At 41.5% G+C, this 72,089-nt stretch overlaps 1 non-coding gene across 1 annotated transcript; it reads right to left on the bottom strand.

The window, feature by feature from the left end:
- Positions 1-31,463: 31,463 nt before the first annotated feature.
- Positions 31,464-31,541, bottom strand: trnap-ugg (transfer RNA proline (anticodon UGG)). The gene has a single exon. It is a non-coding gene; the product is annotated as a tRNA-Pro (tRNA).
- Positions 31,542-72,089: the final 40,548 nt, after the last annotated feature.

Here is a 72,089-nt window from a genome sequence, read left to right as displayed (position 1 = left end):
GAGGCCATATCTAAGTAGGGGTTTTCAGCTTGTGTTTTGTGGGTGGTTGTCTCCGTGTATTGTCAGTGTACCTTACAGGACTGTTTTTCGTCGTTCTTTTGTTCAGTGTTCATTTTCTTTCAAATAAACAAGATGAGCATTCACATACCCGCTGCAGTTTGGTCCGATCATTACGACGAATGTTACACTCCTCACATACGTACACCTGATATCAGACACTGAAGTGTGTTATTCATGTAGACCTCTCACAAACTCTAATCTGTGGATTAGAAACCAAACTAACACACTCCTCGGTATCTCCTCTGCAAATGCAAAAGCGATATACAGATCCTAAAACAAATGAATATGAAGGGGAATGACTCCGGTCGATGCTTGATGGAAAGTTGGGTGAGGAATATGCTGATTATGTATTTGTTCACACCTACAGAGCTGCCTAACTTGGTGTCCCTGCCAAGGCGAGCTGAGCTGTCTGCCTGTTTCTGTAGCAGAGCTGATTCTGCGTCTGAAATGGCATCCTATGCCTTTCACAGTGCACTACTTTGGCTCTGGTCAAACAGTGCACAATATAGGGAATAGGGTGCCATTTGGGACTCAGGTGAAGTCTCCTTAATAAAGCATTGCCTGGGACCTGCAATAGTTATAGGATATCAGCTTTCCAATCTCTCTCTATTCTTGCCCTCAGATAAGGTAGGTAGGAAGGTGTGTTCTTTGAATATAAAACCATTTAGGCTGGATTACAGTCGCATTTCAGACAGAACACAGACAATTGGTTACATGCACACACACAGATGTAAAGGCACAAATATATACAGACTAGGGCTGTGACTAGGGTTCGATAATTTTTTTGCCAAATAACCACGGTCACCGTCATAACCGTTCAAATAGCAAAACAATTCAATTAAAATAAAGGCGCACATTTTCTTCTCTCCTCAGCTCCTGACTGTCACAGTGTCCCCTGTTTTTGGTAAGCCATTGGATGCATGCATTTCATGATACTTGTTTGCTATAACACCTTGCTGAAACAAGGAGAAACAAAGTCCATGTTACCACGAAAACGGACAGCTGCATAAGTCTTCAGTCAGCTACTTGTTCCACAACACAAAACTGGCTCGTTTTATCTCCTCTCGTCTCTTCTTATATCGGTGGTTGGAGGTGAACCAGGCTTACTTTTACTTTACGCTTTTGGGTAAAGTTTGTCAATTTTGAAAATGAAGTAAAAAAAAACGTTGTAATAAGATCATGGAGGTCTTCATCCATTATTGTCGGTTACAAGTTTATACAATTACGGTGCCAGCCTTAATACAAATTGCCAAATTATGCATGTGGACAGACAGAGGTCAGACAGACAGACGGAATTGTGTGAATCTTTTGTCTTATAGTGACATGAGTGAAATTAGTATACAATATAAAGTTGTGTATTTCTACCCTGCTCTAGGTTTTGTGATGATAACCAGTGGCTGTCACGTCCTGACCATAGAGAGCTCTTATTTTCTATGGTAGAGTAGGTCAGGGCGTGACTGGGAGTTTTTCTAGTTATTATTTTCTATGTGGGGTTCTAGTTTAGTTTTTCTATGTTTGGGTGTTTGGTATGATTCCCAATTAGTGGCAGCTAGCTATCGTTGTCTCTAATTGGGGATCATACTTAAGTAGCATTTTTTCCACCTGTGGGTTATGGGATATTATTTTGAGTTAGTGCATGTAGCACCTTTGTAGTCACGTTTAGTTTATTCTGTATTGTTTTTGTATTTTGCTAAGTTTCACTTTATAATAAAGATGTCGAACGCTACTCACACTGCGCCTTGGTCAGTCTATACAAACGAACGTGACAGAATATCCCATCAAACCAGGACCAAGCAGCGTGCCTGGGAGGAAAGCCAGGAGTGGAGGACATCCTGGACGTGGGACGAAATCATTGCAGGAGACAGAAGCCTGCCATGGAAGCAGGCGGAGGCAGCGAAGGAACACCAGCGACGACACCGGGGTTCGCGGCCACAGAGAAAACCCAAAAGACAGCCCGAAAAAGTTTTTTGGAGGGGGTCACATGGAGTGGTCGGCGGAGTCGAGGAGTGAGTCAGAAACAGTCGAGGAGTTATTGGATAAATTGGAGGAGAGTGAATGGAAGGGTGAGTTAGAGACCTTCGAGGAGTTGTTGGATAAATTGGAGGAGAGTGAAGCGAGAGAGCTGTTGGTTTGGCGTAGTATGCACGGCATTCACCCTGAGGAGCGTGTTAACCGTCCGATGCCACCTGATTCAGCTCCCCGTACTCGTCCTGAGAAGTGTGTTAAAGTTCCGGTACAATTGATGCCGGCTATACGCACCAGGTCTCTAGTAAGTCTCCACAGCCCGGTACGTCCTGTGCCTGCTCCTCACACTCTCCCTCAAGTGCGCCTTCCCAGTCAGTTGCGTCCTGTGCCTGTTCCTTGCACTCTCCCTGAAGTGCGTGTTCGCAGTCCGGTACGTCCTGTGCCTGCTCCTCGCACTCTTCCTCAAGTGCGCCTTCCCAGTCTGGTAGGTCCTGTGCCTGCTCCTCGCACTCTCCCTCAAGTGCGCCTTCCCAGTCAGGTGCGTCCTGTGCCTGTTCCTTGCACTCTCCCTGAAGTGCGTGTTCCCAGTCAGGTGCGTCCTGTGCCTGTTCCTCGCACTCTCCCTGAAGTGCGTGTTCCCATCCCGGTACGTCCTGTGCCTGCTCCTCGCACTCTCCCTGAAGTGCGTGTTCGCAGTCCGGTACGTCCTGTGCCTGCTCCTCGCACTCTTCCTCAAGTGCGTCTTCCCAGTCTGGTAGGTCCTGTGCCTGCTCCTCGCACTCTCCCTCAAGTCCGCCTTCCCAGTCAGGTACGTCCTGTGCCTGCTCCTCGCACTCTCCCTGAAGTGCGTGTTCCCAGTCCAGTACGTCCTGTGCCTGCTCCTTGCACTCTCCCTGAAGTGCGTGTCCCCAGTCAGGTACATCCTGTGCCTGCTCCCCGCACTCGCCCTGAAGTGCGTGTCACCAGTCTGGTGCCACCTGTCCCGGCTCCACGCACCAGGCCTCCAGTGCGCCTTCACAGTCCAGAGCTTCCGGCGACAGTTCCCAGTCCAGAGCTTCCGGCGACAGTACCCAGTCCAGAGCTTCCGGCGACAGTACCCAGTCCAGAGCTTCCGGCGACAGTACCCAGTCCAGAGCTTCCGGCGACAGTTCCCAGTCCAGAGCTTCCGGCGACAGTTCCCAGTCCAGAGCTTCCGGCGACAGTTCCCAGTCCGGAACATCCTGAGACGGTCCACAGTCCGGAACCTCCTGAGACGGCCCACGGTCCGGAACCTCCTGAGACGGCCCACGGTCCGGAACCTCCTGAGACGGCCCACGGTCCGGAACATCCTGAGACGGTCCACGGTCCGGAACCTCCTGAGACGGCCCACGGTCCGGAACCTCCTGAGACGGCCCACGGTCCGGAACCTCCAGAGACGGCCCACGGTACGTAACCTCCAGAGACGGCCCACGGTCCGGAACCTCCTGAGACGGCCCACGGTCCGGAACCTCCTGAGACGGCCCACGGTCCGGAACCTCCTGAGACGGCCCACGGTCCGGAACCTCCTGAGACGGCCCACGGTACGTAACCTCCAGAGACGGCCCACGGTCCGTAAAATCCTGAGACGGCCCACGGTCCGTAAACTCCTGAGACGGCCCACGGTCCGGAACATCCTGAGACGGCCCACGGTCCGGAACCTCCTGAGACGGCCCACGGTCCGGAACCTCCTGAGACGGCCAACGGTTCGGGACCTCCTGAGACGGTCAATGGTTCGGGACTCCAGCTTCAAGGCCAGAGTATTCTTCTGCGTTGGTGCCCAGTCCAGGCACAGCATCCAGTCCCGCTCCATGGCTGAAGACTTCCCCTGCACCGATGCCCTGTCTAAGCACGGCGTCCAGTCCAGCTCCAAGGCCGGAGTCTTCTTCTACGTTGGTGCCCAGTCCAGGCACAGGGTTCAGCCTGGGTCCATGGCTGGACCCGCAGGATGAGCAGGTTCTTCGGCCCGCACCAGAGCCGCCACCAAAGCCGGCGGATCCGTGGGATGAGTGGGTTCTTCGTCCCGCACCAGAGCTGCCCCCGATACTGGTGGATCTGCGGGATGAGCGGGTTTTTCGTCCCGCACCAGAGCCGCCACCGACACTAGACACCCCCCCAACCCTCCATTTTTGGTTCCGGTTTTGCAGTCGGAGTCCGCACCTTTGGGGGGGGGGTTACTGTCATGTCATGTCATTATTTTATATGGTGGGTTCTAGTTTAGTTTTTCTATGTTTGGGTGTTTGGTATGATTCCCAATTAGAGGCAGCTGGCTATCATTGTCTCTAATTGGGGATCATACTTAACCTGTTGAGGACAGACGTTCCGTCTGCGGAACCCCTACCCCATTCCGTTCCGTCTGCGGAACCCCTACCCCATTCCGATTGCGGAACCCCTAGCCAACAGCCAATGGCATCGCACGGCGCGAAATACAAAACCAACTAAAATACCACAATTCAATTTTCTCAAACAATTAACTATTTTACACCATTTTAAAGATAAGACTCTCGTTAATCTAACCACATTGTCCGATTTCCAAAAGGCTTTACAGCGAAAGCAAAACATTAGATTATGTTAGGAGAGTACATAGACACAAATAATCACACAGCCATTTTCCAAGCAAGCATATATGTCACATAAACCAAAACCACAGCTAAATGCAGCACTAACCTTTGATGATCTTCATCAGATGACACTCCTAGGACATTATGTTATACAATACATGCATGTTTTGTTCAATCAAGTTCATATTTATATAAAAAACAGCTTTTTACATTAGCATGTGATGTTCAGAACTAGCATACCCACCAAAAACTTCCGGTGAATTTACTAAATTACTCATAATAAACGTTGACAAAATAGATAACAATTATTTTAAGAATTATAGATACAGAACTCCTTTATGCAATCGCTATGTCCGATTTTATAATAGCTTTTCGGCGAAATCACATTTTGCTATATTCTGAGTACATAGCTCGGCCATCACGGCTAGCTATTTTGACATCCGCCAACTTCGGGGTCACTAAACTCAGAATTACTATTAGAAAAATTGGATTACCTTTGCTGTTCTTCGTCAGAATGCACTTCCAGGGCTTCTACTTCAACAACAAATGTTGTCTTGGTTCCAAATAATCCATAGTTATATCCAAATACCTCCGTTTTGTTCATGCGTTCAGGTCACTATCCGAAGGGTAACGAGCGAGCGCATTTCGTGACAAAAAAATTCTAAATATTCCATTACCGTACTTAGAAGCATGTCAAACGCTGTTTAAAATTAATTTTTATGCAATTTTTCTCGTAAAATAGTGATAATATTCCAACCGGGCAATGGTGTATTCATTCAAAGGCTGAAAGAAAAAAATTGAGAAGTCTCGTGAACGCGCATCACAGTCTCACTGTCCCCAGGCTGACCACTTACAAACTCTGCTGTTGTACTTTGCCCAGAGACAGCATTCCACTTTCTGGCGGCTTTAGAGAGCCAATGGAAGCCTTAGAAAGTGTCACATTACAGCACAGATGCTGGGCTGTAGACAGGGCTCTTCCTGTATGGAATCTTCTCAGGTTTTGGCCTGCCATATGAGTTCTGTTATACTCACAGACACCATTCAAACAGTTTTAGAAACTTTTGAGTTTTTTCTATCCAAATCTACTAATTATATGCATATTCTAGTTTCTGGGCAGGAGTAGTAACCAGATTAAATCGGGTACGTTTTTTATCCGGCCGTGAAAATACTGCCCCATATCCCAAAGAAGTTAAGTAGCATTTTTTCCACCTGTGGGTTATGGGATATTATTTTGAGTTAGTGCATGTAGCACCTTTGTAGTCACGTTACGTTTATTCTTTATTGTTTTTGTATTTTGCTAAGTTTCACTTCATAATAAAGATGTGGAACGCTACTCACGCTGTGCCTTGGTCCGTCTATACAAACGAACGTGACAGTGGCGTACTTATACCTGGGCTTCCACGGCTTCAGCCACGGATGGTCTTGGTCCAGCCCTGAACATTTTGATGGTCCAATAATAAAAAAATTTATGAATAAATATACTTTTCTTTCAGTCTGATATGAGTTTTAATAACCAAGCATCACTTGCGCTATACAGTATACTGTATGTACAGTTGAATTCGCAAGTTTACATACACTTTGGTGGGAGTCATTAAAGCAAATCATTCAACCACTCCACAAATTTCTTGTTAACAAACTATAGTTTTGGCAAGTCGGTTAGGACATCTACTTTCTGCATGACACAAGTAATTTTTCCAACAATTGTTTCTAGACAGATTATTTCACTTATATCTCGCTGTATCACAATTCCAGAGGGTCAGAAGTTTACATATACTAAGTTGACTGTGCCTTTTAACAGCTTAGAAAATTCCAGAAAATTATGTCATGGCTTTAGAAGCTTCTGATAGGCTAATTTACATAATTTGAGTCAATTGGAGGTGTATCTGTGGATTTATTTCAAGGCCAAACTAAGTGCCTCTTACCTTGACATCATGGGGAAATCAAAAGAAATCAGCCAAGACCTCAGAATTTTTTTTGCAGAACTCCACAAGTCTGGTTCATCCTTGGGAGTAATTTCCAAATGCCTGAAGGTACCACGTTCATCTGTACAAACAATAGTACGCAAGTATAAACACCATGGGACCAAGCAGCCATCATACCGCTCAGGAGGGAGATGTGTTCTGTCTCCTAGAGATGAACTACTTCGGTGCGAAAAGTGCAAATCAATCCCAGAACAACACTAAAGGACCTTGTGAAGATGCTGGGGAAACAGGTACAAAATTATCTATATCCACAGTAAAACGAGTCTTATATCGACATAACCTGAAAGGCCGCTCAGCAAGGAAGCAGCCACTGCTCTAAAACCACCATGAAAAAGACAGGCAACGGTTTGCAACTGCACATGGGGACAAAGATCGTACTTGTTGGAGAAATGTCCTCTGGTCTGATGAAACAAAAATATAACTGTTTGGCCATAATGACCATCGTTATGTTTGGAGGAAAAAGGGGGAGGCTTGCAAGCTGAAGAACACCATCCCAACCGTGAAGCACAGGGGTGGCAGCATCATGTTGTGGGGGTGCTTTGCTGCAGGAGGGATTGGTGCACTTCACAAAATAGATGGCATCATGAGGTAGGAAAATTACGTGGATATATTGAAGCAATATCTCAAGACATCAGTCAGGAAGTTAAAGCTTGGTCGTGAATGTGTTTTCCAAATGAACAATGACCCCAAGCATACTTCCAAAGTTGTGGTAAAATGACTTAAGGACAACAAAGTCAAGGTTTTGGAGTGGCCATCACAAAGCCCTGACTTCAAACCCATAGAAAATTTGTTGGCAGAACTGAAAAAGCGTGTGCGAGCAAGGAGGCCTAAAAACCTGACTCATTTACACCAGCTCTGTCAGGAGGAATGGGCCAAACTTCACCCAACTTATTGTGGGAAGGTTGTGGAAGGCTACCCAAAATGTTTTACCCAAAGTAAACAATTTAAAGGCAATGCTACCAAATACTAATTGAGTGTATGTAAACTTCTGACCCACTGGGAATGTGATGAAAGAAATAAAAACGGGAATAAATCATTCTCTTTACTATTATTCAGACAATTCACATTCTTAAAATAATATAGAATAAAGTGATGTCAGGAATTGTGAAAAACGGAGTTTAAATTTATTTGGCTAAGGTGTATGTAAACTTCCGACTTCAACTGTATATAATTTTTTACTGACACATTTTTATGTCAGAAGTAAACAATACAATATGTTCTGTTGGCCTCTCAATGGGCCTCAGGATCTCGTCACAATATTTTTGTGTATTCAAATTGCCAATTGATAAAATGCAATTGTGTTCGTTATCCATAGCGTATGCATGCATATGCTGTAACTCCATCGCACTCTGTTCATAACATAACATCAGCAAACCGCTCTCCCACACGATGCCGTACACATGGTCTGCGTTTGTGAGACCAGTTGGACTTACTGCCAAATTCTCTAAAATGACCTTGGAGGCGGCTTATGGTAGAGAAATTAACATTCAATTCTCTGGCAATAGCTCTGGTGGACATTCCTGCAGTCAGCATGCCAATTGCACTCTCTCTTTAAACTTGAGACATCTGTGGCATTGTGTTGTGTGACAAAACTGCACATTTTAGAGTGGCCTTTTATTGTCCCCAGCACAAGGTGCACCTGTGTAATGATCATGCTGTTTAATCAGCTTCTTGATATGCCACACCTGTCAGTAGGATAGATTATCTTGGCAAAGGAAAAATGTTCACTAACAGGTATGTAAACAAATTTGTTCCCAAATTTTAGGAGAAATAAGCTTTTTGTGCATATGGAAAAAGTAAAACATGGTTTACAAAGAATTTGCAGGTGAGGTTAAAAAGCCTGTGAAATTACTATTTAAAATAATTGTTTACTTTGACACTTTTTACAGCCAGGACAAGACGAGAGAGGAGGCTAGATGAAAGGGATAAGAACATTGAAGACTAAGAGACAGCAACAGAAGAGGGCAGACAAGAGAGACAGCAACAGAAGACACAGTGAAAGCGATGGAGAGAGGCACAGGAGGGATGATCACGCAGTAGACTGTATCACTTAAAGCTGCTCTATGGATTCTAATTATTGCAGTGTGGGTGTGGTTGTTTGGGTACTATTGTAGTGAAGTAATATTTGATATGTGTATATTATATTTACCTCACAATTGAGCCATAATAAAACTATGCAATTAGCCTATTAAAATGTTTATCTGACTCAATAAGACGATTTAGCAATATGCATGTCACGCTCTGACCTAGGAGAGCTGTGTTTTCTCTGTTTAGTTAGGACAGGGTGTGATAGGTGGGTGGGCATTCTATGTTTTTGTTTTCTATGTTTTGGCCAGGTATGGTTTCCAATCAGAGGCAGCTGTCTATCGTTGTCTCTGATTGGAAGCCATACTTAGGCAGCCTGTTTTTCCTGTGTTGGGGTGGGTAGTTGTTTTCCGTTTTGTTAGTATACCTGACGGAACTCTTGGCTGTGGTTTGGTTGTTTTGTTTAAGTGTTTTCATTAAAGTAAAGTATGAGCACTCTACACGCTGCGCCTTGGTCCCCTTTATATGACCCGCGTTACAATGCAAAAGACTATGGTTGAGTTACAGTAATAGGCAATCAAGAAATGTGTGAGAATGTCATTTTAAATACAAGTGTATTTAATTACTTTGTTATATGAATGGATTCACATACAAGGCATAAAGCTTATGTTACAAAGCATTAACAAGCATTACAATGTAAAACATTAGGCAAGATCAGAGAGAGAGAGAAAGACAAAGCCCAAAGTTCATGGGAGAGACAGAAAGACAGTGTATCTCACCACAGCAGGTCATGAACAAAAAAGAAAAAGAGACAATGAATCTAAAACCTTTTATAAGCATCTGAGTTGTTTGGATTCAAAATCTGAGTTGTTGACGAACAGTATTACTGTAAAGTTAACCTCCAATCAGATGTTCTCAGAGGCGTGACAATGGGGGTTGGTAAGATAACACAGAGAATGCTTGCATATTATATTCAACATAATTCCTACACCTCTACACTGTGGGATTCTTTAATCAGTTTGGCTCACTGGACATGTCAGTGTCTATGTTTGAAATTGTTGAGTGGTATGGAGGTTTTTGGCAATACCCTGTACAGTAGATGTAGGTTTTCCAGAGTAGAGAGTGTTCCAGAGTAGAGAGACCCACAGTAGCTACTGTAATTGAGTACTGGCAGTGTCTGCAATGGCAGGTGCAAGTTAACAGAAAAATATTTAATCTCTCAATGTTCTAATCACTCAACATTAATCTCAAAGTGCACCAAATTCATGCATTTAGCTGTGGAAATTCCTTTTTTGGGGGCCGAGGGCGGTGCCCCAGGACCCCCCTACTAGCTTTGGCTTAAGCTGCTGTCTTCAAATGCCTCTGACGATAACCTGTATAACCAAAATCGATTGATTTAACACTGGCTGTATCCACCTCCATTTCCCCCTCACTTTACCGTAACTAACCAGTAGGTGGAAGCATTTGACACCAACTGAAATAACCACCAGAGTCCAGATCAGCACCATGGTGGTGGGTGATTATTCATACACTACTACCCTCTGGAGCGGCTATCTACAGGCAGGCAGACTGGCACATTGGCAGTCCCAATGGAGCGACACACAGAGAAGGTGAAGTGTTAGGGCCCAGCCGGTGATGTGGACACAAGCCATCTGTCCTCATGACTGTCCCCACCTTGGGGAGGCTACTGTGCAACCAGACAGGTGAATTTCAAATAGAGGAGCAAGAGGATGTGTCATGACAGCTGGTCTGTTAGTTACAGCTCACACTTTCAACTGTCGCCTTCCATAATGTTTCAAGACAGAATTCAATAAAACTATTTTTGAACCTACCAAATACGTTATTGAAGATACTTTTTGGACACTGTCTTGTGTTCATTGAAACAGGTGTACAATGAAGAAATTGTAGGAGTCTACTGTAGTAATTTTCCTACCACTACTTCCATCCCAGTAGTACATCACTGTATAGCCCATTTCACACCAGCACAACAGGCATGGCCCTGTACCTGACACATTCTTCTGAACAATACGGGGAGGGAAAACAATACTGACTTTAGATCAGTGACTGTGGTAGACTGATGACTCACACTAAATTCTTCCGCTGCTCTGTTGTTCCGCTACATACTTTAGTCTGAGACTGCCATCGTTGAAGTTGTTTGTGTTGACGGAGCGGTACGAGGGCCATTGTACAAATCAAACTCATCAGTAGGGCTGTGGCGGTCATGACATTTTGTCAGCCGGTGAGCAAATAACTGCCAGATTCATGGTAATTGATTGTTAATTAACATAAACACATTTAGCATCTCCTGGCTTCCATGCATAGACTACAAGCCACTGATGCAGACCTTTGGAACATCTACATTTTAAAAAGTCGAATAAATCCATGTAATATGTGACTTGTTTCAGGAAACTAGGCGTATGTCGCGGGTCACTACTTCACAAAAGAGCCATTTGAATGTAAACTTATTTTTTTGTATCAAAGTGCATTTTTTGGCAGGAATGCCTTATGGAACATGTTAACTTTCATGTGCCTTAATAACAAACTTGTATGCCATCTGTAAATACAAATACAATTGTTAAATTGCGAGCCTAGTTGGTTTATCACACTGCACGCTGCCCTAACCCATCTGGACAAGAGGAATACCTATGTGAGAATGCTGTTCATCGACTACAGCTCAGCATTTAACACCATAGTACCCTCCAAACTCGTCATCAAGCTCGAGACCCTGGGTCTCAACCCCGCCATGTGCAACTGGGTCCTGGACTTTCTGACGGGCCGCCCCCAGGTGGTGAGGGTAGGTAACAACATCTCCACCCCGCTGATCCTCAACACTGGGCCCCCACAAGGATGCGTTCTCAGCCGTCTCCTGTACTCCCTGTTCACCCACGACTGCATGGCCATGCACACCTCCAACTCAATCATCAAGTTTGCAGACGACACTACAGTGGTAGGCTTGATTACCAACAACGACGAGACGGCCTACAGGGAGGAGGTGAGGGCCCTCGGAGTGTGGTGTCGGGAAAATAACCTCACACTGAACGTCAACAAAAACAAGGAGATGATCGTGGACGTCAGGAAACAGCAGAGAGAGCACCCCGCTATCCACATCGATGGGACAGTAGTGGAGAGGATAGAACGTTTTAAGTTCCTCTGCGTACACATCACGGATAAACTGAAATGGTCCAACCACACAGACAGCGTGGTGAAGAAGGCGCAGCAGCCCCTCTTCAACCTCAGGAGGCTGAAGAAATTCGGCTTGTCACCAAAAACACTCACACTTTTAAAGATGCACAATCGAGAGCATCCTGTCGGGCTGTATCACCGCCTGGTACGGCAACTGCTCCGCCCATAACCGTAAGGCTCTCCAGAGGGTAGTGAGGTCTGCACAACTGATAAGGGAATTTATATGTTTAAAGTAATAAGAGAATCTGAATGACATTAAGAGTAATGACTAAAGTATTTCACCCTAATAGTTACAGAAGCTTAGACAATGTGTTTAGACATAATACTAGAATATTGTGAGACAGTGGGAACATTGTGTTTGTGTGTGATAAAGAGGAACTGAAAACAGACATGTTTTGGTACTGTGAGACCAAGGACAGGAGATTAGGTTCCTCCACCCAGGGAGGAACAGATGTGCTTGTAGACTTGTAGGCGCTTGTAGGAGTTATATAAAAGGTTGTGCGCATTATATGAGGGGAGAACGTTCTCATGAATAAACTTTACGGACCTTTTGCATAAGCTGAGTCTTTGCCTAATTATTATTAAACCCAGGATCTTACAAACCTCTGGGATTGATCACAGCTTAAATAATTGTTTAGATATCATCATTGGGATTGAAAATTCTCGCGACAACAACGCATCACCAGGGGCAAACTACCTGCCCTCCAGGACACCTACACCACCCAATGTCACAGGAAGGCCAAAAAGATCATCAAGGACAACAACCACCCGAGCCACTGCCTGTCCACACCGCTATCATCTAGAAGGCGAGGTCAGTAAAGGTGCATCAAAGCTGGGACCGAGAGACTGAAAAACAGCTTCTATCTTAAGGCCATCAGACTGTTAAACAGCAATCACTAACATTGAGTGGCTGCTGCCAACTTACTGACTCAACTCCAGCCACTTTAACTTCTTTGGGATATGGGGCAGTATTTTCACGGCTGGATAAAAAAAAAGTACCCGATTTAATCTGGTTACTACTCCTGACCAGAAACTAGAATATGCATACAATTAGTAGATTTGGATAGAAAACACTCTAAAGTTTCTAAAACTGTTTGAATGGTGTCTGTGAGTATAACAGAACTCATATGGCAGGCCAAAACCTGAGAAGATTCCATACAGGAAGAGCCCTGTCTGACAATTTGTTGTCCTTCTGTTGCATCTCTATCGACATTACAGCATCTGTGCTGTAACGTGACACTTTCTAAGGCTTCCATTGGCTCTCTAAAGCCGCCAGAAAGTGGAATGGGGTGTCTGCTGTCTCTGGGCAAAGTACAGCAGCAGAGTTTGTAAGTGGTCAGCCTGGGGACAGTGAGACTGTGATATGCATCCACGAGACTTCTCAATTTTTTTCTTTCAGCCTTTGAATGAATACATCGTTGCCCGGTTGGAATATTATCACTATTTTACGAGAAAAATAGCATAAAAATTGATTTTAAACAGCGTTTGACATGCTTCTAAGTACGGTAATGGAATATTTAGAATTTTATTGTCACGAAATGCGCTCGCTCGTTACCCTTCGGATAGTGACCTGAACGCATGAACAAAACGGAGGTATTTGGATATAACTATGGATTATTTGGAACCAAGACAACATTTGTTGTTGAAGTAGAAGTCCTGGGAGTGCATTCTGACGAAGAACAGCAAAGGTAATCCAATTTTTCTAATAGTAATTCTGAGTTTAGTGAGCCCCAAACTTGGTGGGTGTCAAATTAGCTAGCCTGTGATGGCCGAGCTATGTACTCAGAATATTGCAAAATGTGCTTTCGCCGAAAAGCTATTTTAAAATCTGACATACCATTTGCATAATGGAGTTCTGTATCTATAATTCTTAAAATAATTGTTATGTATTTTGTGAATGTTTATCATGAGTAATTTAGTAATTTCACCGGAAGTTTTCGGTGGGTATGCTAGTTCTGAACATCACATGCTAATGTAAAAAGCTGGTTTTTGATATAAATATGAATTTGATTGAACAAAACATGCATGTATTGTATAACAATGTCCTAGGAGTGTCATCTGATGAAGATCATCAAAGGTTAGTGCTGCATTTAGCTGTGGTTTGGGTTTATGTGACATATATGCTTGCTTGGAAAATGGCTGTGTGATTATTTGTGTCTATGTAAAGCCTTTTTGAAATCGGACAATGTGGTTAGATTAACGAGAGTCTTATCTTTAAAATGTTGTAAAATAGTTGATTGTTTGAGAAAATTGAATTGTGGTATTTTATTTGGGTTAGTATTTCACACCGTGCGATGCCATTGGCTGTTGGCTAGGGGTTCCGCAGGTGGAACGGGGTTCCGCTAGTGGAACGTCTGTCCTCAACAGGTTAATAATGGAAAAATTGATGTAATAAATGTATCGCTAGCCACTTTAACCTGTTAGGGCTAGGGGGCAGTATTGACACGGCTGGATAAAAAACGTACCCGATTTAATCTGGTTACTACTCCTGCCCAGTAACTAGAATATGCATATAATTATTGGCTTTGGATAGAAAACACTCAAAAGTTTCTAAAACTGTTTGAATGGTGTCTGTGAGTATAACAGAACTCAAATGGCAGGTCAAAACCTGAGAAGATTCTGTACAGGAAGTACCCTGTCCGACCATTTCTTGGCCTTCTTTGCCATCTCTATCCATTACAAAGGATCTCTGCTGTTATGTGACACTTCCTACGGCTCACATGGTCTCTCAGAAGGCGGCAAAAAGCTGAATCGTGGCTTTGCAGGCTCTGGCTGAAAAAAAGTAGCGCGTTTGGGTAGTGGCTGGTTACAGTACTGTGAGACTCAGGCGCGTGCCCGCGTCGACCGAATGCTTTGTTTTCTTTCCTCTGTTTACCTAAACGGAGATTCCCGGTCGGAATATTATCGCTTTTTTACGAGAAAAATGGCATAAAAATGGATTTTAAACAGCGGTTGACATGCTTCGAAGTACGGTAATGGAATATTTAGAATTTTTTTGTCACGAATTGCGCCATGCTCGTGACCCTGATTTACCATTTCGGATAGTGTCTGGAACGCACGAACAAAACGCCGCTTTTTGGATATAACGATGGATTATTTTGGCCCAAACCAACATTTGTTATTGAAGTAGCAGTCCTGGGAGTGCATTCTGACGAAGACAACAAAGGTAATCAAACTTTTGTAATAGTAAATCTGACTTTGGTCAGGGCTAAACTTGGTGGGTGTCTAAATGGCTAGCCGTGATGGCTGGGCTATCTACTGAGAATATTGCAAAATGTGCTTTCACCGAAAAGCTATTTTGAAATCGGACATCTCGATTGCACAAAAGAGTTCTGTATCTATAATTCTTAAAATAATTGTTATGTTTTTTGTGAACGTTTATCGTGAGTAATTTAGTAAATTGTTAGTAAATTCCCCGGAAGTTTGCGGGGGGTATGCTAGTTCTGAACGTCACATGCTAATGTAAAAAGCTGGTTTTTGATATAAATATGAACTTGATTGAACAAAACATGCATGTATTGTATAACATAATGTCCTAGGTGTGTCATCTGATGAAGATCAAAGGTTAGTGCTGCATTTAGCTGTCTTCTGGGTTTTTGTGACATTATATGCTAGCTTGAAAAATGGGTGTCTGATTATTTCTGGCTGGGTACTCTGCTGACATAATCTAATGTTTTGCTTTCGTTGTAAAGCCTTTTTGAAATCGGACGAGAGTCTTGTCTTTAAAATGCTGTAAAATAGTCATATGTTTGAGAAATTGAAGTAATAGCATTTCTAAGGTATTTGAAAATCGCGCCACGGGATTCAACTGGCTGTTGCGTAGGTGGGACGAATTCGTGCCGCCTAGCACAGAGAGGTTAAACAATGCCACTTCATATTATGTTTACATACCCTATATTACTCATCTCATATGTATATACTGTACTCTATACCATCCACTGCATCTTGCCTATGCCGTTCTATACCATCACTCGTTTATATATATATATATGTATGTATTTTTTTATGTACATATTCTTTTTCATTCCTTTACACTTGTGTGTATAAGGTAATTGTTGTGAAATTGTTAAGTTAGATTAGTCGTTGGATATTACTGCATTGTCAGAACTAGAAGCACAAGCATTTCGCTACACTCGCATTTTAACATCTGCTAACCATGTGTATGTGACAAATACAATTTGATTGGATTTTATTAGATTTTTAGCCACAGAAAAAGTGAGCAACCTTCCTGCTAGCCATGATTGGCTGAGATAATGAGTGGCTTTGACATGCCGAGAGATGAGTTCGGATTGGTTTGCCATGTAGCACACATCTGTCTATTTGAGATGGTCAGTATGTGTAGGTAATCCTGTCTAATGGGGAGAACAAGTATTTGAAAACACTGCCGATTTTGCAGGTTTTCCAACTTACAAAGCTTGTAGAGGTCTGTAATTTTTATCATAGGTACACTTCAACTGTGAGAGACGGAATCTAAAACAAAAATCCAGAAAATCACATTGTATGATTTTTAAGTAATTCATTTGCATGACATAAGCATGACATAAGTATTTGATACATCAGAAAATCAGAACTTAATATTTGGTACACAAACCTTTGTTTGCAATTACAGAGATAATACGTTTCCTGTAGCTCTTGACCAGGTTTGCACACACTGCAGCAGGGATTTTGGCCCACTCCTCCATACAGACCTTCTCCAGATCCTTCAGGTTTCGGGGCTGTCGCTGGGCAATACGGACTTTCAGCTCCCTCCAAAGATTTTCTATTGGGTTCAGGTCTGGAGACTGGCTAGGCCACTCCAGGACCTTGAGATGCTTCTTACGGAGCCACTCCTTAGTTGCCCTAGCTGTGTGTTTCGGGTCGTTGTCATGCTGGAAGACCCAGCCACCACCCATCTTCAATGCTCTTACTGAGGGAAGGAGGTTGTTGGCCAAGATCTCGCGATACATGGCCCTATCCATCCTCCCCTCAATACGGTGCAGTCGTCCTGTCCCCTTTGCAGAAAAGCATCCCCAAAGAATGATGTTTCCACCTCCATGCTTCACGGTTGGGATGGTGTTCTTGGGGTTGTACTCATCCTTCTTCTTCCTCCAAACACGGCGAGTGGAGTTTAGACCAAAAAGCTCTATTTTTGTCTCATCAGATCACATGACCTTCTCCCATTCCTCCTCTGGATCATCCAGATGGTCATTGGCAAACTTCAGATGGGCCTGGACATGCGCTGGCTTGAGCAGGGGGACCTTGCATGTGCTGCAGGATTTTAATCCATGACGGCGTAGTGTGTTACTAATGGTTTTCTTTGAGACTGTGGTCCCAGCTCTCTTCAGGTCATTGACCAGGTCCTGCCGTGTAGTTCTGGGCTGATCCCTCACCTTCCTCATGATCATTGATGCCCCACGAGGTGAGATCTTGCATGGAGCCCCAGACCGAGGGTGATTGACCGTCATCTTGAACTTCTTCCATTTTCTAATAATTGCGCCAACAGTTGTTGCCTTTTCACCAAGCTGCTTGCCTATTGTCCTGTAGCCCCTCCCAGCTTTGTGCAGGTCTACAATTTTATCCCTGATGTCCTTACACAGCTCTCTGGTCTTGGCCATTGTGGAGAGGTTGGAGTCTGTTTGATTGAGTGTGTGGACAGGTGTATTTTATACAGGTAACGAGTTCAAACAGGTGCAGTTAATACAGGTAATGAGTGGAGAACAGGAGGGCTTCTTAAAGAAAAACTAACAGGTATGTGAGAGCCGGAATTCTTACTGGTTGGTAGGTGTATCAAATACTTATGTCATGCAATAAAATGCAAATTATTGACTTAAAAATCATACAATGTGATTTTCTGGATTTTTGTTTTAGATTCCGTCTCTCACAGTTGAAGTGTACCTATGATAATAATTACAGACCTCTACATGCTTTGTAAGTAGGAAAACCTGCAAAATCGGCAGTGTATCAAATACTTGTTCTCCCCAATATACATATATATATTTATTGTGTAGTAGAACTGCATAAGTGTTGCTCTTCACTTTCCAGAGGACCGAGTTTTGAAATCAGTGGAATTGGAGTATGATAGCTAAGGAAATGGAGAAAACACCTGTCTCCGGATTACATCTTCAAACTAAGTATTGGCAACCATGGTATCTATGACAGGGATAATCGTACATTCCATGTATACAGGTAAGATAGTCTAGCTAGCTACAATTGCAGATATTACACATTTGTAATTTTGTCAGAAAGTATTTTTCATTTCAAGTTAAAGTGTACTGTTAGCTAGCTAGCTAACATTAGCTGGCTGGCTCGCTAGCTAACATTACATGTATGATCTGTGTAGTAATATTATTCATATCTCAGAGCCATTTGCTTTGCTAGTTATAGCCTAATATTAGCTAGCAAACATTGAACACAGTTGGTTAGCTACCTGTAGATTCATGCAGGATAGTAACGTCATGAGTTGGGATTATGGTTAATTGTTTAGCTAGCTAGCTATATGTCTTAACAAAATACTCCACTATGCAAGTATCCATTTCAATAGGGTGAGTAAAATGGTCAGTGAGCTGTTCTCTCATTTGTGTCTAGAAGTAGCTAGCAAGCTAGCCAACATTAGCCAGTTAGCTTGGGTGTTTGACTGCTGTTGTTAGGTCAGCTAGCTAACGTTATGTGTATGATCTGTGAAGTAATATTTTTCGTATCTCAGAGCCATTTGCTTTGCTAGTTATAGCTGTAACAGTCTTCGTTGTCTGAAGAGGAGGAATCATCGGACCAAAACGCAGCGTGGTAAGTGTTCATGCTTTATTTAATAAACTGAACACTAAAACAAAAATAACAAAGAGAAGAACCGAAACAGTTCCGTAAGGTGCAAAACACTAACCAGAAATGAACTACCCACAAAAACCCTGTGGGAAAAGGCTACCTAAGTATGGTTCCCAATCAGAGACAACGATAGACAGCTGTCCCTGATTGAGAACCATACCCGGCCAAAAAAAAGAAATATAGAAAAGGACACATAGAATGCCCACTCTAGTCACACCCTGGCCTAACCAAAATAGAGAACAAAACCCTCTCTATGGCCAGGGCGTGACAATAGCCTAATATTAGCTAGCTACATGTCTTAACAAAAGACTCCACTATGCATGTGAACATTTCCAACTGTAGATAGATGTAGCTGGTAAATTCCTTCTGGCTATCTATTCTGATTTCAGAGCACTCTTGTCTGAGTGTGCCAGAGCGCAGAATTACTGACGAATTTATGAACGCTCAACAACCATTGAATATGGCCGGTGTCAGTAAACTTTGGCAAAAAAAGTGTAAATTGTTGCCAGCAGCACAGTTGCAGTCACTAATGCTCTGGATAACATAAAAACATCCTAACCAGCTCTGCTAGGGTGAGTAAAATGGTCAGTGAGCTGTTCTCTCATTTGTGTCTGGAAGTAGCTAGCAAGCTAGCCAACGTTAGCCAGTTAGGTTGCGTGTTTGACTGCTGTTGTTAGGACAGAACGCTCGGATCAACCCTTAAAGAGATGGGTGAGGCTAAATTAAGAGGATGTAAACAATGGTGAACGGGTGTAGACAAAGAAGAGCTCTCCAGTAGGTACTAAAACACTCATTTTCGCAAAAGTGAGGATACAAGTTTATCAACTTTCAAAACAGAATTACTTTCCCATTGTTCCTCAGCTGTAGTGTATGATATACCATTTTCTAGTATTTACTTTTCTCCAACGTAAAAAACACCACTTCAAATTTTGCTACATAAGACCAAATCGAGCCAGTTGGTCACATATCGCCTACACCATCACAATAAATCCATCATTTATTTTAGACAGGTCTAAAGAAACATGATATGAAGAAAATGTAGTCTATTTCAGAAGAAGAAAATAGCAAGTTTACATGCACTTAGGTTGGAGTCATTAAAACTCGTTTTTCAACCACTCCACACATTTCTTGTGAACAAACTATAGTTTTGGCACGTCGGTTAGGAAATCTACTTTGAGCATGACACGTTTACTTTGTGCATGACACAAGTAATTTTTCCAACAATTGTTTACAGACAGATTATTTCACTTATAATTCACTGTATCACAATTCCAGTGGGTCAGAAGTTTACATACAACAAGTTGACTGTGCCTTTTAACAGCTTGAAAAATTCCTGAAAATTATGTCATGGGTTTAGAAGCTTCGGATAGACTAATTGACATCCTTTGAGTCAATTGGAGGTGTACATGTGGATGTATTTAAAGGCCCACCTTCAAACTCAGTGCCTTTTTGCTTGACATCGTGGGAAAATCAAAAGAAATCAGCCAAGACCTCAGAAAAAAATGGTAGACCTCCACAAGTCTGGTTCATCCTTGGGAGCAATTTCCAAACGCCTGAAGGTACCACTTTCTTCTGTACAAACAATAGTATGCAAGTATAAACACGATGGAACCACGCAGCCACTTAGGAAGGAGACGCGTTCTGTCTGCTAGAGGTAAAAAGTGCAAATCAATCCCAAAACAACAGCAAAGGACCTTGTGAAGATGCTGGAGGAAACAGGTACAAAAGTATCTATATCCACAGTAAAACGAGTCCTATATCAACATAACCTGAAAGGCCGCTCAGCAAGAAATAATCCACTGCTCCAAAACCACCATAAAAAAGCCAGACTACGGTTTGCAACTGCACATGGGGACAAAGATCGTACTTGTTGGAGAAATGTCCTCTGGTCTGATGAAACGAAAATAGAACTGTTTAGGTGTAATGACCATCGTTATGTTTGGAGGAAAAAGGGGGAGGCTTGCAAGCTGAAGAACACCAGCCCAACCGTGAAGCACGGGGGTGGCAGCATAATATTGTGGGGGTGCTTTGCTGCAGGAGGGTCCAGTGCACTTCACAAAATAGATGGCATCATGAGGTAAGAAAATGATGTGTAAATATTGAAGCGACATCTCAAGACATCAGTCAGGAAGTTGAAGCATGGTCGCAAATGGGTCTTCCAAATGGACAATGACCCCAAGCATACTTCCAAAGTTGTGGCAAAATGGCTTAAGGACAACAAAGTCAAGGTATTGGAGTGGTCTTCACAAAGCCCTGACCTCAATCCTATCAAAAATTTGTCGGCAGAACTGAAAAAGCATGGGCGAGGAAGGAGGCCTACAAACCTGACTCAGTTACACCAGCTCTGTCAGGACGAATGGGCCCAAATTCACCCAACTTATTGTGGGAAGGTTGTGGAAGGCTACCCAAAATGTTTGACCCAAGTTAAACAATTTCAAGGCAATGCTACCAAATACTAATTGAGTGTAGGTAAACTTCTGACCCACTGGGATTGTTCAGACATTTCACATTCTTAAAATAAAGTGGTCAGCCTAACTGACCTAAAACAGGGAATTTTTACTAGGGTTAAATGTCAGGAATTGTGGAAAACTGAGTTTAAATGTATTTTGCTAAGGTGTATGTAATCTTCCGACTTCAACTGTATGTAGCCTAATGTCAGTGTGGACATGAGAGGATGTAACCAAAATCCATATAATCTATACTACACTTTTACATGTCGGCTAATTATTTATGTAGATACTGTATATGCAAAACACATTTAAATGTTGGCCTTTTTAGATGCATTTTTTTTAAATGTGAATTTCTGGCTCAGTTGATAGCCCCATATATCTATTTCAGTAGTAGGCTACTCTTATTAGCCTTTTCAATCAATGTGAATGACCTAGGTCCTAGAGTAGACCCATGTTGGCATATCAAAACATAAAGAAAATAAATTGAAATCACAGGAGAGAAAGAGAGCGGGGTGCAGAGGTGAGGACAGAGAGGAACTGATTAACTTCGTTACTGACTATCAAATTATAATAGTAGTAATTGATTGATTAAAAGTAGAATAAAACTCTCTTGATGTACTGGACTCATGATGGATCTCACTCTCGTGCCTTTCTATCTTGCTCCAGAGGAATGACTGGATGACTGGATCATCAGGCTGCCTGCAGCCACACATTAATTGACATGTTTTATGAATTAAAAGAAGCCAAAAAACAAACTGTTCATAATCCATTTGTAAATAAGATTATTTTAGAGCAATGTGACTTGTATTAAGACTATTTCACAATGTTTAACATTGTGTTAACACCATTTCACAATAATGTTTACTGAAAAAAACATACTTCTTAACCATTCAGTATAAATCACTTCTATAGTTCAGATTAAATAAATTGGTGTAATGAACCAATAACAAAGAGGGAAATACAGAGAACAAAGTAAAGTGATTTTACCAGTTGTCATTATGGACACACCTATTGGATAAATGTGGCAACTCCTCTCTTGCTGCTAAGAAAACAAACATTTTTGGGCTAGTTTTCAGGCCTTGTGGGTGGGTTTTGAGTGGTCATTGGGTTCAAAAATGTTGCTAGACCTGGCAAGCCTGCCCATAACAGACACACTCCCTGGTCCATGCAAAACTGACCTTAGATCAATGTTTAGGGAAAACTCTTCCCCCTTTCACACTCCCTGATCCATCTGTGTCCAAGCAAGACCTGCTGCATACAGCCATGTTACCATAGTGACGACATTATCACTGCTGAGTTGCTTAAGACAAAGAAAAGGAGAGCCGCACACTCTAGGAGCTCAGATGCAATAATTTAATAACAAAGTTTAGACAGTCAAGCTGTCTTCATCAGGGTCCAAAGTAAAAATGTTGCCTTGACTTTCTTTAGTGTTAGTAAATTGGCTGTATGATTAAACAAGGTTTGATTTTCATTGGCATGTACAGGTCTAGGATCTTAATCCTAACCGCAAAATTATACTGCAGCTACAGGATTTGAACGTTTAGTCTATAATGTTGCTTGATCGGTGGTTAGGCTATTAGCTGTTAATTTAACCGTGTGTTAGTGTGGATTTTCAGTGAATTTATGTAAATCACAAAGCTCATCTGTATTTTCTGTGATTCAGAAAAATTCTCAGCAACAAAATAGTGATCAAATTATGATCCTACATCTGTAGCAATGAAAATCATAGTGACCTTTGTTTTTCTGAGAGCTCAATCATGAATACTGCAGTATGTCCTTGCAATAATTTCCCTCTGTAACTGGCTGTGTAATATTGTGAAGACAAAAGGTCAAAGCAGATGTATCTCCCTCTTGCTGTGTGTGTGTGTGTGTGTGTGTGTGTGTGTGTGTGTGTGTGTGTGTGTGTGTGTGTGTGTGTGTGTGTGTGTGTGTGTGTGTGTGTGTGTGTGTGTGTGTGTGTGTGTTGGAGTACCTGTGTGTGTACTGTACTGTAGACGTGCATGTTGTTCATGTGGATTTGTTCTGTGTTTCATTGCACTGCATGTATTGTATGTTGTGCATCATAGGTGTTCCTTTTTTATTATTTTGTAAGCTATAGATGTGTGAGTGAGTGTGTGCGTATGTTTTGTGTGTGAGATGGAGTGAAGCTTAAGAACTGTTGCCCTGATTAATGTTTATTAGAGTTAGTGGCTATTGAGTGCTGCATCACAGCCCATATGACAAACACACACACTGATTAATTCGCAACGTTCAACATACTTTTTCTACTTGCAATACAAAAGTCCCCCATATGATCCAACATCCATGAAATTACTATCCAACAAAGCGCCTATTTAATGATTGTAGAATTACTCTTCAATTCATAATGCACGTACACTGACAATGGACTTCATGAGTGGATAAATGAAGAAAGAGTTCATTTCCAAAATACCATACCCACCAATTTTTCACATTTGTGTTTCTTCATTAGAAATGATTGCTTATGGGTACTTTTATACAGAGGCACAACTTTGGTTTTAGATACATTACATTACATTTCTGTATTTACAGGATTTTGAACTGTCTGCATCCAAGTCTTATCCTGAGTTCTGATAGTACGAACTGGCCATGACTGAACCAGCAGAGCAAGCAGACTCGGACCAGCTCTGCAACGCCGTTTCCCAAGGGGCCACCAACACTTTCCTCCACGGATTATCAGAGGAGGTTAAAGACACGCTTACAGCCTGGGAACTGCCTACGGACCTCGACTCGCTCATCGCCTTAACCATCCAGATCGATGGGCGGCTATGGGAACGTAGGAGGGAGAGGAGGTCTGATTCCGGTCCCACTTGCTCACCCAAGGATCCCACCTCGCCTCAGAGGAATTCCGGGAGTCCCCAGCGTCTACGTATCTGAGTGAAACTCCGAGGTTATCCAATTGCCCCCGAGTGTCTGCGAGGTCTGCCGACTCACCTCTTCCACAGCCGAAGCAACTCGGCAGAGCTAGGTTGTCTCCAACCGACGTTTACGCAGACCTAACACCAAGAGTTGTTTTGTATTGCGGGACTACCGGTCATTACGTGTCTACCTGTCCATTAAAGACCAGGCTCATTAGTAGGTACGAGTACTCTGGTGGGCCATACGGATCATTTTCCTTCTCCCGTTACTCGTACCCCTCTGCATGCCATCCTGCGGTGGGGCGACCAGTCAATCTCTCCTGGTACTCATTGACTCTGGGGCCGATGAGTGTTTCGTGGACACTACCATAGTGTCAGAGCTGGGCATCTCCACTCAGACCCTCTCAATTCCCATGGACGTTAGAGCGCTGGATGGGCGCTATATAGGCAGTCACCCACAATACCACTCCTATCAACCTGCAAGTGTCAGGGAACCACAGTGAGACTATGCAGTTCATGCTCATCAAGTCTCCTCAGGTACCCGCGGTATTGGGGTTTTCATGGCTCCAGGGTCACAATCCCCTCATTGACTGGACTGCTGCTGCTATCATGGGCTGGAGCATATTCTACCACGCTTATTGCCTGAAGTCGGAGCAGCCTGCCCTGGGACGCCTTCCTGTGGGCTCGGAAGAAGTCCCGCCTCCAGTGGGAATCCCATTGTGGCTTTGGCCTTAGGGATATGTGAACCTAGTGGTGAATGAACCCTTAACATTTGAAATACTGTTTACACATGATAATCCAGACAATCTCAATTGATTGGACATCATCATCTCAGTCAATTGAATAAGTTAAATTGTCGAACATACCTTAAAGTTCTTCCAATTAAATGGGACATTTTAACCTGTTAGGGCTAGGGGGCAGTATTGACACGGCCGGATAAAAAACGTACCCGATTTAATCTGGTTACTACTCCTGCCCAGTAACTAGAATATGCATATAATTATTGGCTTTGGATAGAAAACACCCTAAAGTTTCTAAAACTGTTTGAATGGTGTCTGTGAGTATAACAGAACTCATATGGCAGGCAAAAACCTGAGAAGATTCCATGCAGGAAGTGGCCTGTCTGACAAGTTGTTGTTTATCTTGGCTCTTTTTATTGAAGTCTGAGGATCTTTGCTATAACGTGACACTTCCTACGGCTCCCATAGGCTCTCAGAGCCCGGGAAAAAGCTGAACGATATCGAGGCAGCCTCTGGCTGAAACACACTATCGCGTTTGGCAAGTGGCCGATCAGAGTACTATGGGCTTAGGCGCGTGCCCGAGTCGACCCCATGCTTTATTTTCTTTCGTCTGTTTACCTAAACGCCGATTCCCGGGCGGAATATTATTGCTTTTTTATGAGAAAAATGGCATAAAAATTGATTTTAAACAGCGGTTGACATGCTTCGAAGTACGGTAATGGAATATTTAGAATTTTTTTGTCACGAATTGCGCCATGCTCGTCACACTTATTTACCCTTTCGGATAGTGTCTTGAACGCACGAACAAAACGCCACTATTTGGATATAACAATCGATTATTTGGGACCAAACCAACATTTGTTATTGAAGTAGAAGTCCTGGCAGTGCATTCTGACGAAGACAGCAAAGGTAATAAACATTTTCTTATAGTAAATCTGACTTTGGTGAGTGCAAAACTTGCTGGGTGTCTAAATAGCTAGCCCTGTGATGCCGGGCTATCTACTGAGAATATTGCAAAATGTGCTTTCACCGAAAAGCTATTTTAAAATCGGACATATCGAGTGCATAGAGGAGTTCTGTATCTATAATTCTTAAAATAATTGTTATGCTTTTTGTGAACGTTTATCGTGAGTAATTTAGTAAATTGTTAGTAAATTCCCCGGAAGTTTGCGGGGGGTATGCTAGTTCTGAACGTCACATGCTAATGTAAAAAGCTGTTTTTTGATATAAATATGAACTTGATTGAACAAAACATGCATGTATTGTATAACATAATGTCCTAGGTGTGTCATCTGTTGAAGATCATCAAAGGTTAGTGCTGCATTTAGCTGTCTTCTGGGTTTTTGTGACATTATATGCTAGCTTGAAAAATGAGTGTCTGATTATTTCTGGCTGGGTACTCGGCTGACATAATCTAATGTTTTGCTTTCACTGTAAAGCCTTTTTGAAATCGGACAGTGTGGTTAGATAAAGGAGAGTCTTGTGTTTAAAATGCTGTGAAATAGTCATATGTTTGAAAAATGGAAGTTTTTGTATTTTTTTAGGAATTTGTAATTCGCGCCACGCCTATCATTGGATATTGGAGCAGGTGTTCCGCTAGCGGAACTTCTAGATGTAAGACGTTAACGGATTCATCTGAACACGCTGCAACTGGATCTGTAACTTTTTTGGGGAAAAAACTCATTTTTTTGAACATCACCAATTGTACATTGTACAATTTCTCTTAAATTACGATAGATAAATGTCTGGTTCTTTTTTTCATGACACCGTAGGTTCATGTACTTTGATGTGAAGCCGTCAAATTAGCGCTCTATTTTCGTTTTTGACATTTAATCCCAGAAAAATGGCCTTTACTCAAAAAGCGTTGAGGCCTCGACTCCATCTTGTTTGTGGCCAACTGCCCATGATGCCAAACCTATGCTCACCAAGTTTCATCTTCAAAGTCTTTTCCATTTAGGAGAAAAGGCCACGTCGTGATTGGTGATGTTTTGTACATTTGCTATATGATTACATTCGCCCTCTGGTGGTATTTTCCGGGACAGTGGAAAAATGACCAAAAATGTACAATTTTATATAACGGAAACCGAATGTCCGAGAGACTTCGCTCAATGACTTCCCGGAAGATCTGGCCCCGGTTAATGGCCCGCCGCCGTCTGCGAATTTTAGAAACATTCACGGACGTCTAGTAAGGGATCGTACATTTGCAATATGGAGTTTCTCATCAATCATACAGCAAATGCCAAAATGTGCCCTTCATGTATGAAAGGAATCTGTGACAATCTCACCCTAAATGTTGTTTCAACGACTCAAATCACGTTTGTATGTATTCCTCAGATATCCTAGAAGGTAACAAGACTTCACTATATCATTAGGGGTGTAGTATATCCTATAGGACACCATATTTGGTCAGCGAGCAACGCCTTCATGGCACTCCGATGATGCGGGTGGCCATCACTTGAAGGACTTTATCTTTGTCAAATAAGCACCAATCGGGGTCAAACAAAGCTAGCTAGATAGCCAATGAGCTGGGCTTTATGGGAGTATCCGGAAACCATGTATAAGTTGTAAAATATAGCTACTAACCTTATACGACAGCGTGGCTTTTCATTTCGGACAAAAATTACAAGGATATTCAGCTGCTATGAAAACTGGTTGTATTGCAAATATTGAACTTATAATATGGCTACTAATAATTGGAAAGCTAAATCAAACCATGTATACAGATTTGACGATATTCTTGCAGAAAAATGTAATAGGAATGCGAATGTCTCCTTCACGATTTGCCCAAATGTACCTGGGGACTTCACACTAAAAGTATTGTAGTTCACTCATACTTCAAGTTATCCATCTGAAACTTTGCACATATACTGCTGCCATCTTGTGGACACTACCGGAATTACAACCAGAGTGATGCCTAGAACTGACCTTTCTCTTGCATTTCAAAGATGGTGGTAGAAAAAGACTAGTTGGTTTATTCTTTGTATTTTCTTCTACTAGATCTATTGTGTTATATTCTACTTCATTCAATTCACATTTCTACAAACTTCAAAGTATTTCCTTTCAAATGGTACCAAGAATATGCATATCCTTGCTTCAGGGCCTGAGCTACAGCCAGTTAGATTTGGGTATGTCATTTCGGCAAAAATTGAAAAAAGGGGCCTATCCCTATTAAAGCCAAACCCACCCAAAATCCGAAAAGTCAATCTGCTTTCACCTTGAACAGGAATGGCACATCACTTCATTGCGAACAACCACTCCACTTTGTGGGGAATATGTCCACTAAAAGCGACTCTAAACGGCCATACCTGGAAACAGTCCTGGAGGACTGCTTAACTTGTCATGCGCTAATTGATTGGGGTGCGAAAATATCACTCATCTCAAACATTGTTTGATGATCTCAAAAGGGCTTTGAAGCCAACTAAACGTTGGTTAACTTCTCAGGGCTACGTGGGACGCTACCGTCCCACCCACGGTTCACACTATTCAACAGCCAGTGAAATATCACGGCGGCAAATTCAAAACAACAAAATTTCATAATTCAAATTTCTCAAACATACATGTATTTTACACCATTTTAAAGATACACCTCTCCTTAATCCAACCACATTGTCCGATTTCAAAAAGGCTTCATGGCGAAAGCACAAAGTTAGATTATGTTAGGACAGTGCCAACACAAGAAAAACCACACAGCCATTTTCCAAGCAGGAGAGGGGTCACAAAAAACAGAAATCACGCTAAAATTAAGCACTAACCTTTGACGATCTTCATCAGATGACACTCCTAGGACTCAATGTTACACAATACATGTATGTTTTGTTCGATAAAGTTCATATTTATATCCAAAAACCCCATTTTACATTAGCGCGTGATGTTCAGAAAATATTTTGCCTCCAAAACTGCCTGTGAATCAGCACAACAATTTACAAAAATACTCATCATAAACGTTGATAAAATATTAAACTGATATTCAAAGAATTATAGATAAACATCTCCTTAATGCAACCGCTGTGTGTCACGCCCTGACCTGAGAGAGCCTTTTTATGTCACTATTTAGGTTTGGTCAGGGTGTGATTTGGGTGGGCATTCTATGTCCGTGTTTCTATGTTTGGAATTTCTTTGTTTCGGCCGGGTATGGCTCTCAATCAGGAACAGCTGTATATCGTTGTTGCTGATTGGGAGTCATACATAGGCAGCCTGTTTTTCCTTTGGGTTTTGTGGGTAGATGTTTTCTGTATAGCTACTTTGCCTTATGGAACTGTGTAGTCGTTGTTTTGTTTATTTTGTTTATTTTGTAAGTGTTCACTCTTCTTAATATTAAAAAGATGAGCATTCATATTCCCGCTGCGTTTTGGTCCTGTGTTCACGACGACCGTTACACTGACAGATTTTTAAAAAAGCTTCACAGGGAAAGCACACTTTGCAATAATCTGAGTACAGCGCTAAGAAAAATACATCAGGCAATACAGATACCCGCCATTTTGGAGTCATCTAAAATCATAAATAGCATTATAAATATTCACTTACCTTTGATCTTCATCAGAAGGCACTTCCAGGAATTCCCAGGTCCACAAGAAATGTTGTTTTGTTCGATAAAGTTCATAATTTATGTCCAAATACCTCCTTGTTGTTTGCGCGTTCAGTAAGCTACTCGAAATGTAGAAAGCTCGCCGAAAACTTCACTACGAAAAGTCAAAGAAAGTTCTATTTACGTTCGTAGAAACATGTCAAACATTGTATAGCATCAATCTTTAGGGCCTTTTTAACATAAAACTTCAATAATATTCCAACCGGACGATTCCAATGTCTTGAAAAACGTTATGGAACACAGCTACCTCATCACGTCAATGCGCGCCAATGAACTCATGTCATTTTCTGAGTCACCAACTTCCAGGCCTTCTTGTTCGCTCTCTGTTCACTGCAAAAGCCTGAAACAAGGTTCTAAAGACTGTTGACATCTAGTGGAAGCCTTAGGAAGTGCAAAATGAACCCTAATTCACTGTGTGTTAGATAGGCAATGACTTGAAAAGACTACAAGCATCTGATTTCCCACTTCCTGGTTGGATTTTTCTCAGGTTTTTGCCTGCCATATGAGTTCTGTTATACTCACAGACATCATTCAAACAGTTTTAGAAACTTCAGAGTGTTTTCTATCCAAATCTACTAATAATATGCAAATATTTGACTCTGGGCCCGAGTTTTAGGCAGTTTACTCTGGGCACGCTTTTCATCCGAAATCGAAAATACTGCCCCCTATACCTTAAGTTTAAACTGCCTTAAGGTATAGATCCTCAGCTGCTGACTGGGCGTTCCTGGACCTTTAAAACCGCTTCCCCACAGCTCACATATTAATCCATCCGGACCCTACCCGTCAGTTCGTGGTGGAGTTTGATGCTTCGTATGTCAGAGTCTAGGCTGTCCTGTCTCAGTGTTCTGCCCTGGACCTTAAGCTGCGTCCCTGCGCCTTCTTCTCCCATTGTCTTATTGCCACAGAGAGGAATTGTTTTACACACGTGCCTATTACAATCTATGCAAGAATCGCAATGCATATTTGTCACCAGTACTTGAAAACGTGAATAAAACAGTAAATAAATAAATAAATAAATAATTACCACAAAAAAACATTTTCTGATAGTGATTTATTGATACATTTATTTAACTAAACAAGTCAGTTTAGAACAAATTCTTATTTACAATGGCAGCCTCCCGGGGGACAGTGGGTTAACTGCCTTGTTCAGGGGCAGAACAACAGATTAATTTTACCTTGTCAGCTCAGGGACCTTTCAGTTACTGGCCCAATGCTCAAACCACTAGGCTACCTGTCTATCTAATGGAAGCAGATCAACAGTGGATGCAGTACAGGAGTTCTGTGATAGCTGGAAGGCCACTGGCCATTTCACCCCTCCTAGCCCTGCTCTTTGCTTTGATGAGTCCCATACTGGAGTGCAAAGCCCCTTGCCATTTCCCTCTGAGGCAGAGTGCTTCAAGCTGTTTCTGACAAAGGAGCTGGTGAGACATATAGTGGAGGAGAACAATCACTATGCCTTTGAGCTACAGGAGTAGAGAGAGTTAGGAGTGAGGGGGAAACTCGCTAAGTGGGTGACAACCACAATTAGAGAAATGTATATCTTTCTGGTGACAGTCCTTCTCATGGGAATAGTAAAGAAGAACTCCCTAAGAGAATATTGGAGCACTGATCCTATGTTTGCAACTCCATTCTTTGCCACCCTATTTTTCCAAGACCGCTTCCTAGTTCTGCTGCGATGCCTGCATTTCGTCAACAATGCTACTGCCAACCTAAATGACCTATTACACAAAATCAGAAATGTTCTTATCAGCCTGGCATCAGCAATTGGTCAGGTCTTTGTGGTATACAAGGACCTATGCATTGATGAGTCCCTGATGTTATGGAAGGGTAGGCTGGCATTTCATTAATATATTCCCTCCAAAAGGCACAGGTTTGGGGTCAACTTCTTTGTCATGTACGACGTGAAGACAGGATTTGTCCAGGACATTATAGTTTACACAGGGTCCACCACTGACATCCAACATTATGAGGGGCTTGGGGTATCCAGGTCCACTGTGATGACCATAATGGCTCCTCATCTCGGCAAGGGACACACTTTGTATGTGGACAATTGGTACAGCAGTCACATAATCTTCCAGCTTATGCTCTCCAACAGCACATGGGCCTGTGGCACAGTCAGGTCGAACATTTTTACATTTACATTTTAGTCATTTAGCAGACGCTCTTATCCAGAGCGACTTACAGTAGTGAATGCATACATTTCATAAGAAAACATTTCTGTGCTGGCCCCCCATGGGAATCGAACCCACAACCCTGGTGTTCCAAACACCATGCTCTACCAACTGAGCTACAGTGAGGGCCAGGAAGGGGATGCCTGCATTCGGATACAGGAAGATGCAGAGATGGGAGGTGGAGTTCAAGGAGAACGGTCAACAGCTGGCAGTAAAGTGGCATGACAAATGAAACGTCCATGTCCTCTCCACTGTCCATACAGAAACCATGTCGGCCACCTGACGGGAAGGTGGACCACCTGACGGGAGAGAGAAAGATCAAACCAGACTGTGTACATGACAATAACCTCAAAATGGGAGCAGTGGATAAGGTGGACGTGATAAAAAGCTTTGTGGAATGCACTAGGGAAAATATCAAGTGGTATAAGAATATATTTTTCCATCTGATCGACACTGCTGCCCTCAATGGCCACATAGTTCACCACCAACTAACAGGTGAGATGATTACTGAACAAGGTATTTTTTGTAATTGGACGTACAGTTCACATACAAATCACATACAGTTCCATTATGCAATTATAGTGACAGTATCTCACCCACCTACCTACTGCCTCATCATCCTCTCCCTTCTCTCATCCTCCCCACTTTCTCTTCCCCATAGGTAAAGTAATTACCTACCAAAAGTACAGCAAAAACCTCATGAGTGCTGCTAGATGAGCACCACACCCCTCGGCGCCCATCCACTGGGGGTCGTCCTGCTGCAGACAATCCCCTACGCCTCACTGCACAGCATTTTCCCTGCAAAGTCCCTCAGACTGCTGCTCAAGGTAGTCGCACACGGAAGCACTGCAATGTCTGCCTGTCTGGCACCAGGAGAAGGAAGCAGAGGAGGTTGACAAAGTACATGTGTTTAGCTTGTGACACACCTCTATGTGTTTCACCATGCTTTGGGCCGTATCATATGCTCAAGCACTATTGATCTGCAGCAATTAGTGACTGACTGACCTGACAGGTGACTTGACAGGTGACCTGCCATGATACTATGCCTTTAGAGGAAGGGGTGGAAATGCAGTTGTTGTTAAATCACTGCGTGAATATGAAATATGGGTAAAAACAAGTTTTTGTTGTTCAACCATCACCAATACTTCAATAAAATAGACGACTATTACCTACAGTTTTGGCCTATGTGTTTTCTTGCTGTGTTTTCATCCAGTAAAACTGTTAAGGAGTGTACGCTAGGATACAAAAGCTGGCCTCAATCTTCAGCTCGTAAGATGTCCAGCTCCAGTTCCAGTTATGATATTGGCAAATGCTGATTGTGGTTTCTGAAAGTACAGAATAAACAGGAGTTATTAGTAATTAGAATACAATGTAAGGATAGAGCAATAAAACAATATTACAAAGAAGTAACAAAATAACACTGCAATAAAAATAATATATTACATTGACAAATTCACAAATATGAGATAACAGCAAGAAACAGTAACTGTTGAGCTCCACAAGGGCAGGGCAGAACAGAGCTATGTGTAATAGGCCAAATGAAAACCAACCATGGTCGTAAGGCCAGGGTAGCTTCAAAATACATCACAAGCTAATACTTCACTGACGCAATTAGCATTGTTTTACAGAGCTGATAGAAGAACGTAGTTATTCAATCTTGCTTACATAGCTATAACACCATGAAGGTTATATGAAATTAGTTACGTTACCTTGCGTGTCCGCGGTTATAAGGAATACACACAAATATATTATACTCCATACAGACAGTGAGCTACAGAAGTAACGACATAACACGACATACAGAAACTATTGTAACCTAATAAGGCACTTACTTTAATATAAACACACACATTTCCAAAGTTATTATCATGTAGTAATGAAAACAACAATGAATGCTATGTGGGCACCAGACGGAAAACATGAACATGTGTGTGCAGGTCTTGTTTTGACTGGAGATGCGCACATTTCTGCAGACTTGATTTACAGGAACAATTGGTGTGTGGGAAAGTTTGTCCAGGTCAGTAATGCCTAAAACATTAATTGTCTGCAAAAGTGAAATGGCCTACTTTTATGTGAATTAACGATGAGGCAGAACACACATCAATTCAAACTGTTCTTAGAAAATAAAAACTTGATAGAAAATAATTTGAAATTGACAAATTGAAATAAAAACAAGCAGTGTGCCTTGGTTTGAGGGCAGAGCGGATGAACTGTCCTGTTGCGTAACAACCACATTTTGGAACAGTGAGCGCATTCTGACATCACGTGCATAAAAAACTCACGCTGGGGTGACCGTTAGAGATATTTGGAACTCACATGTAAAAAGCTTAACCCCAGCTGTAAGGCCAAGTACGCTTTAGGTAATTAGCGTCTTCGTACACATAAAAGCTGGGTGGCTTGGGAGCTTGGACAATACAAAAATCGTATCACTCCCTTGTCTCCCTCTCCATCCCTTTCTCTCTGTCTGGTAACCTGGACACCAGGTGCCTAATTTAACAACCGTGCATAAATGTATTACTAAATTCTGGCGTACGCCACAATTTATTGGGATTTATCAGACTGCCGCGCGCAACATATACGCATGTTTTCATTGATACACCATATTATATTTGTGCGGTCGTGAACGAGCTCTACAACCCCACCTGGAAAACGCCCTCCATTCACAAACTTTTTATGGGAACAAAAATGCCCTCATTCCTGTATGATTTGGAGATGTTGGAACTGGGCCATAATAGTTCCTAAAAGAAAGCACAATGGTAAATTTGATCACGTTTCTGTAGAGGTGTTTGTGGGTAGAATGTTGCAGTGACTTTTCTCAACTAAAAATACATGCCGCCTAGCAAGTGCCAGACACTGGCCGCAAGATTGACTGTCCTTTTGAGCAATTTAAAAGTAAATGCTTGATAAGTGTTTATAAGTAAACACTTCTATGCAAAAGACAAATTGTTGTTCATTGTTTTGTTCATCACTACATGATTGTGTTTTTAGCTCCTGCCTTGTTATAGACTCTGAAATTAAATAGGCTAGGCTATGTCATGCCTATTGGGGCGGCAGGTAGTCTCATGGTTAAAGCATTGGGCCAGTAACCGAAAGGCTGCTAGTTCGGATACCTGAGTTGACAAGGTAAAAATCTGTCGTTCTGCCCCTGAACAAGGCAGTTAACCCACTGTTCCTAGGCTGTTATTGTAAATAAAAATTGGTTCTTGACTGACTTGCCTAGTTAAATTAAATAAAAAATGTCACACTCCTACTCTTATCACACAGCAATACTGTAGCCTACCCTTACTGTCAAGGCTTATTGTCTATTTACTTTCAAGCACGCTTGGCTATTGAATGAGTGATTGATACTTTATATGGTTGCCTACTATTTGTTTTGTAACAGGAATAATTTAAACCAGTTATGTCAGGAAAGGAGAGATTTCCTTAAATATGATTATGATTTAGGCCTATATATTAAAGTTAAATAAACATATTAACCTCTCTGGGCTAGGCGGGACGAATTCATCCCACCTACTCAACAGCCAGTTGAATCCTGTGGCGCGTTATTCAAATACCTTAGAAATGCTATTACTTCAATTTCTCAAACATTTGACTATTTTACAGCATTTTAAAGACAAGACTCTCGTTAATCTAACCACACTGTCCGATTTCAAAAAGGCTTTACAACGAAAGCAAAACATTAGATTATGTCAGCAGAGTACCCAGCCAGAAATAATCAGACACCCATTTTTCAAGCTAGCATATAATGTCACATAAACCCAGAAGACAGCTAAATGCAGCACTAACCTTTGATGATCTTCATCAGATGACAACCCTAGGACATTATGTTATACAATACATGCATGTTTTGTTCAATCAAGTTCATATTTATATCAAAAACCAGCTTTTTACATTAGCATGTTACGTTCAGAACTAGCATACCCCCCGCAAACCTCCGGTGAATTTACTAAATTACTCACGATAAATGTTCACAAAAAACATAACAATTATTTTAAGAATTATAGATACAGAACTCCTCTATGCACTCGATATGTCCGATTTTAAAATAGCTTTTCGGTGAAAGCACATTTTGCAATATTCTGAGTAGATAGCCCAGCCATCACGGCTAGCTATTTAGACACCCACCAAGTTTAGCCCTGACCAAACTCAGATTTACTATTACAAAAGTTTGATTAACTTTGTTGTCTTCGTCAGAATGCACTCCCAGGACTGCTACTTCAATAACAAATGTTGGTTTGGTCCAAAATAATCCATCGTTATATCCAAATAGCGGCGTTTTGTTCGTGCGTTCCAAGACACTATCCGAAGTGTAAATAAGGGTCACGAGCATGGCGCAATTCGTGACAAAAGAATTCTAAATATTCCATTACCGTACTTGGAAGCATGTCAACCACGGTTTAAAATCCATTTTTATGCAATTTTTCTCGTAAAAAAGCGATAATATTCCGACAGGGAATCTGCGTTTAGGTAAACAGAGGAAAGAAAACAAAGCATTCGGTCGACGCGGGCACGCGCCTGAGTCTCACAGTACTGTAACCAGCCACTACCCAAACGCGCTACTTTTTTTCAGCCAGAGCCTGCAAAGCCACGATTCAGCTTTTTGCCGCCTTCTGAGAGCCTATGGGAGCCGTAAGAAGTGTCACGTTATAGCAGAGATCCTCAGTCTTCAATAAACAGAGGCAAGAAGAACGACACCTTGTCAGACAGGCCACTTCCTGCATGAAATCTTCTCAGGTTTTTGCCTGCCATATGAGTTCTGTTATACTCACAGACACCATTCAAACAGTTTTAGAAACGTTAGGGTGTTTTCTATGCAAAGCCAATAATTATATGCATATTCTAGTTACTGGGCAGGAGTAGTAACCAGATTAAATCAGGTACGTTTTTTTATCCAGCCGTGTCAATACTGCCCCCTAGCCCTAACAGGTTAAATGGCATGCTGCTATGCGAACTCCTTATCAACGGAGAATGCATCTGTTTTATCATTAGGCCTATGTTTTAATGTTTTTATTAGCCATTATTATAATTCACATGCATCAAACACCTCCCATTTCCCACAAACAAACAATATGCCTATTTGCTTGCAATACAGTTGATCAACCTTCTAGCAGTTGTGCGCACGCATGTCAAGGAAGTGAGTTTGTGTGTTTACAGGACCTTCCGCCCCCACCTACCTTCAACCAATCATGTGATTGCGGAACTATACGGAACCCTCCACATTGTTACAAAATTTGGGTACAGAGCTCAATTTGGCCTCTGCATTCCTCCGGAGGCTCCGCAATTGCGTCACACCACCCATACAGAGCTCCCGACCACATCGAGCATAAATTGCCTCTTATATTGCCTCTTAATCTGGCTGCTCCATCCCCCGGGCAGTGTATATTCATTCCCTTGTTACGCCTTGATCACACTGATAGCGCCACTGTATTTTGGTACACCAGAAGTACATTCATTTCCAATGGAATGCTGCATTTGCCTTGCAGCATTGCGTTGCAGAGGCAGTTGCAGTGCGTTCTGTGTAAATTAATTGGATTTATCAAACTGTATGCGTAGACAGCTTGACAGAAATGGTAGCAGAAGGTGAATGTTGAACTTTTGTTGCACACATATCTAGATGATGCTGCGTAACATTTTGCGCAATGACACTGTCGGTGTGATCGAGGCGTTATGCACCATCGATTGCATTGCCACTGCCAACATGTTAGGCAGTGCGCTCTCTGTGCATCTTACTCACTCTCTCTCTGTCGGCCCTCCCCGAAGCAGCTTGATAGTGTCTGTATTCCTGGCTTACCATTCACATTTAATTAACCTGGGATCCTGGTCTTTCAGTCGATATGCAGATCAGGGCCGACAAGGAAAATAACAAGAGAAACTGTCACCGGTTGACAGTGTTGTGAGGCGTTGGTTTGAGTTTGTTTTTGTGCGACAACAACAACAAGAACCTTGATTTATGAAAAGGCATGAAGCAATATGTTGGGTGGTGATTGTGAAAGAGGTAACTTGATGCCACAGGCTATCAGACGTAATTTCTTCATCAGGGGACCAATCATGATATTATCACCGGTCTCTTCTAGTCAATAGTGAGCTGAAGTACTGACATGATTGCAGATGATTAGATGTAAATTTAAATTGAATGTCTGTTGTTGCTTCAGGACATGTGGTATCTGAAGACCATTGTCCTCCTAGATATTAGTTTTTCTGTGTATTGAGGCAAATATGACAGAAAAACTATTTTTGCAAGCATACATACAGTAGATCCATCATCCCACATTGCACCTTTGACTCTGACATCTGTTGGCCATACAAATTAAATGTTTTAGCTTCACTGGACAAATACATGTGTAGGGGAGTGTAACATGATGTGTGATGAGTTTACTGTGTCATCCTCCCTCCGCACACAAACACATACCAGACTACAGCTAAGGCTCAGGCTGTACAGTGGCTTGCGAAAGTATTCACCCCCCTTGGCATTTTTCATATTTTGTTGCCTTACAACCAGAAATTAAAATAGATTTTTGGGAGGTTTGTATCATTTGATTTACACAACATGCCTACCACTTTGAAGATGCAAAATATTTTTTATTGTGAAACAAACAAGAAATAAGACAAAAAAACTGAAAACTTGAGTGTGCATAACTACTCACGCCCCCCAAAGTCAATACTTTGTAGAGCCACCTTTTGCAGCAACTACAGCTGCAAGTCTCTTGGGGTATTTCTCTATAAGCTTGGCACATCTAGCCACTGGGATTTTTGCCCATTCTTCAAGGCAAAACTGCTCCATCTCCTTCAAGTTGGATGGGTTCTGCTGATGTACAGAAATTTTAAGTCATACCACAGATTCTCAGTTGGATTGAGGTCTGGGCTTTGACTAGGCCATTCCAAGACAATTAAATGTTTCCCCTTAAACCACTCAAGTGTTGCTTTAGCACTATGCTGAGGGCCATTGTCCTGCTGGAAGGTGAACCTCCGTCCCAGTCTCAAATCTCTGGAAGACTGAAACAGGTTTCCCCTCAAGAATTTCCCTGTATTTAGCACCATCCATCATTCCTTCTATTCTGACTAGTTTCCCAGTCCCTGCCAATGAAAAACATCTCCACAGCATGTTGCTGCCACCACCATGCTTCACTGTGGGGATGGTGTTCTCGGGGTGATGAGAGGTGTTGGGTTTGCTCCAGACATAGCGTTTTCCTTGATGGCCAAAAAGCTTGATTTTAGTCTCATCTGAACAGAGTACCTTCTTCCATATGTTTGGGGAGTCTCTCACATGTCTTTTGGCAAAACCAAACGTAGTTGCTTATTTTTTTCTTTAACCTGTTGGGTCTAGGGGGCAGCATTTGCACGTCTGGATAAAAAAAATGTACCCGATTTAATCTGGTTACTAATCCTACCCAGTAACTAGAATATGCATATACTTATTATATATGGATAGAAAACACTCTAAAGTTTCCAAAACTGTTTGAATGGTGTCTGTGAGTATAACAGAACTCATTTGGCAGGCAAAACCCTGAGACATTTTCTGACAGGAAGTGGATACCTGATGTGTTGTATTGAGTTTAAACCTCTCCCATTGAAAAACACAGGGGTTTAGGAATATTTTGGCACTTCCTATTGCTTCCACTAGATGTCACCAGCCTTTACAAAGTGTTTTGAGTCTTCTGGAGGGAGATCTGACCGAACAAGAGCCATGGAACGGTGATGTCCCATTAGACACCTGGCGCTACTTCATGTTGGGTACCCTCGTTCCAATACGTTATAAAAGGCTATGCATTCGTCCACCTTGAATATTATTCATGTTCTGGTTAAAAAAGGCCCTAATGATTTATGCTATACAACGTTTGACATGTTTGAACGAACGGAAATATATTTTTCCCCTCGTTCATGACGAGAAGTCCGGCTGGCTTACATCATGTGCTAACGAGACGGAGATTTTTGGACATAAATGATGAGCTTTTTTTGAACAAAACTACATTCGTTATGGACCTGTGATACCTGGAAGTGACATCTGATGAAGAGAATCAAAGGTAATGGATTATTTACATAGTATTTTCGATTTTAGATCTCCCCAACATGACGTCTAGTCTGTATCGCAACGCGTATTTTTCTGGGCACAGTGCTCAGATTATTGCAAAGTGTGATTTCCCAGTAAGGTTATTTTTAAATCTGGCAAGTTGATTGCGTTCAAAAGATGTAAATCTATAATTCTTTAAATGACAATATAATATTTTACCAATGTTTTCTAATTTTAATTATTTAATTTCTGACGCTGACTTGACTGCCGGTTATTGGAGGGAAACGATTTCCTCAACATCAATGCCATAGTAAAACGCTGTTTTTGTATATAAATATGAACTTGATAGAACTAAAAATGCATGCATTGTCTAACATAATGTCCTAGGAGTGTCATCTGATGGAGATTGTAAAAGGTTAGTGTATCATTTTAGCTGGTTTTATGGTTTTGGTGACCCTGTCTTTGACTTGACAAAACATTACACACAACTCTTGTAAATGTACTGTCCTAACATACTCTAAATTTATGCTTTCGCCGTAAAACCTTTTTGAAATCGTAAAACGTGGTTAGATTAAGGAGATGTTTATCTTTCAAATGGTGTAACATAGTTGTATTTTTGAAAAATTTGAATTTTGACATTTATTTGGATTCAAATTTGCCGCTCTTGAAATGCACCTGCTGTTGATGGAGTGCACCACAGGTGGCACGCTAGCGTCCCACCTAGCCCCAAGAGGTTAAGCAAATGCTTTTTTTCTGGCTACTCTTCTGTAAAGCCCAGCTCTGTGGAGTGTACAGCTTAAATGGTCCTATGAACAGATACTCCAATCTCTGCTGTGAAGCTCTGCAGCTCCTTCAGGGTTACCTTTGGTCTCTTTGTTGCCTCTCTGCCCTCATTGCCTGGTCCGTGAGTTTTGGTGGGCGGCCCTCTCTTGGCAGGTTTGTTGTGGTGCCATATTCTTTCCAATTAATTTCATTTTTTTAATAATGGATTTAATTGTGCTCCGTGGGATGTTCAACGTTTCTGATATTTTTTTATAACCGAACCCTGATCTGTACTTTTCCACAACTTTGTCCCGGGCCTGTTTGGAGAGCTCCGTGGTCTTCACAGTACCGCTTGCTTGGTGGTACCCCTAGCTTAGTGGTGTTGAAGACTACACTAGAACAGGTGTATATATACTGAGATCATGTGACAGATCATGTGACACTTAGATTGCACACAGGTGGACTTTATTTAACTAATTATGTGACTTCTGGAGGTAATTATGTTTTTTAACTTCACTTCACCGATTTGGACTATTTTGTGTATGTTCATTACATAAAATCCAAATAAAAATCTATTTAGTTACAGGTTGTAATGCAACAAAATAGGAAAAATGCCAAGGGGGATGAATACTTTGCAAGGCACTGTAACCACCTTTAAATGGACATACATCCATAGTTTCAAAGCTCATTGAATCACACATCATTTAAAATCACATTTCATAGTGAATGTTACAAACTGGACTATACAGTTGAAGTCTGAAGTTTACATACATCTTAGCCAAATACATTTAAACTCAGTTTATCACAATCCCTGACATTTAATCCTAGTAAAAATTCCCTGTCTTAGGTCAGTTAGGATCACCACTTTATTTAAAAAATGTGAAATGTCAGAATAATAGTAGAGAGAATGATTTATTTTAGCTTTTATTTCTTTCATCACATTCCCAGTGGGTCAGTAGTTTACCTGCACTCAATTAGTATTTGGTAGCATTGCCTTTAAATCATTTAACTTGGGTCAAACATTTCGGGTAGCCTTCCACAAGCTTCCCACAATAAGTTGGGTGAATTTTGGCCCTATCCTCCTGACAGAGCTGATGTAACTGAGTCAGGTTTGTAGGTCTCCTTGCTCGCGCATGCTTTTTCAGTTCTGCCCACATATTTTGTATGGGATTGAGGTCAGGGCTTTGTGATGGCCACTCCAATGCCTTGACTTTGTTGTCCTTGAGTCATTTTGCCACAGCCATTTGGAAGACCCATTTGCGAACAAGCTTTAACTTCCTGACTGATGTCTTGAGATGTTGCTTCAATATATCCACATCATTTTCCTACCTCATGATGCCATCTATTTTGTGAAGTGCACCAGTCCCTCCTGCAGCAAAGCACACCCACAACCTGATGGTGCCACCCCCGTGCGTCACGGTTGGGATGGTGTTCTTCGGCTTGCGAGCCTCCCGCTTTGTCCTCCAAACATAACGATGGTCATTATGGCCAAACAGTTCTATTTTTGTTTCATCAGACCAGAGGACAAAAAGTACGATCGTTGTCCCCATGTGCAGTTTCAAACCATAGTCTGGCTTTTTTATGGTGGTTTTGGAGCAGTGGCTTCTTCCTTGCTGAGCGGCCTTTTAGGTCATGTCGATATAGGACTCATTTTACTGTGGATATAGATACTTTTGTACCTGTTTCCTCCAGCATCTTCACACAGTCCTTTGCTGTTGTTCTGGGATTGATTTGGGATTGATTTTCGCACCAAAGTACGTTCATCTCTAGGAGACAGAACGCGTTTCCTTCCTGAGCGGTATGATGGCTGCGTGGTCCCATGGTGTTTATATTTTCATACCGTTGTTTCTACAGATGAACGTGGTACCTTCAGGCATTTGAAAATTCCTCCCGAGGATGAACCAGACTTGTGGAGGTCTACCATTTTTTTTTAGGTCTTGGCTGATTTCTTTTGATTTTCCCATGATGTCAAGCAAAGAAGCAATGACTTTGAAGGTAGGCCTTGAAATAGATCCACAGGTACACCTCCAATTGACTCAAATGATGTCAATTAGCCTATCAGAAGCTTCTAAAGCCATGACATAATTTTCTGGAATTTTCCAAGTTGTTTAAAGGCACAGTCAACTTCTGACCCACTGGCATTGTGATACAGTGCATTATAAGTGAAATAGTCTGTCTGTAAACAATTGTTGTAAAAATTACTTGTGTCGTGCACAAAGTAGACGTCCTAACCGACTAGCCAAAACCATAGTTTGTTAACAAGAAATGTGTGGAGTGGTTGAAAAACGATTTTTAATGAGTCCAACCTAAGTGTATGTAAACTTCTGACTTCTACTGTGTGTAGTAACCTACTGAGTAATTGGTTCTAAATAGGCATTTGGTAGTCCAAATTCGGTGAATTTGACTTTAACATTTGTCAGTCTCAAAAGCATCTGCATTCCCCATTGTTTGTGTGGTAATCCTTAGACGTATTCTCTAGAAATATACATAGGGAATGTTTGATATGTTGTAACATTTTTATTCTAGATAACGTTTTCTTCTGAAGAAATGCACCGAAAATTCATTTTACTTACCTTTCTTTAGTATTTTACTGATAGAAAGATGAAAAAAGTATATATCCACAATCTGCTGTGTATACAGTAAGTCCCGTCCTGGAGTGTCAACATGAAACCAAAATATTTAGGCTAACTTCATCCAGTTTCCAGAATTTTTGTGTGCGCGATATGTAAGTACACATACATTTTAATGAGGTATCATCCCTAATTTGCATATTTTCATACAATATTTAAGAACATCTGTAATACAAAAAAGTATTTTATTTGTGTCCACATTCAACTGGTAAAAGTTTATTCTGATATGATTAAGGGAAGATGTTTTGCCTATTAGGGTGTGGTTCCTGGAAATAGTCCCAAAATGTTTTGTTCCTGGAAATATTCCCAAAATGTGTGTTTTCAAGATATGTAACTTTCAAAAAACAGAAATTATCCCTGTATGATGCATTTAGCATCATATGTTGCATTTTGAATGTTACATATCTTGAAAACGTGATTGCTGACGAGCAATGACAAGCAAAACATTTTGGGAATATGTCTAAAAATACGATGGACTAATGATACAAATACCAAAAGAGAGTTTTTGGGTGGAATTTCCTGTAATACTGCTGTATAGTTTGCTGTATAGGCATGCTGTTTGCCCAAACATGGTGAGCTGCTAACCCTTGGGTCATAAGGTTATGGACACATTTTTTTTTTTCTTTATCACAAATGTTATTTTGTCTTATTGGATAACAAGGGACTTGGGGACAGAAGTGCTTGTTGCTGGTCTTCATTTTAGTCTGTAGCTCTATATACTCAACCTCGTTCAGTGCAGAAAAAAAGGGTAATTAACTACAATGACCATAATACATTGAGCCTGTTCTTACCGGCCTGGAAAGAGGCGGATACACAGTCCTCAGGAGAGAGGAATCAACACCACAACGAGAGGGATAGAGACAGTTTGTGAATTAGCTCTAACCAATTGATAGTTGGTAATAAGCAGTCTTGAACGTGTGCCTTATCTACTTTGAAGAACTACTAAAATGATTTCCTCAGATAGTTCTTCAGCATAGCTACTAGCCTAGCTAGCAGATCTGACACGCTTGCTTACAGCTGCATTAGGGTTGGACATGCTTCCTGTGTAGATTAACCACAGAGCAGGTGCGAGATATGGCAAAAAAAATGTACCTCAATCCAATGAGAAATTCATTGTACTCCGAATTGTCCATTCTCCAAACTGTTACATCGAGAAGATTGAACGACTGTTAACCTAAAAGCAGTCATTCAGTCTTCTCGCTGTAACAGTTGGGATAATGGGACAATTTGTATTACAACACATTTATCATCCCTGGATTGAGGTACGTTTTCCGAGCCATATCGCACGCCGGCTCCGCAGTGTCTTAACCGCTACGGGATCGTTGTCCCCCCGCGGGACGGTTGAGCTAACGTGGGCTAATGTGATTAGCATGAGGTTGTAAGTAACAAACAAAAGAATCCCAGGACATAGCCATATCTGATATGGGCAGAAAAATTATATTCCTGTTAATCTAACTGCACTGTCCAATTTACAGTACCTATTACAGTGAGAGAATACCATGCTATTGTTTGATGAAATTGCACAATTATGAACTTGAAAATGTATTAATAAACCCATTAGGCACATTTGGGCAGTCTTGATACATAATTTTGAACAGACATGCAATGGTTCATTGGATCAGTCTAAAGCTTTGCACATACACTGCTGCAATCTAGTGGCCAGAATTAAAAATTTTGCCTGGACTGGAATAATACCTTTCCATTACAAAGATGGTACAAAAAAAAGGAAAAAAAATGTTTTTTTCTTTGTATTATCTTTTACCAGATCTAATGTGTTATATTTTCCTACATTAACTTCACATTTCCACAAACTTCAAAGTGTTTCTTTTCAAATGGTATCAATCAATCAAATTTCAATGAAATGTATTTATAAAGCCCTTCTTACATCAGCTGATGTCACAAAGTGCTGTACAGAAACCCAGCCTAAAACCCCAAACATCAAGTAATGCAGGTGTAGAAGCATGGTGGCTAGGAAAAAACTCCCTAGAAAGGCCAGAACCTAGGAAGAATCCTAGAGAGGAACCAGGCTATGAGGGGTGGCCAGTCCTCTTCTGGCTGTGCCGGGTGGAGATAATAACAAAACATGGCCAAGATGTTCAAATGTTCATAGATGAGCAGCAGGGTCAAATAATAATAATCACAGTGGTTGTCGAGGGTCCACCAGGTCAGCACCTCAGGAGTAAATGTCAGTTGGCTTTTCATAGCCGATCATTCAGAGTATGTGTACCGCTCCTGCTTTCTCTAGACAGTTGAAAACAGCACGTCTGGGACAGGTTGCACGTCCGGTGAACAGGTCAGGGTTCCATAGCCGCAGGCAGAACAGTTGAAACTGGAGCAGCAGCACGACCAGGTGGACTGGGGACAGCAAGGAGTCATCAGGCCAGGTTGTCCTGAGGCATGGTCCTAGGGCTCAGATCTTATGAAAGAGAGAAAAAGAAAGAGAGAAAGAGCGAAAGAAAGAGAGAAATGAGAGAGAGAGAATTAGAGAGAGCATACTTAAATTCACACAGGACACCGGATAAGGCAGAAGAAATACTCCAGATATAACAGACTGACCCTAGCCCCCCGACACATAAACTACTGCAACATAAAGACTAGAGCCTGAGACAGGAGGGGTCGGGAGACACTGTGGCCCCGTCCGACGATACCCCCGGACAGGGCCAAACAAGCAGGATATAACCTCACCTACTTTGCCAAAGCACAGCCCCCACACCACTAGAGGGATATCTTCAACCACCAACTTACCATCCGGAGACGAGGCCGAGTATAGCCCACAAAGATCTCCACCACAGCACAACCCAAGGGGAGGCGCCAACCCAGACAGGAAGACCACGTCAGTGACTCAACCCACTCAAGTGACGCACCCCTCCTAGGGACGGCATGGAAGAGCACCAGTAAGCCAGTGACTCAGCCCCTGTAATAGGGTTAGAGGCAAAGAATCCCAGTGGAGAGAGGAGAACCGGCCAAGTAGAGACAGCAAGGGCAGTTCGTTGCTCCAGTGCCTTTCCGTTTACCTTCACACTCTTGGGCCAGACTACACTCAATCATAGGACCTACTGAAGAGATGAGTCTTCAATAAAGACTTAAAGGTTGAGACCAAGTCTGCGTCTCTCACATGGATAGGCAGACCATTCCATTAAAATGGAGCTCTATAGGAGAAAGCCCTACCTCCAGCTGTTTGCTTAGAAATTCTAGGGACAGTAATGAGGCCTGCGTCTTGTGAACGTAGCATACGTGTAGGTATGTACGGCAGGACCAAATCGGAAAGATAGGTAGGAGCAAGCCCGTGTAATGCTTTGTAGGTTAGCAGTAAAACCTTGAAATCAAAACGCCGAGGTCCTTCACAGTTTTATTTTTGGATGACTATTCAACCATCAGGATTAATTGCCAGATTCAACAGAAGATCTCTTTGTTTCTTGGGACATAGAACAAGCATCTCTGTTTTGTCCGAGTTTAAAAGTAGAACATTTGCCGCCATCCAGTTCCTTATGTCTGAAACACAGGCTTCCAGGGAGGGCAATTTTGGGGCTTCACCACCATGTTTCATCTAAATGAACAGCTGTGCGTCACAGCAGTGAAAGTTAACATTATGTTTCCAAATGACATCACCAAGAGGTAAAATATATAGTGACAATTATAATGGTCCTAAAACGGAACCTTGAGGAACATCGAAATTTACAGTTGATTTGTCAGAGGACAAACCATCCACAGAGACAAACTGATATCTTTCCGACAGATTCGATCTAAACCAGGCCAGAACTTGTCATTGTAGACCAATTTGGGTTTCCAATCTCTCCAAAAGAATGTGGTGATCGATTGTATCAAAAGCAGCACGAGGACAGATGCAGAGCCTCGGTCTGATGCCATTAAAGGTAATTCACCAGTTTCACAAGTGCAGTCTCAGTGCTATGATGGGCCTAAAACCAGACTGAAACATTTCGTATACATTGTTTGTCTTCAGGAAGGCAGTGAGTTGCTGCACACCAGCTTTTTCAAACATTTTGGAGAGGAATGGGTGATTCAATATAGGCCGATAGTTTTTTATATTTTCTGGGTCAAGGTTTGGCTTTTTCAAGAGAGGGTTTATTACTGCCACTTTAAGGGACTTATACATCCGGTGGATAGAGAGCCGTTTATTATGTTCAACATAGGAGGGCCAAGCACAGGAAGCAGTTCTTTCAGTAGTTTAGTTGGAATAGGGTCCAGTATGCAGCTTGAAGGTTTAGAGGCCATCATTATTTTCATCAATGTGTCAAGAGATATAGTACTAAAAATCTTGAGTGTTTCCCTTGATCCTCGGTTTCCCTGTGCAGACTCAGGACAACTGAGCTTTGGAGGAATGCGCAGATTTAAAGAGGAGTCCGTAATTTGCTTTCTAATGATCATGATCTTTTCCTCAAAGAAGTTCATGAATTTATCACTGATGAAGTGTAAGCCATCCTCTCTTGGTGAATGCTGCTTTTTAGTTAGCTTTGCGACAGTATCAAAACACATTTTGGATTGTTCTTATTTTCCTCAATTATGTTGGAAAAATAGGATGATCGAGCAGCAGTGAGGGCTCTATGATACTGCACGCTACTGTTATTCCAAGCTAGCCAGAAGACTTCCAGTTTGGTGTGGCGCCATTTCCGTTCCAATTTTCTGGAAGCTTGCGTCAGAGCTTGGGTATTTTCTGTATACCAGGGAGCTAGTTTCTTATGACAAATATGTTTTGTTTTTAGGGGTGCGACTGCATCTAGGGTATTGCACAAGGTTAAATTGAGTTCCTCAGTTAGGTGGTTAACCCCTGGTCGGGCTCTGTCCCGTATGCGGGACGGACATCCAGCGAAAAATCCTATCGCCATTAGCATAACAACATTTTTTTTTTTTTTTTTCAAATATAGGACTATGTTATATCGTTTTATAGATACACCTCTCCTGAATCGAACCACGTTGTCCAATTTCAAAAAGGCTTTACAGCAAAAGCATAACATTAGATTATGTTAGAGGAGTATATCGTAAAAGTAGCCACATAGCCATTTTCCGACCAACCACATGCATCACAAATAACCAAAAAACAGCTAAATGTATCACTAACCTTTGACAATCTTCATCAGATGACACTCCAAGGACATCATGTTACACAATACATGCATTCTTTTGTTCGATAAAGTTCATATTTATAGATAAAAACAGCATTTTACATCGGCGCGTAACGTTGACTAACTATTTTCCCTCAAATGCGTCCGGTGAAACAGCGCTACAATTTACAAAATTACTATTCGAAAACATTTTTTAAATGTAATATTGTCATTCTAAGATTTATAGATTAGCATCTCTTGAAAGCACCTGCAATGCCAGATTTAAAAATAACTTTACTGGGTAATCACACTTTGCGATAAAAGGGGATGCGATACTCAGAAAAATAGGCTACCGTTACAGGTCAGCGCCATCTTGGAACAATCGCATATCAAATCTACTCTTGTATACTATTGTCAATAATCCCTTACCTTTGATTATCTTCATCAGAAAGCACTTCCAGGCATCCCAGGTCCACAACAAATGTATTTTAGTTCGAAAAAGTTAATCCTTTACGTCCCAATAGCTTGTTCTTGTTAGCACGTTCTGAAGGCTGCACCAAAAGCTCCGTCGGCCGCGGGACTCCTCTTTCAATAAAATGCTTTTTCTTTTTTTTTTAGGTTCGTTCAAACATGTCAAACGTTGTATAACATAAATCTTTAGGGCCTTTTTCAACCAGAGCTCCAATAAGATTCAAGGGGGGCGATTGCATTGTCTTTCTAAACGTTTCGAAAGGGGAGGGTAGCCAGGGGCGCCGGCGTCATAATGGTGATGGCCCTCCTCATGTGCAAACTTTCCACAGCGTCTCATTCAGTCAGTTTTCACAGTAGGAGACTCAAACCACTTTGTAAAGACTGGGGACATCTAGTGGAAGCAATAGGAAGTGCTCAATGAACCATTGCTCACGGTGTGATTTATAGGCAAAGTGATGAAGTTGAGTCCGCAATTCAGAATTCCACATCCTGTTACGATCGGTCTCGGGGTTTTGACTGCCATATGAGTTCTGTTATACTCACAGACACCATTCAAACAGTTTTAGAAACTTTAGGGTGTTTTCTATCCACAAGTAATAACCTCTTGAGGATACCCTAGGATAGGGGGCGCCACAGCGCATTTTGAAAAAAATTCGTTCCCATTTTCAACGGCCTACTAATCAAACTCAGAAGCTAGGACATGCATATACTTATTATATATGGATTAACCAGAGAGGTTAATTATATGCATATCCTAGCTTCTGAGTTTGAGTAGGAGGCCGTTTAAAATGGGCACTATTTTTTTTCAAAAATCGCTGTAGCGCCCCCTATCCTAGGCGACCGTCAAGAGGTTCACTTTTATGGGCTACGTGGGACACTAGCGTCCCACTTGCGGGACACAGCCAGTGAAATATCAGGGCGGCAAATTCAAAAACAACAAAATTTCATAATTCAACTTTCTCAAACATACAACTATTTTACACCATTTTAAAGATACACTTCTCCTTTATGTAACAACATTGTTCGATTTCAAAAAGGCTTGACAGCAAAAGCAAAACATTAGATTATGTTAGGATAGTACATAGACAAAAATAATCACTCAGCCATTTTCCAAGCAAGGACAAGTGTCAATAAAAACCAAAACACAGCTAAATGAAGCACTAACCTTTGACGATCTTCATCAGATGACACTCCTAGGACATTATGTTACACAATACATGTATGTTTTGTTCAATAAAGTTCTTATTTATATCCAAAAACAGCATTTTACATTGGCGCGTGATGTTCAGAAAATGTATTCCCACCAATGTGCACATCAATTTACAAAAATACTCATAAACATTGACAAAATGTACAACAATTATTTAAAGAATTATAGATAGACTACTCCTGGATGCAACCGCTTTGTCAGATTTTAAAATAGCTTTACGGAGAAAGCACATTTTTCAATATTCTGAGTACATAGCTCAGCCATCACAGAGAGCTATACAGACACCCGCCAAGTTCGGGGCAAACTAAACTCAGAATTAGTATTAGAAATATTCTCTTACCTTTGCTGATCTTCGTCAGAATGCACTCCCAGGACTGCTACTTCCACAAGAAATTTTGTTTTTGTTCCAAATAATCCATATTTATGTACAAATACCTCCATTTTGTTTGTGCGTACAGATCACTTATCCAAAGGCATAACGCACGAGCGCGGAACCAGAGATGAAAAGTCTAAATGTTCCATTACCGTACTTAGAAGCATGTCAAACGCTGTTTAACCTCTTGGGGCTAGGTGGGACGCTAGCGTGCCACCTGTGGTGCACTCCATCAACAGCAGGTGCATTTCAAGAGCGGCAAATTTGAATCCAAATAAATGTCAAAATTCAAATTTTTCAAAAATACAACTATGTTACACCATTTGAAAGATAAACATCTCCTTAATCTAACCACGTTTTACGATTTCAAAAAGGTTTTACGGCGAAAGCATAAATTTAGAGTATGTTAGGACAGTACATTTACAAGAGTTGTGTGTAATGTTTTGTCAAGTCAAAGACAGGGTCACCAAAACCATAAAACCAGCTAAAATGATACACTAACCTTTTACAATCTCCATCAGATGACACTCCTAGGACATTATGTTAGACAATGCATGCATTTTTAGTTCTATCAAGTTCATATTTATATACAAAAACAGCGTTTTACTATGGCATTGATGTTGAGGAAATCGTTTCCCTCCAATAACCGGCAGTCAAGTCAGCGTCAGAAATTAAATAATTAAAATTAGAAAACATTGGTAAAATATTATATTGTCATTTAAAGAATTATAGATTTACATCTTTTGAACGCAATCAACTTGCCAGATTTAAAAATAACCTTACTGGGAAATCACACTTTGCAATAATCTGAGCACTGTGCCCAGAAAAATACGGCGTTGCGATACAGACTAGACGTCATGTTGGGGAGATCTAAAATCGAAAATACTATGTAAATAATCCATTACCTTTGATTCTCTTCATCAGATGTCACTTCCAGGTATCACAGGTCCATAACGAATGTAGTTTTGTTCAAAAAAGCTCATCATTTATGTCCAAAAATCTCCGTCTCGTTAGCACATGATGTAAGCCAGCCGGACTTCTCGTCATGAACGAGGGGAAAAAATATATTTCCGTTCGTTCAAACATGTCAAACGTTGTATAGCATAAATCATTAGGGCCTTTTTAACCAGAACATGAATAATATTCAAGGTGGACGAATGCATAGCCTTTTATAACGTATTGGAACGAGGGTACCCAACATGAAGTAGCGCGCCAGGTGTCTAATGGGACATCACCGTTCCATGGCTCTTGTTCGGTCAGATCTCCCTCCAGAAGACTCAAAACACTTTGTAAAGGCTGGTGACATCTAGTGGAAGCAATAGGAAGTGCCAAAATATTCCTAAACCCCTGTGTTTTTCAATGGGAGAGGTTTAAACTCAATACAACACATCAGGTATCCACTTCCTGTCAGAAAATGTCTCAGGGTTTTGCCTGCCAAATGAGTTCTGTTATACTCACAGACACCATTCAAACAGTTTTGGAAACTTTAGAGTGTTTTCTATCCATATATAATAAGTATATGCATATTCTAGTTACTGGGTAGGATTAGTAACCAGATTAAATCGGGTACATTTTTTTTATCCAGACGTGCAAATGCTGCCCCCTAGACCCAACAGGTTAACCTGTTAGGGCTAGGGGGCAGTATTGACACGGCTGGATAAAAAACGTACCCGATTTAATCTGGTTACTACTCCTGCCCAGTAACTACAATATGCATATAATTATTGGCTTTGGATAGAAAACACTCCAAAGTTTCTAAAACTGTTTGAATGGTGTCTGTGAGTATAACAGAACTCAAATGGCAGGTCAAAACCTGAGAGATTCCTTTACAGGAAGTGGCCTGTCTGACCATTTATTGTCTTTCTTTGACATCTCATTCCATTACAAAGGATCTCTGCGGTAACGTGACACTTCCCACGGCTCCAATAGGCTCTCAGAGCCCGGGAAAAACCTGAATGTCGTCATTCCAGCCCCAGGCTGAAACACATTATCGCCTTTCTCAAGTGGCCGATCAAGGGACTGTGGGCTTTAGCGCGTGCACTGGCCCCCCCCGTCTTTGTGATTTTTCCTCTGTTTACCGAAAAGGAGATTCCCGGTCGGAATATTATCGCTTTTTTACGAGATAAATTGCATAAAAATTGATTTTAAACAGCGGTTGACATGCTTCGAAGTACGGTAATGGAATATTTAGAATTTTTTTGTCACGAATTGCGCCATGCGCACGACCCTGATTTACCATTTCGGATAGTGTCTGGAACGCACGAACAAAACGCCGCTATTCGGATATAACGATGGATTATTTGGGACCAAACCAACATTTGTTATTGAAGTAGACGTCCTGGGAGTGCATTCTGATGAAGACAACAAAGGTAATAACATTTTTGTTATAGTAAGTCTGATTTTGGTGAAGGCTAAATAGCTAGCCCGTGATGGCTGGGCTATGTACTTAGAATATTGCAAAATGTGCTTTCACCAAAAAGCTATTTTAAAATCAGACATATCGAGTGCATAGAGGAGTTCTGTATCTATAATTCTTAAAATAATTGTTATGCTTTTTGTGAACGTTTATCGTGAGTAATTTAGTAAATTGTAAGTAAATTCCCCGGAAGTTTGCGGGGGTTATGCGAGTTCTGAACGTCACATGCTGATGTAAACAGGTTTTTTATTATAAATATGAATTTGATTGAACAAAACATGCATGTATTGTATAACATAATGTCCTAGGGTTGTCATCTGATGAAGATCATCAAAGGTTAGTGCTGCATTTAGCTGTCTTCTGGGTTTTTGTGACATTATATGCTAGCTTGAAAAATGGGTGTCTGATTATTTCTGGCTGGGTACTCTGCTGACATAATCTAATGTTTTGCTTTCGTTGTAAAGCCTTTTTGAAATCGGACAGTGTGGTTAGATTAACGAGAGTCTTGTCTTTAAATAGCTGTAAAATAGTCATATGTTTGAGAAATTGAAGTAATAGGATTTTTAAGGTATTTGAAAATCGCGCCACTGGATTACACTGGCTGATACGTAGGTGGGACGATTACGTCCCGCCTAGCCCATAGAGGTTAAAATCAATCATTATGGTATTTTTAACGTAAAATTGCGATAATATTCCAACCGGACAATAGAATATTCATTCAAGAATAAAAAGAAGGAATGGCGCGCTCGTGTGACCGCGCATATCCGATCCCTTTGTTGCCAGGCAGACCTCTCAGTAACTGAGCTCCTATACTCTGCCCAGTGACAGGAGAATGCTCAAACCACTTTCTGAAGGCTGTTGACAGCCAATGGAAGTCTTAGGAAGTGCAACGTCACCCCACAGACACTGTAGTTCCGAAAGGGACTCAAAAGAAGAACTACAATTCTCAGACTTTCCACTTCCTGCTTGGATTTTTATCAGGTTTTTGCCTGCCATATGAGCTATGTTATACTCACAGACACCATTCAAACAGTTTTAGAAACTTCAGAGTGTTTTCTATCCAAATATACTAATAATATGCATATTCTAGTTTCTGGGCCAGAGTAGTAACCTGTTTAATTTATGTACGTTTTTCATCCGGCCGTGAAAATACTGCCCCCTAGCCCAGACAGGTTAACTGATGTTTGTACTTTGACGTCCTTGGGTAGGTGGAGGGTGTCTGGAAGGGCATCTAGGAATCTTTGGGTTGTCCGAGAATTTATAGAATGACTTTTGATGATCCTTGGTTGGGGTCTGAGCAGATTATTTGTTGCTGTTGCAAACGTAATAAAATGGTGATCCGATAGTTCAGGATTATGAGGAAAAACATTAAGATCCACAACATTTATTCCACTGGACAAAACTAGGTCCAGAGTATGACTGTGGCATTGAGTAGGTCCGGAGACATGTTGGACAAAAGTCGATGATGGCTCCGAAAGCCTTTTGGAGTGGATCTGTGGACTTTTCCATGTGAATATTAAAGTCACCAAAAATGTGAATATTATCTGCCATGACTACAAGGTCCGATAGGAATTCAGGGAACTCAGTGCGGATCGCTGTATATGGCCCATGAGGCCTGGAAACAGTAGCTATAAAAAGTGATTGAGTATGCTGCATAGATTTCATGACTAGAAGCTCAAAAGAGAAAATGTCATTTTTTTTGTTGTAAATTGACATTTGCTATCGTAAATGTTAGCAACACCTCCGCATTTGCGGGATGCGCGGGGGATATGGTCACTAGTGTAACCAGGAGGTGAGGCCTCATTTAACACAGTAAATTCATCAGGTTTAAGTTTCAGTCAGGCCAATCACATCAAGATTAGGATCAGTGATTAGTTCATTGACTATAACTGCCTTGGAAGTGAGAGATCTAACATTAAGTAGCCCTATTTTGAGATGTCAGGTATCACAATCTCTTTCAATAATGGCAGGAATGGAGGAGGTCTTTATTCCAGTGAGATTGCTAAGGCGAACACCGCCATGTTTATTTTTGCCCAACTTAGGTCGAGGCACAGACACCGTCTCAATGGGGAAGATGCACTGACTACACTGACTGTGTTAGTGGCAGACTCCACTAAGCTGGCAGGCTGGCGAACAGCCTGCTGCCTGGCCTGCACTCTATCTCATTGTGGAGCTAAGGGAGTTAGAGCCCTGTCTATGTTCGTTGATAAGATGAGAGCACCCCTCCAGCTAGGATGGAGTCCGTCACTCCTCAACAGGCCAGGCTTGGTCCTGTTTGTGGGTGAGAAAGAGGGACAATTATCTACAAATGCTATCTTTTGGGAGGGGCAGAAAACAGTTTTCAACCAGCGATTGAGTTGTGAGACTCTGCTGTAGAGCTCATCACTCCACCTAAATGGGAGGGGGCCAGAGACAATTACTCGATGCCGACACATCTTTCTAGCTGATTTACACGCTGAAGCTATGTTGTGCTTGGTAACCTCTGACTGTTTCATCCTAACATTGTTGGTGCCGACGTGGATAAGAATATCCCTATACTCTCTACATGTGCCAGTTTTAGCTTTAGCCAGCACCATCTTCAGATTAGCCTTAACATTAGCCCTGCCTCCTGGTAAACAGTGTATGATCACTGGATGATTCGTTTTAAGTCTTATACTGACTAGGGTTTTCAATTTGTCAGAGCTAATGGTGGGAGGCTTCGGCGTCTCAGACCCCGTAACGGGAGGAGTAGAGACCAGAGAAGGCTCGGTCTCTGACTCCGACTTGCTGCTTAACTTCTTACATCTAGACGTTCCGCTAGCGGAACACCACTCCAATATCCAATGATAGGGCGTGGCGCGAAATACAAACTCCTCGAAAATCCGAAAAACGTCAATTTTTCAAACATATTCCACTAGCCAACAGCCAGTGGAATCCCGTGGCGCGATATTCAAATACCTTAGAAATGCTATTACTTCAATTTCTCAAACATATGACTATTTTACACCATTTTAAAGACAAGACTCTCATTAATCTAACCACACTGTCCAATTTCAAAAAGGCTTTACAACGAAAGCAAAACATTAGATTATGTCAGCCAGAAATAATCACCCATTTTTCAAGCTAGCATATAATGTCACAAAAACCAAAACCACAGCTAAATGCAGCACTAACCTTTGATGATCTTCATCAGATGACACTCCTAGGACATTATGTTATACAATACATGCATGTTTTGTTCAATCAAGTGTATTTTTATAAAAAAAAACAGCTTTTTACATTAGCATGTGACTAGCATGTGACTAGCATTCCCACCGAACACTTCCGGTGAATTTACTAAATTACTCACGATAAACGTTCACAAAAAAACATAACAATTATTTTAAGAATTATAGATACAGAACTCCTTTATGCAATCGCGGTGTCCGATTTTAAAATAGATTTTCAGTGAAAGCACATTTTGCAATATTCTGAGTAGATAGCCCGGCCATCACAGGCTAGCTATTTTGACACCCACCAAGTTTGGTACTCACCAAACTCAGATTTACTATAACAAAAATTGGATTACCTTTGCTGTTCTTCGTCAGAATGCACTCCCAGGACTTCTACTTCAACAACAAATGTTGGTTTGGTTCCAAATAATCCATAGTTATATCCAAATAGCGGCGTTTTGTTCGTGCGTTCAAGACACTATCCGAAGGGTAACGAAGGGTGACGTGCCCGCGCGTATCGTGCCAAAAAATATCAAAATATTCCATTACCGTACTTCGAAGCATGTCAAACGCTGTTTAAAATCATTTTTTATGCGATTTTTCTCGTAAAATAGCGATAATATTCCGACCGGGAGCCGTTGTTTTCGTTCAAAGACTGAAAATGTAAAATGGACTCTTCATGTGCACGCGTGCACCCGTCTCATTGTTCTCAGATCGACCACTATCCAAATGCGCTACTGTGTTTCAACCATGGACTGCAAAGTCATCATTCAACGTTCTGGCGCCTTCTGAGAGCCTATGGGAGCCTTAGAAAGTGTCACGTTACAGCAGAGATCCTCTTTTTTCGATAAAGATGGTATAGAAGGCCAAGAAATGGTCAGAGAGGGCACTTCCTGTTTGGAATCTTCTCAGGTTTTGGCCTGCCATTTGAGTTCTGTTATACTCACAGACACCATTCAAACAGTTTTAGAAACTTTAGGGTGTTTTCTATCCAAATCAAACAATTATATGCATATTCTAATTTCTGGGCAGGAGTAATAAACAGATTAAATCGGGTACGTTTTTTATCCGGCCGTGAAAGTATTGCCCCCTATCCATAACAGGTTAATGGGGAGAACCGGTTGAAAGTTTCTGTCGGCTGAATGAGCGACACCGGTTGAGCATTCCTACAGCACTTCCTTCCAGAAGCCATGAGAAAATTGTCCGGCTGCGGGGACGAGGGGATTTATACTACTATCTGTACTTACTGGTGGCACAGACGCTGTTTCATCCTTTCCTACACTTAAATTACCCTTGCGTCTGAAGCTGGGCTTGCAGCACAGCTATCCTTGCCATAAGGCAATCGTTCTCCTGTATATTATGAGTACAGCGACTGCAATTAGAAGGCATCATGTTAAACTTCTTAGGGATCAAATCCCTTTAGTGGGATCGATTTGACAACATCCAGTGAAATTGCGGAGCGCCAAATGCAAACGACAGAAATATAAATATTTAACATTCTTATAAATACAAGTGTAAAACATCAAAATAAAGCTTATCTTTTTGTTAATCATGCAGCAGTGTCAGATTTCAAAAAGGCTTTACGGCGAAAGCAAACCATGCGATTACCTGAGGACAGCACCCCGCATACAAAAACATGAAACCCAGGTTTCAACCAGGCAGTTGCGACACGAAAGTCAGAAATAGCGATATAATATATGCCTTACCTTTGAAGATCTTCTTCTGTTGGCACTCCAAAAGTTCCCAGTTACATTACAAATGGTCCTTTTGTTCGATAAAGTCCTTCTTTATATCCATAAAAACTCAGTTTAGCTGGCGAGCTTCAGTCAATAATCCACCGATTTCCCTCCATCAAAATGCATACAAAATGAATCCCAAACGTTACTAATAAACTTATCCAAACAAGTCAAACAACATTTATAATCAAACCTTAGGTACCCTAATACATAAATAATCTATCAAATTTAAGATGGAGAATTGCTATTGTCTTTACCGGAGATAAACAAAAAGAACGCGCTCTCTCGGCCATGCGCTTGGCAACGGAAACACTACAGCCAAAATGGGAGCCACTTACAAAAACTACAACTTCTCCCTCATAAAAAAAAACTGCCTGAAACTCTTTCTCAAGACTGTTGACATCTAGTGGAAGCCCTAGGAACTGCAATCAGGGAGGATTTCGCCCAATAATAAAAGGCAGTTAGATTTGGGTATGTCATTTTAGGCAAAAATTGAAAAAAGGGTTGGATCCTTAAGAGGTTCTACACAGGAAGCCTGTCCGACCCAAGTGCAGCTTTAATCAAGCAGGTCGGATCTGTTGGCTACTATTAGTCTAGCTACACTGAACAAAAATATTAACGCAACATGCAACAATTTAACATATTTTACAGTTCATATAACACAATCAATCAATTGAAACGAATTCATTAGGACATAATCTATGGATTTCACATGACTGAGAATGCATCTGTTGGTCACAGATACCTTAAAAAAAGGTAGGGGCGTGGATCAGAAACCAGTTATTATCTGGTGTGACCACCATTTGCCCCATGCAGCGCTGTTCACCTCACATAGTTGATCAGGCTGTTGATTGTGGCCTGTGGAATGTTGTCCCACTCCTGTTCCATCGCTGTGCGAAGTTGCAGGATATTGGCGGGAACTGAAACATGCTGTCATACACATCAATCCAGAGCATCCCAGTGCTCAATGGGTGACATGTATGCAGGCCATGGAATCATTGGGACATTTTCAGCTTCCAGGAATTGTGTACAGATCCTTGCAACATGGGGCAATGCATTATCATGCTGAAACATGAGGTGACGGCGGCGGAAAAACGGCACGACAATGGGCCTCAGGATCTTGCCAAGTATCTCTGTGGATTCAAATTTTAATTGATAAACTGTAATTGTGTTTATTGTCCGTAGCTAATGCCTGCCCATACCATAACCCCACCTTCACCATGGGGCACTCTGTTAACAATGTTGACATCAGCAAACTGCTCACCCACAGAACGGTATAGTTGAAACCGTGATTCATCCGTGAAGAGCACACTTCTCCAGCATGCAGTGGCCATCAAAGGTGAGCATTTGCCCATTGAAGTCTTTTACAATGCGGAACTGCTGATGAGCTTGCCTAAGACGATTTCTGACAGTTTGTGCAGAAATTCTTCAGTTGCGCAATCCCACAGTTTCTTCAGCTCTCCACTTTGATGGTCCCACAGGTGAAGAAGCCGGATGTGGAGGTCCTGGGCTGGCGTGGTTACACATGGTCTGTGGTTGTAAGGCCGGTTGGACGTACTGCCAAATTCTCCAAAACGTCGTTGGAGGCGGCTTATAGTAAAGAAATTAACTGTCACACCTGCTCCAGCTCCCCTTCTCGTTATGCGCATCAGCACTTCATTGGACTCACCTAGACTCTATCACTTATTGATTGCCTCCCCTATATCTATCTATTCCTCAGTTTCATCCCTGTGTCAGCATTAATGTCGTTTCGTTGCCCCTGTCCAGACGCTGTCCTTGTTTTGTTTCATATTAGTTATTTATTAAATATTCACTCCCTGTACTTGCTTCTCGTTTCCCAGCGTCTGTCCTCACAATAACATTAAATTCTCTGGCAACAGCTCTGGTGGACATTCTTGCAGTCAGCATGCCAATTGTACACTCCCTCAAAACTTGAGACATCTTTGGCATTGTGTTGTGTGACAAAACTGCACATTTTAGAGTTGACTTATCCTGTTAGGGCTAGGGGGCAGTATTTGCACGGCTGGATAATTTTTTTTTACCCGATTTAATCTGCTAACTAATCCTACCCAGTAACTAGAATATGCATATACTTATTATATATGGATAGAAAACACTCTAAAGTTTCTAAAACTGTTTGAATGGTGTCTGTGAGTATAACAGAACTCATTTGGCAGGCAAAACCCTGAGACATTTTCTGACAGGAAGTGGATACCTGATGTGTTGTATTACCTTTAAACCTATGCCATTGAAAAACACAGGGGCTGAGGAATATTTTGGCACTTCCTATTGCTTCCACTAGATGTCACCAGCCTTTACAAAGTGTTTTGAGTCTTCTGGAGGGAGATCTGACCGAACAAGAGCCATGGAACGATGATGGCCCATTAGACACCTGGCGCGCGAGTTCATGTTGGGTACCCTCGTTCCAATACGTTATAAAAGAGTATGCATTCGTCCACCTTGAATATTATTCATGTTCTGGTTAAAAAGGCCCTAATGATTTATGCTATACAACGTTTGACATGTTTGAACGAACGTAAATATATTTTTTCCCCTCGTTCATGAAGTGAAGTCCGGCGGGCTTAGATCATGTGCTAACAAGACGGAGATTTTTGGACATAAATGATGAGCTTTTTTGAACAAAACTACATTCGTTATGGACCTATGATACCTGGAAGTGACATCTGATGAAGAGAATCAAAGGTAATGGATTATTTACATAGTATTTTCGATTTTAGATCTCCCCAACATGACGACTAGTCTGTATCGCAACGCGTATTTTTCTGGGCGCAGTGCTCAGATTATTGCAAAGTGTGATTTCCCAGTAAGGTTATGTTTAAATCTGGCAAGTTGATTGCGTTCAAGAGATGTAAATCTATAATTCTTTAAATGACAATATAATATTTTACCAATGTTTTCTAATTTTAATTCTTTAATTTGTGATGCTGACTTGACTGCCGGTTATTGGAGGGAAACGATTTCCTCAACATCAATGCCATAGTAAAACGCTGTTTTTGGATATAAATATGAACTTGATAGAACTAAAAATGCATGCATTGTCTAACATAATGTCCTAGGAGTGTCATCTGATGGAGATTGTAAAAGGTTAGTGCATCATTTTAGCTGGTTTTATGGTTTTGGTGGCCCTGTCTTTGAATTGACAAAACATTACACACAACTCTTGTAAATGTACTGTCCTAACATACTCTAAATTTATGCTTTCGCCGTAAAACCTTTTTGAAATCGTAAAACGTGGTTAGATTAAGGAGATGTTTATCTTTCAAAGGGTGTAAAATAGTTGTATGTTTGAAAAATTTGAATTTTGACATTTATTTGGATTCAAATTTGCCGCTCTTGAAATGCACCTGCTGTTGATGGAGTGCACCACGGGGGGGACGCCTGCGTCCCACCTAGCCCATAGAGGTTAAATTGTACCCAGCACAAGGTGCAGCTGTGTAATGATCAGCTTTTTGATATGCTGCACCTCAGGTGGAGGGATTATCTTGGCAAATGAGAAATGCTCACTAACAGGGATGTAAACAAATTTGTGCACAACATTTTTGCGAAATATGCTTTTTGTGCGTATGGAACATTTCTGGGATATTTTATTTCAGCTCATGAAACATGGGACCAACACTTTACATTGTGCGTTTATATTTTTGTCTGACTGGCTGCTGCCGCCTGAGCAGAAATGAGATGATGACTTTAAGTAATTAAATAAAAACAAAGTAATATACACAACTGAAATATTTCATTAAAGTAAAGCAATATAAATAAATGATGGTTAATAAGTGATAACAAGTACAATAATGGGCAGTTACTACCATTGTGGGCTTATTAATTGTTTTATTCTGGGCTGTTACAGCATACAACCCCACAAATAATACAACAAATATTTGAAACCTAAATCAAAAATCATGACTTATTTCATAAAAAACTAATCAAAACTAAACAGACGTCATGAGTGAGTCTATCTTTGTCTCTTACTTCAGGGGATGGCGTGATGGCTGTTCAACAGTCTGATGGCCTGAAGATAGAAGCTGTTTTTCAGTCTTTCAGTCCCAGCCTTGATGCACCTGTCCTGTTTCTGTCTACTAGATGGTAGCGGAGTGAACAGACCGTGACTCGGGTGGCTGAGGTCCTTTATGATATCCTTGGTGTCAAAGGAAGGCCAAGAAGATCATCAAGGACCTCAGCCACCCAAGTCACGGTCTGTTCACTCCGCTACCATCACACACACACACACTTTAAACCCCCTATGCTCCTTTGAGACCCAACTTTCCAAGTCACTGTGATCTCTTCTTTTAGCCATGGAAGCCGAAGTAATGAACAACTGAGCATTTTTATACAAGACCCTGAGCATGTTAATTGCTTGATTAGCTCCTGCTTTTGATATACTTTGTATCCCTCATTTACTCAAGTGTTTCCATTATTTTAGCAGTTACCTGTATATTCCATTGTTTTTGTCAAAATTGCTCAAACTCAGTAAATTTGGTTGGAAATCATTGATGGACATCAATATTCAAACCTTGTTTCTGATTTGTTAAGTAGATTTAAGTCAACACCTCCTGGAAAGCCATTCTGGTGTCTTTGTTATAAACAAAAAATGTACTGTCCCGCAGAAAAATTAAACTCTATCCCAGGGTTAGGTTTTCAGAAGACTGAGGCGGCTTTTCCTGTAACTTTTATCTGGGCTTTGGTCCTTTAATATTTTGTTTGATCCTAACAAAATCCCCAGTCCCTGCCGGTGACAAGCATTACCATAACAGGATGTTGCCACCACAATACTTGAAAATACAAAGGGATCAACAACATTTAGTCCACCCACATTACTGGCTTGTATGACAAATTGAAAAGAAGGAAGCCTGTGTTAAAGGACAACAACCTCTCCCTCGATGTCATCAAGGCAAAGAAGCTGATCATGGACTACAGGAAACGCGGAAGGGCGAGCACTCCCCTATCCACATTGATGGGGCTGTAGTGGAACGCGTCGAGAGCTTCAAGTTCCTCGGTGTCCACATCATTAAGGAATTAACATGTCCACACACACCCACACAGATGTGAAGAGGGCACGACAGCGCCTCTTCCCCTCAGGAGGCTGAAAATATTTGGCATGGGCCCTGAGATCATTAAAAAGTTATACAGCTACACCATTGAGAGCACCTTGACTGGCTGCATCATCGCTTGGTACGGCAATAGCAAATTTTGCTCGTTATTATTCATTATTCACTATTTATTCCTCATGTCACTATTTATATCATTTTTTAAAATAATTTTTGTATCTTTAACTTAGCATTGTTGGAAAATTACACATAAGTAATCATTTCATCTGTTGTTAATGAAGCTGTGATAAATACAATCCGATTTTGATTTGACTTGAGTATCAACTAATGATGACTTGCCACTGACCAGCAGGAAATGCAGTGCTGTTTTTCAGAACCAGTTGTGTTGTCCATCTTTCTTCAGACACTTTACAGACAAAAAATTCAGTTTGGGCAAATAATGCTAATGCTTTAAACAAGTGAGATGTGGAGGTAGAAAGAGGGGCCAAAACACAAAACGTTCCTGGCACTAGGAGTTTCCTACCCTCCTTTTCTGTTTGTGCCAGGCCCATCAGTGTTCTGCAGGAAGAGTGCTGAGGTAACAACATGCACACACACACACACACACACACACACACACACACACACACACACACACACACACACACACACACACACACACACACACACACACACACACACACACACACACACACACACACACACACACACATTGATTATGAGCGTATTGTGTCAGGCAGGTTCCTGACCTTAGGAAGCACTTCAGAGACAAGAAGGGTACCATCAGCATTCCAAACTCACACTAACCCCAACCCTTACTGATGGCTAGTGTGGGTCGCTTCTCTCTCCAAATGGTGCCTTTGAGCTTGCATTGATTTTCTTCTTTGGATTTTGCTACTTCTCATACACAGGTTCCATGGCACTCACAGGTAACCTTACGTATGTAAAGTTACTTTCAGAGGATCTAGTCTTCAGTAGAACCTTTATTTAAAAATGGAAGCAATCAGGCTTTTGAGTGGTGACCACTTGTCTTTGGATGGCACTTGAAAAAGTCCCCAAATCAGATTTACTTGTCTGTGTCCTTTCTTGTCCATGATTTACACAAAACACATTTTCGTATTTTATTTTATTAGGATCACAATTATCTGACAGCTAGTCTTATTGGGGTCTGACACATAATGAAAAAGACATTACAAAATACTTTAAAATGAACATAAACTCAGCAAAAAAAAAAGGTCCTCTCACTGTCAACTGCGTTTATTTTCAGCAAACCATGTGTAAATATTTGTATGAACAAAACAAGATTCAACAACTAAGAGAAAAACTGAACAAGTTCCACAGACATGTGACTAACAGAAATGGAATAATGTGTCCCTGAACAAAGGGGGGTTAAAAATCAAAAGTAACAGTCACTATCTGGTGTGGCCACCAGCTGCATTAAGTACTGCAATGCATCTCCTCATGGACTGCATCAGATTTGCCTGTTCTTGCTGTGAGATGTTACCGCACACTTCCACCAAGGCACCTGCAAGTTCCCGGACATTTCTGGGGGGAATAGCCCTCACCCTCCGATCCAACAGGTCCTAGACGTGCTCAATGGGATTGAGATCTGGGCTCTTCGCTGGCCATGGCAGAACACTGACATTCCTGTCTTGCAGGAAATCAGCACAGAATGAGCAGTATGGCTGGTGGCATTCTCATGCTGGAGGGGCATGTCTGGATGAGCTTGCAGGAAGGGTACCACATGAGGGAGGAGGATGTCTTCCCTTTAACACACAGCATTGAGATTGCCTGCATTGACAACAGCTCAGTCTGATGATGCTGTGACACACCGTCTAAGACCATGACGGACCCTCCACCTCCAAATCGATCCCGCTCCAGAGTACAGGCCTCGGTGTAACGCTCATTCCTTCGATGATAAATGCGAATCTGGCCATCACCCCTGTGAGACAAAACTGCGACTCGTCAGTGAAGAGCACTTTTTGCCTGTCCTGTCTGGTCCAGTGACGGTGGGTTTGGGCCCATAGGCGACGTTGTTGCCGGTGATGTCTGGTGAGGACGTTCCTTACAACAGGCCAACAAGCCCTCAGTCCAGCCTCTCTCAGCCTATTGCGGACAGTCTGAGCACTGATGGAGGGATTGTGCGTTCCTGGTGTAATTTGGGCAGTTGTTGTTGCCATCCTGTACCTGTCCCGTAGGTGTGATCTTTGGATGTACCGATCCTTTGCAGGTGTTGTTACACGTGGTCTGCCACTGCGAGAACGATCAGCTGTCTGTCCTGTCTCCCTGTAGTGCTGTCTTAGATGTCTCACAGTACGGACATTGCAATTTATTGCCCTAGCTACATTTTAGTCCTCATGCCTCCTTGCAGCATGCCTAAGGCACGTTCAGGCAGATGAGCAGAGACCCTGGGAATCTTTCTTTTGGTGTTTTTCAGAGTCAGTTGAAAGGCCTCTTTAGTGTCCTAAGTTTTCATAACTGTGACCTTAATTGCCTACCGTCTGTAAGCTGTTAGTGCCTTAACGACCCTTCCACAGGTGCATGTTCATTAATTGTTTCTTGTTATGGTTCATTGAGCATGCATGGGAAACAGTGTTTAAACCCTTTACAATGAAGATCTATGAAGTTATTTGGATTTTTACAAATTATCTTTGAAAGGCAGTGTCCTGAAAAAGGGATGTTTCTTTTTTCGCTGAGTTTACATTTCAAAATATGAACATGTAGTGTGTGTGTGTGTGCTTTACTTTTAACATTATGGAGATGTAAAACATCTCACTCCTTTATCCAAGATTTTTCCTTAAAACATATTCAATAACTATCATATATTATACAGTGGTATGTATTCATGGATACCAAGGGAAGCCAGGCTTAAAATATTTGACCAATAAAAATTCAAAAATAATAAAATTATTTGCCTTTCATCTCTCTTTCATAATTTTCCATCAACTCACAAGTGGCTGAATCTCACTAGAGAAACAATTTGAGTAAGGGAAATTGATTGATGCCAGCATTTGATTGATTGATGCCAGCAAGTGTTTGGCCTCCGTTGATGAAAAAATATAACATAATTAGCCAATCAGGGTTGAGCTGAGTTCAACTGTGAGTTGTCCTGGTGCATCAAAACGCCCCCCAAGGGAGGCCAGTTTGGATTTGGTTTCAGACCAATCAAATAACTTCATAAGCAAAACATCATTTTCAGAAACATTTGTCTGTTTCTGGTCTGCTTGTGTTGATGCCCTGTTGATGCCCTAAGCTATGGATGGAGATTGGCATTTGGATTTGTGGTTTTGACTAAATTCTCTGGACAGGCCAATGATTGTAACGGCGATTCTGATCAAACCATAAATGAACATGTTGTGCCACTGGCCTGAGACGATTGAAGTTCAATATTTAGCCTAGATGTAGCGCAGTAGGCTAACATTAAGTAGCTAGCTAACTTAGCTGGTCCATTGTTGCCCATGCCAGGAAGTTAGGCTAGCAAGCATTTTAGCTAGGTAGCCTATGACAACAAAAACTAAAAGTATACTGAATGGAAGTGCCACAGACCATTTTGCAAAAATGAAAGAGAGGAGGATCGCATTGATGATCAACTAGTCTACAAGTAGGGTCAGTCAAAAAAAAAAGTTTTAATTGCGTGCACAAGCACACACAGACAGAAATCAGTACCATGGGCAGCCACATGATATTTAGCAACATTGATTGGACTAAATCGTTTTTGGAATCTCTCAGTTTGTTTTCAATGTACTACACTAAACATATATAGCCTTGTTAATTTGTTTATGTTTAAGTTGAAATAGCGCTGAAATGGCAGAGGCAGTGCTCGTGTTGTCTTTGTGCTGACTTTGGGTAACTCCGTGGTTCTAAATCAGTAAACTGTCGAAAACATTCAGTTGCTTGACCATGCTGCAGGTGATATAACTGTTTGTTACGTGTAATATTTGCTGTGTAGTTGAATTTATTCCGCCAGTGTGTGACTGTTGCCTTTTTGTTGTCACAGCCTTTTACTGGCTTGGCTTGGCTTCCTCAGTCATTTTACCCATGCACCACTACTGGTCATATATGTTTTGATAGTTGATAATTGCACAACAGTGTAAATAGAAAGACAACCACTGCAGTTCAACTCTAGTAGAATGCTATGATTATAACAAGTCACACTAGGGAAAATATAATTTTTGCAGGGTGAAATGAAACGTGTAAGTAAGAAACCTATCCATATCAATCAATGCACTGTATCTTCAAAATATTCTACTCTTTAGTCTAATCCCTGCAGGTTTGAGACGTCGTCATGCAGTTGAAGGTCAAGACTTGCCTATCAGATCCTGCAATAAACCATGATGAAAAGAGAGCTAAGATTACAATGCCTGTAATATTGGAATGTTACTGCTATGCTGCGTTCAAACTTAGATAGCAGTGTGTCTCCATTTATTTTGGGGCTTTGAAAGTCTGATAAGTTTAACAGTGATAAGTCATGGGCATCATTTTATTCCCTATCAGGAATTCAGATCTTATAAAAAAAGTTGCTCTTGTATGGCCTTTCATATAAAGTTCAAGTCGGAAGTTTACATAGACTTAGGTTGAAGTCATTAAAACTCGTTTTTCAACCGCTCCACAAATTTCTTGTTAACAAACTATAGTTTTGGCAAGTCGCTTAGGACATCTACTTTGTGCATGCCACAAGTAATTTTTCCAACAATTGTTCATAGACAGATTATTTCACTTATAATTCACTGTATCACAATTCCATTGGGTCAGAAGTTTACATACACTAAGTTGACTGTGCCTTTAAACAGCTTTGAAAATTCCAGAAAATGATGTCATGGCTTTAGAAGCTTCTGATAGGCTAATTGACATCATTTGAGTCAATTGGAGGTGTACCTGTGGATGTATTTCAAGGCCTACCTTCAAACTCATTGCCTCTTTGCTTGACATCATGGGAAAATCAAAAGAAATCAGCCAAGACCTCAGAAAAACAATTGTAGACCTCCGGTTCATCCTCGGGAGGAATTTTCAAACACCTGAAGGTACCACGTTCATCTGTACAAACAACGGTACGGAAATATAAACACCATGGGACCACGCAGCCATCATACCGCTCAGGAAGGAGACGCGTTCTGTCTCCTAGAGATGAACGTACTTTGGTGCGAAAAGTGCAAATCAATCCCAGAACAACAGCAAAGGACCTTGTGAAGATTCTGGAGGAAACAGGTACAAAAGTATCTATGTCCACAGTAAAACAAGTCCTATATCAACATCACCTGAAAGGCCATTCAGCAAGGAAGAAGCCACTGCTCCAAAACCTACATAAAAAAGCCAGACTACGGTTTGCAACTGCACATGGGGACAAAGATTGTACTTTTTGGAGTAATGTCCTCTGGTCTGATGAAACAAAAATAGAACTGCTTGCCCATAACGACCATTGTTATGTTTGGAGGAAAAAAGGGGAGGCTTGCAAGCCAAAGAACACCATCCCAACCGTGAAGCACGGGGGTGGCAGCATCATGTTGTGGGTGTGCATTGCTGCAGGAGGGACTGATGCACTTTACAAAATAGATGGCATCATGAGACAGGAAAATTATGTCGATATATTGAAGCAACATCAGAATACATCAGTCAGGAAGTTAAAGCTTGGTCGCAAATGGGTCTTCCAAATGGACAATGACCCCAAGCATACTTCCAAAACTGTGGCAAAAAGGCTTAAGGACAACAGTCAAGGTATTGGAGTGGCCATCACAAAGCCCTCACCTCAAACCTATAGAAAATGTGTGGGCAGAGCTGAAAAAGCGTGTGCGAGCAGAGGCCTACAAACCTACCTCCGTTACACCAGCTCTGTCAGGAGGAATGGGCCAAAATTCACCCAATGTATTGTGGGAAGCTTGTGGAAGGCTACCCGAAATGTTTGACCCAAGTTAAACAATTTAAAGGCAATGCTACCAAATACTAATTGAGTGTATGTAAACTTCTGACCCACTGGGAATGTGATGGAAGATATAAAAGCTGAAATAAATCATTCTCTTTACTATTATTCTGACATTTTACATTCTTAAAATAAAGTGGTTATCCTAACTGACCTAAAACAGGGAATTTTTACTAGGATTAAATGTTAGGAATTGTTTAAATGTATTTGGCTAAGGTGTATGTAAACTTCAGGCTTCAACTGTATGCATCTGTAAACCGTGGCGAAGTCAATCTGCATTAACATAAGTTATATATACAAAAGTATGAGGACACCCCTTCTAATTAGTGGATTTGTCTATTTCAGCCACACCCGATGCACACAGGTGTATAAAACCCAAACACACCGCCATGCAATCTCCATAGAGAAACATTGGCTGTAGAATGGCCTTACTGAAGAGCTCAGTGACTTTCAACGTGGCACTGTCATAGGATGCCACCTTTCCAACAAGCCATTTGGTCAAATGTATGCCCTGTTAGATGTGCCCCGGTCAACTCTATGTGCTGTTATTATGAAGTGGAAACATCTAGGAGCAACAACAGCTCAGCCGCGAAGTGGTCGGCCACAGAAGCTTACAGAAGCTCACACAAGCCTAAGATCACCATGCTCAATGCCAATTGTTGGCTGGAGTGGTATAAAGCTCACCACCATTGGACTCTGTAGCAGTGGAAACACGTTCTCAGGAGTGATGAATCAAGCTTACCGTCTGGCAGTCCGAGGGACGAATTTTGGTTTGGCGGATGCCAGGAGAACGTTAGCTGCCCGAATACATAGTGCCAACTGTAAAGTTTGGTGGAGGAGGAATAATGGTCTGTGGCTGTTTTTCCTGGTTCGGGCCTGGCCCTTTAGTTCCAGTGAAGGGAAATCAAAACAAAGACATTGTAGACAATTCTGTACTTCCAGCTTTGTGACAATTTGGGGAAGGCCCTTTCCTGTTTCAGCATGACAATGCACCCATGCACAAAGTGAGGTCCATACAGAAATGGTTTGTCGAGATCAGTGTTGAATAACTTGACAGAGCCCTGAACTCGACCCCATCGAACATATTTGAGATTAATTGGAACTGGATTAGCCAGGCCTAATCGCCCAACATCAAGGCCTGACCTCACTAACGCTGTTGTGGCTGAATGGAAGCAAGTCCCAACAGCAATGTTCCAACATCTAGTGGAAAGCATTCCCAGAAGAGTAGAGGCTGTTACAGTAGCAAAGGGGGGACCAACTCCACATTAACTAGAGTGTCTACTTTGAGAAACAGACACTTCACAAGTCCTCAACTGGCAGCTTCATTAAATAGTACCAGCAAAACACCAGTCTCAATGTCAACAGTGAAGAGGCAACTCCGGGATGCTGGCCTTCCAGGCAGAGTTCCTCTGTCCAGTGTCTGGGTTCTTTTGCCCATCTTAATATTTTATTTTTATTGGGCAGTCTGAGATATGGCTTTTTCTTTGCAACTCTGCCTAGAAGACCAGCATCCTTCACTACACTAGTGCCCACTTCCTCCTCCGACACTTTTTGTCAGGACAACATTTTTTGGCACGACAGGCCCTTCCCAACAATGCAGAGGTAAAAATTAATGATGTGTAACAACATGATGTGCCAATTTGATCTGTGATTTAGTGCATTATTATAGCGTAAGCATTATAATAAGCCCCTCAATATTTATAGCCATCTCTCTGGGAGCTGATCCATCATCAGCATAGTGGAATAATTCTGTTAAGGTAATATTTGAATGGATAAAGTTGATCAGAGAGCAGCGCTGCCTTTCTCTTAATCCTATCAGTATCAATACATGATACAGCGATGCACTTAGCGAACGTTCTTTCTGCGTGGTGTTTTGGGAAACACGTTACATTGTAAAATACTCATAAGCCTAAATTCCATCGCTATCTGGAAACGGGGGCCTGGGCTGTTGATTATACAAACATATAATTTACGACTTTGCAACTTTACAAGAAGAATATCATCTTTTTAATGAGATATTTTTCTGGTTTACTGTCTTGTTTACTGTATCATGTTGCAATCAAACACAGTAATTGTGCATCATTTGCTGGGTGGTCAAGGCCATCAACTCATTTAGGAGGCGTTACATGCGTCATCAACCCTCAAGGGCCAATAACTGACTGTTTATACTGACAGAGAGGTCACAGCCTAGCACTGATGCAGTCTAATGGAATATTATTAGATTTCTTTTTACAAGATGATTGAAACAGCTAACTGTTTCAATCATGAAGTGAATCATTTGTTTCTGTGCTGAAACAAATGTGAGATATGCTTAACTAAACTTGATAGGTGTGTGGGTCTCGTAGAAACCATCAATTACTGTGTTCAATGCAGTACAAACACATTTGACAATTTCAAGCAGCACAAAAAAACCTCATAACAGCATTACTGAAACAAATTAGGCACTTTTAATGCTATTTTACATAATTAGATATATATGTTTAAGTTTACAAAAACTGCACGTTTTCACAGTGCTGTCATGACAACTGGGTACACCTACCAAAATTAGATAGATGGGTACCTGTACTATGTTTTAGTTCAAGGCAGTGCCTCATAGGAAGCTGTGTACGAAAACCTACATACTACAGAAAAAGAGGGCATAATTATGATTCTCACAAGCTACATCCCAGCTAGCACGTTTGGTTCCTCGGAAGTTGTGGGAACATATGTTTTGGTTTCACATTGGTTGTGTGAAAGTTTTTTAAACGTTCTGAGAAGAGAAGTTAACATTTTGCCTGTTCTGGAAATGTTTATTTTTAGGTTGCAGAGAGGTTCTGAGAACTCTGATTCCTTTAAAGATTTCCTAGGAGGTTTTATTAATGCTATAAAAACAGAAATTGTAGGTTATTTGGAGGTTTTTGAATAACTTCCTTAAAACGTTAGCTGAATGTTTCAATACAACTATAATAACAGCTCTAACTTATTTTGGATTAACTTTTTTGAGCTCCAAGCACAGAATGGACACATGTAAATTAATTTCTTTAGGCATTAATCATGCAAACGCATGTATTTTTTGTTGTGACAGAGCATCAGTGAGATTCAAACCTATGATCCTTTGTTCTCTATCCATGGAACTAGTCCACTGAGCCAACAGGATGGAGCTTCATGTTCTGAGAACGGAATGTATATGTTTTTAATAACATTATTAGAAAGTTCTTTGAACGTTAGTAAAGTTTTCTTTTGGTTTTGAGAACATAATTTTGAGTTTATTGATGCTAAAATGTACAATTATATTTTTTTACGTTCCCAGAATATTGCCAAGAACTGACATAAAAAAAGAACCGTACATGGTCTGAATGTTCTGAGAACATCGCTTAAGTTACTGTCATGACTTCCGCCGAAGTCGGTCCCTCTCCTAGTTCGGGCGACGTTCTGCTGTCGACTTCACCAGCCTTCTAGCCATCGCCGATCCATCTTTCATTTTCCATTGGTTTTGTCTTGTCTTCCCTCACACCTGGTTTCAATTCCATCAATTACATGTTGTGTATTTAACCCTCTGTTCCCCCCATGTCCTTGTTCGGAATTGTTTCTTGTAGTGCTTGTGTACGTTATGATGGTGGATACCGGGTTTTGTTTGACCCATTTATTGATTGGTCTGTTTACGGTGGTTTTTATGTTTATTAAACGACACCGTTGTAAATCAGTTTTCGCTCTCCTGCGCCTGACTTCTCTGCCCCAGTACGTACCCCGTTACAGTTACTTAATTTTTTTGAACGTTCCCAGAATGTAGTTAAAATATGAAAATAGAACCACATAGAAACGTGTGTGGAATGTTCTGTGGAAGTACTGAAATTCCCACAGACGA

Source organism: Salmo salar, chromosome ssa11, assembly GCF_905237065.1.
Source record: "Salmo salar chromosome ssa11, Ssal_v3.1, whole genome shotgun sequence".
Lineage (NCBI taxonomy): Eukaryota > Metazoa > Chordata > Actinopteri > Salmoniformes > Salmonidae > Salmo > Salmo salar.
The sequence above is the reverse complement of the archived record's forward strand: the minus strand, read 5'-3'. Positions and strand labels throughout refer to the sequence as shown.